At 36.6% G+C, this 72,089-nt stretch overlaps 4 protein-coding genes across 4 annotated transcripts; 2 read left to right on the plus strand and 2 right to left on the minus strand.

Annotated features, from left to right (window-relative positions):
* The first annotated feature begins 15,268 nt into the window (after positions 1-15,268).
* Positions 15,269-18,235, plus strand: LOC103931056 (acid phosphatase 1-like). The gene is made up of 3 exons (XM_009340468.3): positions 15,269-15,710; positions 17,260-17,469; positions 17,896-18,235. Exons 1-3 carry the CDS (start codon positions 15,313-15,315, stop codon positions 18,071-18,073), a joined length of 786 nt encoding a protein of 261 aa, XP_009338743.2. The 5' UTR covers positions 15,269-15,312; the 3' UTR covers positions 18,074-18,235.
* Positions 18,236-30,117: 11,882 nt separating this feature from the next.
* LOC103938609 lies at positions 30,118-31,996 on the minus strand. The gene is made up of 5 exons (XM_048583731.1): positions 31,800-31,996; positions 31,526-31,566; positions 31,105-31,253; positions 30,525-30,999; positions 30,118-30,305 (listed from the first exon to the last, which is right to left on the minus strand). Exons 1-5 carry the CDS (start codon positions 31,994-31,996, stop codon positions 30,118-30,120), a joined length of 1,050 nt encoding a protein of 349 aa, XP_048439688.1.
* Positions 31,997-49,412: 17,416 nt separating this feature from the next.
* On the plus strand, positions 49,413-50,849 carry LOC103931054 (uncharacterized protein DDB_G0271670). The gene is made up of 2 exons (XM_009340466.3): positions 49,413-49,838; positions 50,379-50,849. The coding sequence occupies exons 1-2, from the start codon at positions 49,555-49,557 to the stop codon at positions 50,671-50,673; spliced, it is 579 nt and encodes a 192-aa protein (XP_009338741.2). The 5' UTR covers positions 49,413-49,554; the 3' UTR covers positions 50,674-50,849.
* A 4,984-nt stretch (positions 50,850-55,833) lies between these two features.
* Positions 55,834-58,617, minus strand: LOC103931053. Its single transcript, XM_048584052.1, has 3 exons — positions 58,420-58,617; positions 56,225-58,209; positions 55,834-56,123 (listed from the first exon to the last, which is right to left on the minus strand). The coding sequence occupies exons 1-3, from the start codon at positions 58,508-58,510 to the stop codon at positions 56,043-56,045; spliced, it is 2,157 nt and encodes a 718-aa protein (XP_048440009.1). The 5' UTR covers positions 58,511-58,617; the 3' UTR covers positions 55,834-56,042.
* Positions 58,618-72,089: the final 13,472 nt, after the last annotated feature.

Here is a 72,089-nt window from a genome sequence, read left to right on the forward strand (position 1 = left end):
ATTTCCCTAGCATGTCAACTCCCTTAGTTAGGACTAAACTAGATTCCTACATTAAATGCATGCTAAACCCAGCAAGTTGGCATTTAATGCTAACTTTCCCTTCCCAGCTTGCACAGATAGCCAACGCTCGAAGTACGCTACCAGAAGTAATGCCTACAGAAAGTTAGCCAAGGAAAGCCGTGCCTCGGGAAGAAGCAAGTTGTAGGTCTCAACAGTGCAACTATCTTCCACCAAAAAGGGAATAATATGAGGGCTAGGAAGAAAGGAAGGGGAAGACCACGCCACAAAGGCAGATTCCCTTGCAGCCTAGAGAAGAACCATTCACTTACATAAGAAAGGAGAAACCATTAGAGGGTGGAACACACATAAGTTAGCAGAGAGATGTAAGGGGGCACATAAGGAGAGAACACACAGAGAGAGGTAAAAAAAAACGCATAAAGAGAGAACCACCTAGAAAACAAGTCTAGAGAGTCTCATTTAGCCTAGAAACATACTTTAAGCCTCTAGCATCATCATCCATGCAATCCTAGTAATTCGCACAGCCTTCCATTAAACATTTTAGCCATTAGAAGCCTTACTATCACCCTAGGAAAGCCCAAATCATCCAGCAAATAATGTCATGCAACCATGCAAATCCTTTCTCTCTTATGTAAACTGATAATCTTCTAGCTTCCACACCATGTTTCTCTTTAGCAAGACATTATCTTGATTAATAATGTTATCTTCGAGCCGTTGATGTTACCAAGATATTTCCTAAGAAAAGCTAACTCTTTCGAGATATTCCGGGACTTGGTACGAATCTGAACCAAGGGAGCTAAGATGACGTTCTCAAAGCCCAAGTCCACCTCGACCTAAAAGAACCCCCAACATAAATTGGCGACTTCACTGGGGACAAGTCACAATCTTGATTCAATGGCTCCAAGATTCAGAAGAAACACTACTAAGAGTGAGTAGATGGACAACCTAAAGAGAATCCAATTCAACCACTAACGGCAAATAACCAAGGTCCAAAGAAAATTCCAAACTCTTTAAAATTGCATGCAGTTTAGTAGCTTAAACGACATCAGAGATGGTGCAGGCATGGCAAGAGCACCTTGGAAAGCATCGGTGGCGTCTCAAATAATTCCACCAATACCGCAAACTCCATCCTCTACACCAACTCCATCATCCACATTCATTTTATAAACTCCCACCACGGGGAGAACCCAATTCTGATGTACAACCACCGGTAAGGAGAAACTCCTATAAGCATCATTACAAACTTGATTAAACTCAGCTATATAGCTCTTTGCCGAATGCTTCAGTGCCTCAACTTCTAGAACTGCATTTTCAAACAAGGTATTTTTTTTTTCTTGCATTCCATAATAACCGCATGCACATCATTGCTACCTGTTGATCTGAGATTGATATAATGTCCCACACCTGGATTAACTACTCCATGGATACCATCTCCACCTCTGCCGGTTGGAAACTTGGGATACCCATCAACTCAAATAATTGGCTACTAACCACACAGTCCTTCATCACATGCAATCCGGTTTCAACAACAAAATTACACCGGAAGCAAACAACATTATCCACAACTCGTAGATATTGTAGCGCCACTTAAGAGGGCAAAATATCGTGTGCAAATCACCATAAGAAATTTAAAACTTTAGGCGGTACCTTTAGTTTCCATAAGTGTTTCCAGAATTTCTGGGATCACAAAACTAGAGGATCAACAACATCACCTCCAAGAGTACCTTTACACGACTTCAGGGCAACCCAATATCCACTCTTCACCACATATCTACCATTATGCATAAAATTCCATATTCAATGATCCAAGCAATCCCCAAGTAATGAAATAAATAAGATTGTCTCTGATTCCTCAAAATCAAATGCATCATAAATTCGCTTAACATTCCATGCTCTTGATGCTGATAAAAAGACCTGAACTTTTAGATGCAGCTGAAGAGAGGGCGAAGATTGAACTAACAAATTTTGATCACGAGGGACCCAGGGATCTCTATAAATTCTCACCAGCCTACCATCATCAATACGCTAACATACGCCCAATTTCAAAATTTCTTGACCCTATGAAATAGAACGCCACGTGAAGGAAGGGGCCGACCCCACTATAGCCTCCATAAAGTTGGAATTCTCATAATATTTCACCTTCAACATACGAGCAATCAAAGAATTCAAAAATTCCAACAATCTCCAACCTTGTTTGCCCACAAATGCTTGATTAAGTTCCCAAAATCCCAAACCACCATCAAATTTATACTTACACAACAATTTCCAAGACTTCCAATGGATGCCATGCCCTTCCACTCTAGCCCACCAAAATCTCGCCATAATTCTTTTCAATTCCTTGTACAAATCAGACGGGAGCTGAAACGTACTCATAGTATATGACGGGATAGCTTGGCACACAACTTTAAGCAAAACTTCCTTTCCCGCCTTCGAGAGCATTTTTCCTTCCCATCCATTCACCTTGACCACAATCGGTATTTCAAGGATCTAAATAATTTCTTTTTTATCTTTCCCCACCACCATAGGTAAACCGAGATAACGTGCATGGCATGGTACCACAGGAATACCAATCATATCTTGTAGCATCACTTCTGTATCATGAGGTGTTGACGGACTAAAGCAAATTATAGACTTATCAAAATTAACCTTTTGACCAGAGGCTTTGTAATACCCTGAAAATTTAAATATATGAATATGCAGAGAAAAATCGAAAATAAATCTATTTATGGGTTTAAAAAATTGAATTGAGAACTTTTAAAGTTTTGTTTCCAGAAATTATTATAAATCATGTTGTGAAATTTATCGTTAAGTTGAAAAGACAAAAATGCCCTAGCTGGCTTAACGTAATTATACGAGGATGTATTTTATCCTCATATATTTTATCAGATTTCTTGACATATTTGGATAAAGGATGATCCTACGAGCGCGTAGGTGAAAACCATTCGTGAAACAGAGTAATAATGAAGAAGTTATTAACGATAGAAGTTTAGGGCAAAATAGTCATTTTGATATTAAGTTGAAAGGCTCTAGAAAATCTAGAGCAAAAGGAGTGCCATGTGTGTGGCTGTGATGGAAAGGGAAGCAGAGAAAAAGGAGAGACTCGAACCAATCAAAGGAGGAAGAAAGGAAGGAAAGGAAAGAGGAGAGGGGGAGGGAACTGGGGTCCCCCTTGACCCACCTCTTTTGGTGACCCGACCCTATGGTAACGTTGATTTTCGAGTCTCCCTCCGACCAAATTCTGGTGAACTAAGCCATGACACCTCCTAAGAAATACTCTACAACCCTCCCTCTACCTATTACAACCCAAAAATTGGGTGAAATTAGCTTTGAAAGTAAGAAATCTCGCACAGTGGGTGCGGTGGGTTCGTGGTGGCAATACACCAAATTTGAAGGTAACTCCAACCACCACTACTATCAATGGACTCCTAGTGAACCTAAGAACATATCCCAAGCCTTGGTTGGGGTGGCGGAGCACTGGTGGCGACTGATCAAACCATCCAAATTCTAAGGTTTCTGGTGAGTTTGAGTGAAATTGGGGGTTTTCCTGGCCGAATTGGACTTCGGCCCAGGTATAAAAGTTGTTCTCCTTAATTAGGTCTACATTTTTGTAAAATTTGAGAATTTTTAGAAATAATGGAATTTTCCAGCAACCATGGGTGCCCGACTACCATAGGCGGTGGCGCGTGGCCAGTGAGCTGATGTCATCTTTTTAAGCTAATTTTGATGTTCTGAAACCAAATTTGATAATTATTTGGTGTGATTCACTTGTTTGAAGCTAGATGGTGATTGTTAGTCACTTGTATGAATTTCAGAATTTGACTGAATTTGAATTGGTGAACCACGAATGGCTTGATCCCTATTTAGGGTATGTAGGTAGTCTAACGAGAAGTTAGATGAGGCCATAAAATAAACATGGTTAATTAATCGAAGATAAATCTTTAGTTGGAATCTTGATCTAAGAGAAGGAATTAGAAATAAATCGAAAATAAAATAATATGTGTTGAAAAGTGAATTATGGTTATAGATTTTGTGTGGAATTAAGAAATTTAAGTAAAGAATTGTGGATGTTGGTAGTAAACTAAACAAAAGTTTAATATGGGGCCTATCACCGATGTTATTTTCAGAAATGAATATTTCGGGGGTGGGGTATGACAAATGGTATCAGAGCGAATGATCTTGCTTTACAATGTGCAATATTCTCGAGTTCTTGTTGGTGTCAATTATGATATGCATTGTGGTTGCATAATCTCATAATTTTTGTGAATAAAGTGGCATTCATGTGATATATATATATATATATATATATATGTCAGATACATATATGATTTGCATTGTGTTTGTGGTGCAATTTCCATGGTGATTATGGAATTCCGCTAGTGGGAATTATGAGTTGCATTAATATTACATTATTTCCTAAGTTCTTTGAATAATGAGGAAGTTATGTGAGTGTGTGTGTGTGTGTATATATTGTGAATCATCATGAAAGGAAATTGAGAACTTTTAAAGTTTTGTTTCCCGAAATTATTATAAATTATGTTATGAAATTTATTGTTAAGTTGAAAAGATGGAAATGCCCTAGCTGGCTTAACGTAATTATACGAGGACGTATTTTATCCTCATATATTTTATCGGATTTCTTGACATATTTGGATAAAGGATGATCCTACGAGCGCATAGGCGAAAACCATTCGTGAAATAGAGTAATAACGAAGAAATCATTAACGATAGAAGTTTAGGGCAAAATAGTCATTTTGACATTAGGTTGGAAGGCTCCAGAAAATCTGGAGCAAAAGGAGTGCCACGTGTGTGGCTGTGATGGAAAGGGAAGGAGAGAAAAGGGAGAGACTCGAACCAATTAGAGGAGGAAGAAACGAGGGAAAGGAGACAGGAGAGGATGAAGGAACTGGGGTCCCCCTCAACCCGTCCCTCTTTTGGTGACCCGACCTGATGGAAACATTGATTTTCGAGGCTTCCTCCAGCCAAATTATAGCTAACTAAGCCGTGACACTTCCTAAGAAATACTCCACAACCCTCCATCTACCTATTACAACCCAAAAATCGAGTGAAATTAGCTTTGAAAGTAAAAAGTCCTGCACGGCGGGTGTGGCAGGTTCGTGGTGGCGATACACCAAATTTGAAGGTAACTCTGACCACCACCACTATTAATGGACTCCTAGTGAACCTAGGAACATATCCAAGCCTTGGTTGGGGCGGCGGAGCACCAGTGGCGACGGATCGAACCACCCAAATTCTAAGGTTTCTAGCGAGTTTGAGTGAAATTGGGGCTTTTCCTGGCCTAGTTGGACTTTGGCCCAGGTATAAAAGTTTTTGCCCTTAATTTTCTCTATATTTCTATAAAATTTGAGAATGTTTAGAAATAGTGGAATTTTCCAATGAGCAAGGGTGGCCAACCGCCATCAGTGACGACGCATGACCAGTGAGCCGATGCCATCTTTTTAAGCTAATTTTGATGTTCTGAAACCAAATTTGATAAGTATTTAGTGTGATTCACTTGTTTGAATTTAGATGGTGATTGTTAGTCACTTGTATGAATTTTGGAATTTGACTGAATTTGAATTGGTGAACTACGAATGGCTTGATCCCTATTTAGGGAATGTAGGCAGTCTAACAAGAAGTTAGATGCAACCATAAAATAAACGAGGTTAATTAATCAAAGATAAATCTTTAGTTGGAATCTTGATCTAAGAGTAGGAATTAGAAATAGATCGAAAATATAATAATATGTGTTGAAAGGTGAATTATGGTTATAGATTATGTGTGGAATTAAGAAATTTAAGTAAAGAATTGTGGATGTTGGTGGTAAACTAAACAAGAGTTTAATTTGGGGCCTATCATTGATGTTATTTTCAGAAATGAATACTTTGGGGGCGGGGTGTTACAGGCTTTCTCATAAACACTAATAATCCTTTTAAGCTCTAACACCTCATGACACGCCTCGATCCTGATATCCTCTAAACACTAGGATGGGAACGTACTGGCCGACACCCGAGGATAACGAAGCCATTTTAACTTGCATGCGAGTTATGAAGAAAGAAAGAACGTAAATAAAATATGTAAATTTAAATATAATGTAATATGCAAGCGAAGGAACGTGTTCGCTTCCATTTGCGCATAAAAGTACGACAAAGTTGAAGATTTGTATCTTAGTTGTTAAATTGTGTATGAATGGTTGAGGTGCACAATGGCTGAATTATAGAATTCTATCCTAATTTAAGTGTTTTCTAACTCATGCCTTGATATCAAAATCTCAAAAGGAAAACCCCCTTGAACAAGTAGGCATTGCGATATGGATGGTAAGAGAGATGCAGAAGAAATGTCAACTAAAAACCAAAAATTATTTTTAGTTGCTTTCACTTTTAAGATTTTGTTTGCGTTCTTTGTTATTCTTTCCCCTCTCTCCCATCACCATTCTTCATCCCTCAATTCCCTACCCCCCACCCGCGGGGGCGCCCCAACCCCACCCCCAGGATATACTTTTCTCATATCTGAAGCACAAAAAATGAAAACCGAAGTAAGTGAAATGGTTATCAGACAGTTCCTTACTGAATCGTTATCTCAACTTCATCTTTAATTATGTAACCGATGAATTAGTTTACCATAATACAGTCGAGACAATGAGGATGAACTCAATAGTTTTAGGAATTGAATGTACTAGGGTAGGGAAGGTGACTGAACTATCATAATCTACTTGTATGTGGTACTACACTGAAGTAAGCTTCGGTTCCCTACCGGTCTCTGTTCTGTTTTGACTGTTCTCGCTTAATAGGCTGTTATCTACGTGAATAACAGTTTGCTACACACAGTTACTAAAAGTTCAACATTATTCCATATGTTTTTGCGTTTTCATTTACCTTCTCTTTTCCCAGGTCTATGTAGCGCGGTAACTACGAAATTCGACAGTAGTTTCTTCTCCGTCCTGAAACAAGTTTGAAAACATTCTCTACCATGTCATCTGTTATCTGCAGTGCTCTAAGATGAGATATTGGCATCTGCGGGAGCTTTTTTCTTTTGTCACGGTTTATAATACTAATTTTTGTAATTGGTGTTTTAGGGTCAATTTGGGATTGCTGTGCTTTAGATTCTTTTGTCATGGTAGTTGTAGTTGTGGTGGTAGTGATGGCTGGTATGGTTGTGGTTGTGGTGGTTGTGGCGCGATTGTGGTGTGGTGGTATTGGCAACAATGGTGTGATGGTAAGGTGTAAGTGGTTAGGGTTTGTAAAGTTGTAGTGGTAGGTGATGGTGATCACTTTGTTTTCCAAGATAAAATGTGTCTACAATATTAAATATTGTCATTTTTTTAAATTAAAGAGCACATTACAAAAATTAAAAATATTCATTAAAAACTCAACTCTGCTTTTATAAAAGCAATTTTTAAAAGCAACTTACAAGCTGCTCTTAAAAGCAGCTATCTAGATGTCATTGTTTTTAAAATGAGTAATGTTATTCATACCATGTTTTTATACTACATTTCTATACCATCTTAGGTGGCATCTGATGTGGACAGTCACGTCATTTGAAAAATTTGCAAAACCTAAGGAACGAAATTAAAAAGACTATTCGTATACCACAATCATCATTTAATTAACTAGTTTTTATTAATTATTAGTTTATTAAATAATGAATTAAATTTAAAAATCTGATTAATTCAAATGATGTGGCTGTCCACATCAAATATCACCTAAGATGATATGAAAATGTGGTATAAAAACATGGTATAAATAACATTACTATTTTAAAATAAGCATTATATTTTATTTTTAACAAATACCTTTTTTTAAAGTGAAGTAGTTTTTTTATACGAAAAAAAAAAAAAAAAAACCAAATTGGGCCTTAGTTTTATGCTTTTTGCGAAAGGGCTTTTCTTCCTTTGAACCCTTTTTCATTTAATTTCAAATTATTTTTGTTTTTCAGAGAAGAAAGTTCTTATTGTTTTACACTAGGTGCTTTCCCAGCAATTTTTACCATGATGGATCGATAGTGATGGTTATCCTGGTAGATTCATTTTATTGTTTTTAAATTTCATGGACTTCGATAAAAAACTAAAATTCACAAAGTTTGAGTCAAAGAATATTGATAACTGAGGACAACATTTAAAATCTCTCATTTTTTTAAGCTTGCACTCTTTTATATTTTACCCCTCTCTTCTCAATTTTTGGCTTTGCCACTAGATTCACTCTAGACTATTTCGTTTTGTAGGCTTCTATACACTGAACATCAATTGGCGTGCGTGCATAAGAACACATTCGATCGACCAAGTTAGTACTAACGTATTTCACTGTGTGGCCGACCGCTTGAAACAAAGGACACACTGGTCTTTTTATTTTCTACGAAAGAGAGATTTGACAAGATCACACGAAGTACTGGAAATATATGCAATTCGATTAATATAAGACTAAATGCGGGAACGTGGTAGACATGTCGTCTATATATATAAAGATAACTTTATTTTTATATGCGGCTTGTTATGCATGCAGCATGCATGTTATATATTATGCAGATAATATCATGTCTTTTGACGTCTTTCTTCCCTTCCATTTTAAACTTTTTTATATAATGGAAGTGATTTTTATATATCTTTTAAGTTTTTTACATAATTGTTTAATTTTGATTGTTGATTTTATTAATTTATCCAATTCGATGATCATAAAAATAGAAGAACGTGTGAGAAACAAAAAAAAAAAGTGTAAAAATCACTTTCCTTTCTATAATGATATTGTTGTGCATTTATCCCCTACATTATGTGATATAAATAATGCTTTAATTTTGGGCTTTGATAAGCTCTTATCATTACCCTTGCAATTAAATTAACACAAAATTTATGAGAAGAAGGAGAGGATACTGATGTGATTTATGTAAATACTAATAACTGACAGAGACGGATCTACAGAGGGACCTGGGAGGTCCCAGGACCCCTCGGCGATTCTAAAATGCTGCTAGAAATTTTCCGAAGGACCCCTCGTACTTGAACACGAGGTCTGTACTGCAGGCTGCAGCTTGAAGGTTGCAGCTTGCAACGAAGACGAAGACAGCGGGGCCGCGGGGGAGAAGAAAGAAAACAAACAGACCTTTTAAAAAATTGGTCCAAAACGCAGTGTTTTGGCCAATTTGTTTAATTTGTTTATTTTTTATATTTTATATTTTTTTTAAGCCTGAGATAAACGGTGTCGTTTGTCCATGATTCCATACTCTCTTTTTTAAGGCCTAGCCCCACACGGGCCATCTTTCCCAAGAGTCCTTTCCCTATTCCTTTGTTTTGCCCCCCTAATCCCCCATCTTTCTTATATTCACCCAATTCCAAAACCCTAAATTTCTAATCCCACCCAATCCCATATTATAATTACATTACTCTAATATCATACCTCCACTTGTTTCAATTCTCCAAGCCACCACTATTTGGTTCAAAATTCAAGTAAACTTTTTGGTGTTCTAATCTAATCTCAATTAAATTATATTAGATATTGGTGGAGATTTTTAGTCTATTATTGATATGATTGTTGATATGTTTTATGTTTGTATACTCATTTTATCATTGAAATTTAGATGGAATTTTTGTTTATTGATTGATTGGTATATGTTTTGTGTTTTTGGTTAAATGTGTAGTTTAGAAATAAGAAATATGGAAAGATTTTTCAAGCCAAAGCCAATAGCACCATCTACTTGTTCGGATAGTTCAAGCTTAAGACAAAATGAGTGTGACATTGATTTTAATAATCTTGAGAGAGACCCGGGAAAAAGAATTCGAATGAAAGACTATCCTTCTAATATTCAAGATGAGGTCCGAAGAGCATATTTGCAAATGAGACCTTGTAGGCCTACAAAGTATGAGTTCCCATTTTGTGCGTTTTGATAATGATTTTTCTCAATTGCGGGGATTAATGAGCTTGCTAAGAAAATAGTGGAGAAAGGGTTGCATCAAACATTTGCATATGTATATTTGGTTGTTCAGTTGACTTTGGTTTTACCAGTTGCAACTGCTTCAGTGGAGATGATATTTTCCACTATGAATATCATTAAGAGTCCACTTCGCAACAAAATAGGAAATCAATGGTTGAATGACAGCTTAGTTGTTTACATTGAGAAAGATGTTTTTTCATGTATTGGTAATGAAGCTATCATGGAACATTTTCAGACTATGAAACCTCGTCGTGGACGCTTTAATTAGGATTTTATAGCTTGTAATGTTGTTTTGCACATGATTTTTGAATGAAATGTATTATATTTAACTTTTCAACGTTATTTTTGTCTATAAATTTTTTTATCTTTATTATTGGGACCCTCCGAGTTTAAAATTCTAGATCTGTCACTGATAACTGATATAACGGAAATGCAACATGGCATTATTCTAGTGGTTGAGTTTGTTAATATAGTTAGAAGGGTATTATTATAATTGGGATTTATGGCTATAGAAGAGATTGTATAGCTATCATTTCTTTAAATTGGGTTGTATACATTTTCTATAATCAATCAATACAATCTCTTGTTTCTCTTTATCGTCTTCCTTTTCCTCCGTACCAATTCTTCATCTTTTGCAATGTAGTTAACATGGTATCAGAGCCATCAGGCTCACGCCATGGCATCTGGTGGTTCCATTTTTCATTAGATTTCATGGTTTTCTAGTTTTATTTTCTTTTCAGATTTTCAATTGACATTCTGTCAAGTTCTTCGATGCTTCTGAGATTGTCCTATAATTTTGTTTGGTTGATTTTTCGTCTGGGCTATGAACAGAGATTGTCGGTCAAAATCTGGGTCATCAAAATTGTTCCTTCAGGCCAAATAGAAGTGGCAATTTGTTCTTCTTTTCAGTTCTTGAATTCGGGAATTTTTCAGATTTTCATCAAGTTCTTGATACAAGGAAAGAAGATGGGATGTCAAGCAATTTTTTGGATCCAGTGGAACCTCTTCATCGCAATCGATGACTACTACTGCTACTACCATTGGGTTCCAAGAAGGAGCATTATTCTACCCTTTGAAATCTGTCAGTCAGTTGGGCCAATCATCTTCTCTGGCACCACAAGAGTATCAAAATTTTCACTTGATAGCATTCCAAGTTTCAATGCAGCTTCCTTCAAAGTGGATCCCTCCTTGTGGGCTGTCTTTGCAATTGCCGCAGTATTATCATAACCAATTTTGTGGATTATGTTGTGAAAAGATCCAAGCATTTCCATGAAGCTAAAACCGAATTTCTCTCTGAGTTGTCGATTATTGCTTGTCTGCGAATTTGATCTGTGCTCTGTTCTCTGTGTGGAAGAAAGTTTAGACCTTTGTGTAGTCCAAGTGTTTGACGAAATACCCAGCTTAGAATTTTCATGTGTAGGTTATGTTTTCAGTCCCTTTACTCCGAATTCTTGAACAATTAGAATGAATCTTTTCTGGGTTTTTTTTTGGTGGTTGTTACCGATCTTGACTAATTGCTCTAGACAAGATAGTTCTTTGTTCTCTCTAGGTTTTGCATCTTTGATGTTTTGCTGCTTATTTCCTCTCTTGGTTTATGTTTTGAGATTGGGTTTTCTCAGCAAAATGGTGTCATATTTCTTGATTATGTCAATTAGAGTATTGGGCACAAAGTTATTCTAGTTCAAGAAAGATGTTACACCATCATCAAACTAGTTATGGAATGAGAAAAATTACAGCAAGCCATTCTTGTGATTAGAGGTCATTTCAAGTTGATTGGTTGAGAATTAAGGGCACAAAGCCATCTTTCTTTTGCCTTAAAGCAGTCTGTATTTGAAGGTTTATAGAGAGCGTTGGTCACATCCTAAAATGCCACATGGCATTTTTGGGCTGAAGATTGACTTGCAAAAATGAATATCTCTCTCTTTAATGGTATACATGTTTGAAGACATGTACAGCTCAAGTTGTTTTGTGAAGTTAGTGAAGACACATGATTCGTGTTCTATTCTCAGGTGTGGAGTGATCTTGCCGATATGGGTTTATGTTGAAAATCGGGTTTTTTATTTTATTATTTTTTGATGAATTGTCTAAAGATAAACTACTATTTCATTTAGTAATTTGCTTGGATTATGAGATTTCAAGAAATTGTCATTCTTTCTTGATGGTTAAGAAAGTATCATTCTTTCTTTGATTCCATAGAATTTGCCAAGAGTATCATTCTTTGATTGCCTTAGAATTTGTCAAGAGTATCATTCTCTTGTTGCTTTAGAATCTGTCAAGAGTGTCATTCTCTTGTTGTCTTAACATTTGTGTCAAGAGTATCATTTTCTTGCTACCTAGAAGAATTCATCTGTTTTTGATTTCTGGATTGTACTTATGTCTTTCATCATGGCTTCTCCTACGACTATAGTTGTAGTCTTGTGTGATGATAATGGAGTGAGCAGAGGTTTTGGTTTGGGTCTCAACTCTTCAAGAAGCTGCAAAAGCTCTCAGTAATCTTTTGGTTAGCAGTTACAAAGGTGTCATTGCAATCGAGCTGCTACACAGTATATGTACATTAGGAGGAAGTTCTGAGTGGGTAGACATGCCACCAGGTTTAACCGATTGGGTAGAAGAACAAACTATAGGCATGATATGTACAACATTCTTTACCTATAGCCTTGAGAAATGATGTAGCACTCGAAGGAAAAGCAACGCGTACCCCAACAACAAATGCGGTGGCTTTTACCATACTATCATCCTTCATAGGACTACGGTTTAGCTTCAGCAGTAGTAAAATGTAGAGAGTTACTTGTTGCATTTGTTCCAACAAGCTTGCTGTCAGGTTAATCCAAAGTTGGTGTGGTTAAAAGTGCTACAATGTTGGATCATCAACTTTATTCAAAATGGTTACTATCAGCATCAAAAGTGGAACTTGTATCACATATGTGGGACTGAACATTCAATTGTGGATCACCTTATATTTTTTAGGTAGTGGGGTTGTCCAAATACAATACAGTTTTCCTGCTCATTAATGTCAACAACTCCAGACTATCATACACTGCTCCAAACTGCAAGAGACAGGGGTTTGGGGTTTTCTGCAGTGTTTAGCTTCATAACAGTAATTGTAGATATATTTATAAAAGGATTGCACAGTCCAATGTTCTTGAAGCATTGTAGACATCTTGGTCTCGTAGTTCCAGATCAGTCTCAAATACCTAGCTAGTTCAAACTTCACTTGGATACTCTAAGTTTTGTTTGAGTTTGAGTGGAGAGTAATAACTGATATAACAGAAATGCCACATGGCATTATTCTAGTGGTTGAGTTTGTTAATATAGTTAGAAGGGTATTATTGTAATTGGGATATATGACTATATAATGGATTGTATAGCTATCATTTCTTTAAGTTCGGTTGTATACATTTTCTCTAATCAATCAATACAATCTCTTGTTTCTCTCTATTGTCTTCCTTTTTCTCTGTACCAATTCTTCATCTTTTGCAATGTAGTTAACAAATACAAGCGATATTCTTTTTCCAAATGCATTATTATGTTCCTAGAAAAATTTTCCCAGTAGAAACAATATAGGAGGCCAAAGTTAACCAAGAGATTGTAGAAGAAAAGAAAAAGACAAATGAGAATTCAAAGTGGAAAATAAAATGCTAATATAAGAATTTTTTTCATTCTTTGATTTTGTTTATTTGCATTATTTGTATAACAATTTGCGTAAAGTGTTTGACATGAATTCACAAAATGGGTATTTCCGTGCACCTTTTTTCTTGTATTATATAAATGTGTGAGGCTTATAAATTACAATGTTTTTTTTTGTTATATATAAATTATAATGCTTGAATATTAATAAACAGTTGGCGGTGACCTCCTATATTGATTTTTTGTGGAGACTAAAATTTCTCGGGAGGTGGCAAAGCAAAAAGAAAAAAAGAGTCAAAAATAAATTTCTAATCTTTGGAAGTAATTCTTCACTTTTATTTTTATTTTTGTAAATGATTTAGTAAATTCCTAGTTGGTTCAGTACACCTACTGTTATATTCATACAATTTGGGACCAATTCTTCATTTCTCTATATTTTTTGGACAAGTTTAACGCAACCTAATAAATTGGGAGGCATTTGCAGAATTAAGTAGTGTACGAATTATTACCTTTCAAAAAAAGCATATACCAATCAAGCGCATCTAGTGGTCGCTTTGGCATTATGGGAGAGAGGCTAGTATGAATGGAACTATTTTGAGCCAAAGTAGTTGTTAAACATTTTAACTTCTGATACAAACATTTCAATTCGAATCTAATAAATTCTTTTCTTTGGAAAAAAAAATAAAAATTCAACAATGATATCTTTTTAGGACAAATAAACAACAATATATTATTATCTAATATCTACTAGTGCATATATATATATATATATATATATATATATATATTATTATTATCCCATACATCATCTCCTTATATTTGAAGCTGTCTTGAATGTTTAATTATTACAATTTGTAATGTTGTACGTTTTTCATGTGTCAACACATTATGACATTATTAATTCTAAGTCCTTTTGCGTTTTGGAGTTTCTATTTGGTTGATTTCAACTTTTTTTTTTTTTTTTTTTTTTGTGTGTTTGGTGTAAGAAAACAGAAAATGCCTTTAATATTGTACCAATAATGTGAGAAATGTGAAGGATTTTTTAATCCATCAATTCAAGCTTAGCTACCGACCAATAGAAGGGACAAGAAAAAGCTAATCAGCTTAAATAGGTAAATTTAAAACTGAACATATAGTTAGCTACTTAAATAGTACAATTTAGTAGCATTCATCTGCACTTATTTGTAAAATATTTATATATGTAAATAATTAGTTCAATACCAATTTATTCTTCACTTTTTCATGTAAATATATCATTATTTTTAAAAAACCATACAATTAATTTCAAAAACAACTCAAGGTCATGTGCATCTTAACTATTCTGGTTCGTGAATTTTAGTCAAATTGGAGTTTTGATCCTTAAAGTAGAAATCTTTGAGTATTGAATCCTAAAGTTGTAACAATATGCCGCTTAGTATTATAGTCTAATGATATTCCTCTTCACTTGTAAGTGCGAGGTCTTATGTTCGATTCTCGCAAAAGGCGAAGTTGAACAACATTATTATAAGCAAACTCATTGTAAGGCTTAACTCACTCTTCCACCACCTTAGTGTAGATACTATTATTTGTTCAAAAAAAAAAAAAAAAAAAAAAAAAAAGGATCCGGAATAATATTCCTTTTGAATAACTAAGGGGCACCGACGTAATTATCCCTAATAGCAAGGGTCAATATCTTAATTAAACCCTATTTAAAGAAGGAAAATTAGCATTCGAAAGCAACGAAGTCTCCACTCACCGAATACTGCACACACCATGGAAAGATTGACAGTAGTACTACTCTTCTTTCTTGCCCTAGTTTTCACAACATCTCAAGCTTATGAGCCACTTATAAACCACCATATCCACCTCCTCAGGCCGAAATCCGGGGCAGGTGGCGGCAGCGTTCCTGGCGTGTCTTGCCTGAGTTGGCGTTTGGGGGTGGAAACTAGGAACATTATCAACTGGAAGACTGTTCCGGCAGAATGTGAAAGCTACGTTGGTCACTACATGCTTGGGCACCAGTACAGGAAAGACTCAAAAGTGGTCACTGATGAGGCTTGGCTCCATGCTCAGAGCCTCAATCTTACAAAGGATGGCAAGAACGTTTGGGTCTTTGATATAGACGAAACTACACTCTCTAATCTACCGTATTATGCTCGTCATGGATTCGGGTAAGTTGCTAATTAATCAAGGGTGATACTTGAGAGACCGCGTATTTGAATCATATTTTGTAAACTATATGACGTGATAATTAATGGTTAGATTTCTTCTTTAAATCATTATATAAAGATTCCAAATATCATCTGCCACGTCATGTGATCTAAAAAAATATGATTTTTCTAAGATCAATATTAAAAAAAAAATGATATTAAATGTTTTTTTTTTTGAGCAAAACGATAGCGGAGTAAGTTAACTGTTAAATGTTAGATTAGTCACCGACGGAGTTCAAACTCATGCCGTTATGTAAGGGCACAACACCTTCCACCACTGTGGTAAAGGGCCACCTGCATATTAACTGTTTTTCACGCAATGATGTCTGCACTAAATTAATGTTTATTTAATGTTAATTATGTGTAATATTATATATGCGATTATATATATATATATATATATATATATATAATAATCACATATGAACTTTGGCGGTTGCTATGATTGTCATAATTTAGCAAAATATGTTAATGTGTATATAAAAAAATATGTATGTGCGTGTGTGTCTTTTATATATATATATATATATATATATATATATATATATGAAAACCCACGAATGTACGCTTCTCAACATTGCTAATTATGGAGTTCTTCATTTCCATCTTTTGGTTTGTTTCTCATTTTATACTGCATACATTCCAATTCTCAATATTAAAATTATGATAAACAACTTCGACAAAAAATCGTAATAATCGATGATATATCATATTTATCACCTTCACGATATTATTCACTATTTTATTAATGTTGGAAAAAAATGTTTTTGCATCTGTTTTTTTTCTTTCTGTGAGGGGGACCCCAGGATTGCACAATTCTTGTTTGATAGAAAAAAAGAATAATGGAATTTATATAACGCGAATAGTTTGATTAACAAAAGAATAATAATGCAGCGTGTGGTCAATATCCTATAATAGATAGGGTGCTATGTTTCTATCCATGTCTTCCGGGTTCGGAACTCCCCATCTTTTAAATAAGTTAATAATTTCGAACCCTCTCTTTTTCCTTAATAATGATAATTTTATTTTATAAAAAAAAAAGATTTAATACTGTATGAAACTCTCATATGCCGCTTTATCGCAACGTTGGAAAACAATTATGTTTATGCATCTTGGTGAAATTTAATCTTCATTCATTTTCCCCTTCGCTATGACAACTAATTATTAACACACTAAAATTATCGCTCTACTATAAAAATACTCTACGAAACTCACTCATATCAGTACCAATAATGTGATACCTAAGCAATCTAATATAAATTTATTTCAAAGATTTTATTAGATATAAAGCATGAGGATGCACATGACCCAACGCATAAATAGAAAAATAAAGTACTAATAAGTCAAAGAAGTTGATCATCCAAATGGAAAATTTTTCTAAAAAGAAAAGCAATAATTGAAAAATCTGAGAAATACAATCTTTTTAGATAATGTAGATTATTGGCAAACTACATGATACCTTAAGTAAGACTTATATTTTATATAACATTTTTGGATATAATATTTTCAGGACGGAGGTATACAATGCTACTGCATTCAATGAATGGGTGTTCGAAGGCACAGCCCCAGCTTTGCCCGAGAGTCTTAAGCTGTACAAGAAGTTGTTGAGACTTGGAGTCAAGGTTGTGTTCATAACAGGAAGAGGAGAAGATCAAAGAAGTGTCACGACCATCAATCTCAAAAATGCCGGATATCATACTTGGAAGAAGCTTGTTCTAAAGTAAGCACCTGTTAACGAGTTAACTTAACGCTTGACGAGCTAAGGCTGAACCATTACATGTGGTGGTTCAACCCTAATTTTCTCTATTTTTGCGCGTACACATCTTGACCTACTTTTTAACCTTATATCAGTGCATCATGCCTATTCTTTAACTTGTCATGGAAAAAATCAACGTGAATGCTTTTGTGGTCCTCCAAATGCTTCCTAGCAAAACCCCCAAAAAATCAATGTGAATGTTTTATGTTGTTAAGTGGAAGGCTAGCACTATAGTAGAAATCAAGCACCCTTGTGGTCATCCTAACTTGGATTCGAGCCTCTCGGACCCCAGTCTCAGTTAACTATTGAAAATTTTCTCCTAGCATAAATAAATTTTATTGTATTGTTTTTTTTTGTTGTCTAAACTTTAGTAACTTTTTTGGTTTGCAGGGGATCAAATTATTCTGGGAAGACATCGTACGTGTATAAATCAGCAGAGAGGGAGAAGCTTGAGAAAAATGGATTTAGAATAATTGGGAACATGGGCGATCAATGGAGCGATATACTGGGGACAACTGTCGGCAATCGGACCTTCAAGTTGCCTGATCCACTTTATTACATTAGTTAATCACTGCTTTTTAGCTTTTGTGCAAGTGTTGAATAAGGTTTTAATTCAGCAAATAAAGGAAAAAAATGTCAATGTGGTAGACAAATGGTACTACAAGTGAAATTTGACAAAATGTAAGCACTTTTGCTATACTCTTGTGGAAGTGAATTCGATTACATTGTTCAAAATGCTTTTTAACTGTCAAGAAACACACTGAACTTTCTAAAAGTAATCTCAAATAAAACTTTAAAATTACTTGAGGTCAACTAGAAAGCAAATTATGCTAAAAGTAAATAAAAAAATTTTAAAAAAAAATGTTCTGGAGCTGAATGTAGTGATTAGAAATATGGTTTAGAAGTTGAGACTACATAGTCTACATTGAAGGATATAAAAGAGACAACAAAAATCAATAAATCACCTATAGATTAATTAAACAGTCACAGTTAACCTATTAATTAAACATAATGTTTCAATCTTTTGGATATAAAAGAGACAACAAAAATCAATAAATCACCTATATATTAATTAAACAGTCACAGTTAACCTATTAATTAAACATAATCTTTCAATCTTTTCATATTATTACTAAGTATTCAAATTGTTAATTTGCATTTCATCGTGGAGATCTATAAATTATTAACCTGACAAGTGCATGACCCATTTTTTGAATTTAAACACAATCATACCATAGAGCAACTGAATTTCGACCTGACACAAGTCGCACTCCTAAAATAAGCTAACCCTACATCTCTAATGTGCTTCAATTTAAATGTTTAAGGTTAAGCACAGTTTAAGACTTGAGCTTCTTCTTGGACCTAAATTGAGCAAGAAAACAAAAACAAAGGTACAAGTGTGGTTTGTAAATGCAAATAACGGAGGCCTATATTGTAAATGCAAGAGTGATTTCAATTGTTGATTTCATATATGTAGCCACAATCTATGAACGTGTTTTGATGCGATTATCTTGGGAAGTGCTTAGAGCTTCACACCATCACCTTTCATAGATTTTTCTTCGGTGGCTTTGTTGCCCTCGGTGGATTTGTTGCTAGTGGGTCATCTCTCACTAGCTTCCCTTGGTTTGTGGTTGTGGTTTTGTTTAGTGTGGTGCTTTATGGAGGATGTTGGAGTCATCTCTTCCATCAATTATGCTAGGTTGGTCGGTCGGATATATGGAGTCTGTTTGGAGATCTGGCTTTTGGCGGGATCTCAAAGATGCCTTAGCGGCAGTGGTTCTTGCTAGACTATGGTTTGTCTGTTTTTTGGCTCAAAATCATTGTTTGGCCTTTGTTTTGGTGGTTCATATCTTATTTTGTGCTTTTCTTGTAATTAGACCTCTTCCCTTGTAATTATGGTGTGATGTTGGTATAAATTACCTTTCTTCTAAACAAAAAAAAATTTAAAAAAATTGAAAATTGTAAATGACTCTTTTTTTTAAATTTACATAAAGTCCTAACAAGTTAACTTGCGTGGGAAATCCCACGTGATCATGAGTCTATGCAGAAGTTTTGAAGCACTTATATATGCTATGGGAAGACATTGTTCAGATTGAATTGGTTTTACCCAAAACTACGACCAAACCAATTACATCATAATAGTTTGGTCCTGTTCGTATTTAACAAAAATCTGTTAAGAAATCATACTAAGGTTCAACTGTTTGATTCGAATGGTGTGGGCGTAAATCTAATAATTTTTCTTTAGCCTTTTTTACAACATTGTTAGTTAAATTCAACATGCCGTTTAGTAATAAGATTAATTTGGAATCATCTCTGTAATTATTGCATGTATTATAACACTGTCAAAACTTTGAAATTTCTCTAACCTTAAAATCCGGTTATTAGCCAATAAAAAGACCGCACTTATTCACAAGTTTTATCTGGTTATTAGCCAATAATAGGACACATATAAAATAAAAACTCGAGACCATAAGAGCAAGTCCATCCATCAACAAAAGGGAAGACAAGGGCTATAGCCCTTTAGCTGCATAAAACACTTCCATCCGTCGAATTTGTGGAGGACAAAGTGGTGGGCCAACACTAGCCCATCCAAAAGCTAGAGCAAGATAAACCCGGCCTTACATCAACGGGTTGACGTCATGATGATGCCAACCATCTTTTTTATTTTTTTTTGTCAGGTGCATGTATCACACACGAAAAAAACTAGAGGCTAGCTGACAGCAGGCCCCACTACAACAGCTTAACAACATAGACAAACGACTCGCTGACATGGCTTGTTGTGAGTAAAAACTCGATACGACTCAGTGTGGATGAGGCCATGGGGGAAGTGGGCATCAAAACACTTCACTTGTATATAAACTTACAAATGATGTTGTGTTGGAATTGAAACTGGATCTTGCGTTGGATTTCCAACGATTTGTTTTTTTTTTTTTAAATATTACCTTGTGACATGAGGAACGTTCTAGTGCATCTGATTTCAGATGAGTTTGAAAATCAACGGTCAATATTAATTTAACGATAAAAAAAATAAGAAAATATAATACCCAACCTTTTTTTTCATTTCCCCATCACAACTTTGTATACATTTTTACTACAATCCTTTATATTTGTTTTCCACTTTCCAAATAAAAATGAGTGAGAGGGAAAATTGGCCGATCAGGAAAGACGTTTTGCTTGAGTGTGGGGTTAACATTATATTTATTAATAAATTTCAATGTAACTAACTTGTTATTATCTGGACCCTTGGGTAATCATTTAATTTATTTCCATGGAACAAATTTACAAACAATGAAAAATATATTTGTGAAGACTAATTGCCCTTTCTCTTATTAAACAGGTGGACTTTCATAAGGGCAAGTATTATTCAAAGTGAATAGGAAAGGCAAGTTACTTGCCCTTGCCTTGCCGGAACCCTCTTAAAGCGAGTGGACTTTCTCTAACCGAAGCAATTTATTATATGATTCAATTCAATTTTGGATCACTTGACTTTTCTTAAGAAAATAATAAAAAAACCAGCTACCGATATTCGATGGGCTGGTTTGGTCCAACCAAATTGATGCCCGACCCCACTATATGAAGTATCAGAACATTTAAGGCAATCAATTAATCATGTTCATATCCAACGACTGAGAAGAGATCACTGGCACAACACCAACGTGCTTATGTTTACATCGAGATTTAGTAGGCCCCACCAAATTCCCTCCCTCCTGCCACTTAGTATTACGGTCTAGTGGTATTCATCTTCACTTGTAAGTGAGAAGTCTTAAGTTTCTCGCTAAAGGCGAATTTGAACCATATTATTGCTAGCCCATTGTGAGGTTAAGCTCACCTTCTCCCTTAGTGTAGATAATATCGTTTGTTCAAAAAAAAAAAAAAATTCTTCCTTTTTTTCTTTCAAGTTTCAGGCCAACTCCGTGTGTGTATATTACCTCCCTCATTGGAACCAGGAGTTAGAGAAAATTTCCAAAAAATTGATCATATTTTATAAAATCAAAGGTAATTCAATAAATTCAACGATCACGATTGAATCAGAAAATGTCGTGGCAGGTGTACGTCGACGATCACTTGATGTGTGACATCAACGGCTACCACCTAACGGTTGCAGCCATCCTCCATTGAATCTTGAGCAAGTCTTCCAATGCCTTCAGTATATAGGTGTCTTCTAAGGATAAGCAAGCAGAAAAAGTAATGTGGAGCATAGAGTTCCAAATGCGGTGTAGTCGCAAGCACAATGTGCATCAGAGGTAATGTAGTCCCAAAGGCGGTGTAGACGTAAAGACGGTACCTGCAACAGTGGCATCACAACTTGTCTTCATAGAGGCTCGTCCTCATAGGTAGCTACGTGTTCTTGTAGGTAGCAATGTGTGCTCAAAGGTAGTAGCGTTTCCTCCTCCTCATAGTGGCATCAAAGCTTGTTGTCACAATGACTCGTCCTTGCAGGTAGTGGTGTGTCTTAGTCATCGCAGGCAACGACAGTGCGTGTAATCGGGCTACTTTCTTGCAGTAGCAGCAGTATGTTGATAGAAGCATATTTATGCAACTTAGTTAGCTTGTTTTCTTGCATTTACTTAGTTAATTCTTAGTTATTTTAGTATTTTAAGCTATTTTCGTGTTTTTGTAGGTCCAAATGGTTCAAGTGGCAAGAAAGTGCAATTTAGAGCATTTTGGAGCAGTTTTGGGCTTGGAATGGTTAGTCCATGCTTGGAGCAAGATGGATGGATGAAATTGAAGTTTAAGAAAGGCTAAGAATCTGCTTAAGAGATGGAAGAAATCAATTCAAGACTTGGAAGAAAATGAATCAGCTACAAAGAAGGAAATATGAGTCAAACTTCCTTATTTTGACGTAGTCAATCCTAATCTTTTCCTACTTAATTTCCAGCTGCTAAGGGGGATTCCTAAATATATTGGGACACTTAAATATATGTTCTAGAAGGCTAAATCACATTCCTACCTTGGTGCCACACCTTTCCCCTTCTTCTTCTTTTTTCCTTGCCATGCAGGTTCCTTTCCCTTTCCCTTTGGATGGTGCTGCAAATCCCTTCCCTTTTTCTCATGGGATTCTGATTTGTTACCCTTTTCTTGGAGGGAACTATTGAAGAATAATTTGGTTGCCGATGCGTTTTCCATCCAAGAGGAAAATCTGAGGGTTAATTAGTGATGTCACGGTTAATCTGGGGTGTTAAGGTTCATGGTTTATTGAAAAACCAACTGGAAATCAATTTCTATGAAAGTGTGTCATGTGTGAAGAAGGACCCTCTAGCTAGCTTATCACCCATTAATTCACCAAAGTCGTATTCCTCTAGTTTAAGTCTTTAAATCTGTTTGTTTTACTTTAAATTCGTCAAAACCAATCCCCCCCCCCCTTAATATTTCGTGTTTTACTCAGTTAGAACCTATTTTAGTATGTGTCCTTGAGTGTTTTGAGTCATAGTTAAGTTAGAATTCGTCCAAAATCATTTTTAGTTTCTGTTTTGAGTCTATTTGATTGTTTTGTGATGTTTTGAGTCTTTTTAGTTTGTTTTGAGTCATATAAGCCTAGTTTTGTATTTTTTGAGTCAGTTTTAAGTAGATTAGCAATCCCTCTTAATTCCCGGCCTAGAACAATCCCCACTTGCATTTTTACTACAATTGTTAACAAGGGTTTAATTTGAGTGCTATTATATATCACATCATATGTGCAGTCCATCGACCCCTTCTTTTGCGGCGAGTAGACTCTCTTGCCTCGAGCAGCCTCCTTTGTGGTGAGCAGACTCCCTTGCATTGATTTTCCTCCCTTGCGTTGAGTAAACTCCCTTGCGGTGAGCAGCCTTTCTTGCATTGAGCATCCTCTTTTGCGGCGAGTAGCCTCCCTTGTGATAGTGCGTGCAATTTAGCACACTTTTGTAGTAGTGGCAATACGTGAAGTCCATCAACTCCCTTGAGTAGCGGCAGTTCATGCAACCCAGTGACTCCCTTGTAGCATGTAACGACCTGTCTTAAAATATTACATTTTAATTAGTTGAATTTACGAAAATACCCCTAACAACGACATTGTTGACTTCAATTGACTTTCGTTCGAGGACATGTAAGAATTTTTCTTTTAATTTATTCACATAGTATTCGTTGATACGAACATGCAGGGGCAAGCATATTTGAAATCAGAGCTAAAATGAAGTTTTTACGAATGTTTAAATGTCAAGGGCATTTTGGTAATTTTACAAGGGAGATATTTCTTCACTTTAGACTAGGGCTGGGCAAACGGGGCCTGGACCCGCGGTTAGGGGCGGGTCTAAGCGATTCGGGGCGGGTCCTGTTTTTAAAATTCTGAAACGAGGCGGGGTGGGTCGGGTCCATGTCATTTGCAGGGCGGGACGGGTCCTAATTGCTGAGGAAACGGGTCCCCGACCCGAACCGTTTCCACCTTCCAAAAATCCGTTGATTTAATATGATCCGTTGATTTAATCTGATGGCACTCGAGTCAAGAGCCTCAGAGGCTCAGACTCACTCTGCCTGCCAGACTCCCATAGTCGACTCGACACCCCACTCCCCAAATCTCCTATCCTCTCTCATCTCAGACCTCGCTCGATTGTCTCAGACCTCACTCCCCAAATCTCCTCTCCTCTCTCGTCTCTGACCCCTACTGACTGGACTCCCTGAGACTCATAGTGAGTCAATGACTGTCGACATTACATCGGGTAGCCACCATCACCATCGCAAGAATGTCTCCTGAGTCTTGACTCTCCTTCAATCCTCCCAATCGCGAGTTCCGACCACCACGACACGGTCCACACCAACCTCGCCGTCGAGAACACTACCATCATCCTGCAAATTCCTAGGTAATTTATGAATTAGGGTTTCTGATTTAGGAATTTAGGATTTTTGCATAAGCTTTTCAATTGATTTAGGAATTACGTGGGTTTTTTATTTGGGAATTTAGGGTTTTTGGGGCTATGATTGCATAAGCTTTTTGATTGATTATATTATATGGACTGCTGCGATATGATTGCATAACCTTTTTGATTGATTATATTCATGCTATTACGGTCTTCTTGTCTATTTTTCTTTTGTTTTCCAAATTTTTCTGTAGATTTGATAAGCTATTAAGGGATAAAAAAACTTACCTTTTGGTTACATGGCCATCTTTTTCATATAGATCTTAAGGAAAGCACGAGAGCTTGGGGATTTTCTTCTTGTTGGAATACACACTGATCTGACTGTCAGGTATCATCTCCATCTTACTCTCACTCTCACATGTCAATTTCTATGACCAATAACCCTTTAATCATTTGGGTCTACTTTAGAACCATATATAGTGTGACCATAATAGAAAAATCAAATCCAATAGTAGTGACTTCCACACACTTGTGTGTATATTATCTCTTCACATGAAAAACAAATTTATCCGTAAGTCAATTTTGTACCTATTGTTCTAGGTTTTCTCATTGAATGGGTTTTCAGTAGCATACTAGTTGCAATAGAACCTTGCCAATGGTCACCACTTTGAAAAATTTGGCTGAGTATCAGTTTATCTTTCATGAAAGTTGATTTACTTAATCTACCCTTACGGTTGGTGCCCTTTTCCCTACCCTCTGTGCATTTTGGTGTTACATAAAAGCGCAACTTTGCTCTCACCATATATATGGATTATTTCTAATTCCTGGGAAGCAACTTATCTTTATATAAATCTCACTGATAATTCAATTCATGAACTTCCATCTCTTACAGATGTTCATTTATTCTTGCAACCTCTGATTAGGGTATTTTGTTTTACTTCCAAGTACACATCTTTTTTTTACTTTCGTCTCCTATACTGTATTTCAAAACCCACTAGGTAATAGCTATTTCTAATAATTGCATTACAGTGCTAATAAAGGAGCACATCGCCTAAACTTTTTATTTGTTTTATTTGATAGCGAAAGATGTCCTGCCAATTCAAGTGTCAACAGTTGCCAGTGAGAGTGCATTTAGTGGAGGAAAGAGAGTAATTGACCCTTGTAGATCATGTCTCCTTCCTCAAACAGTGGAGTCATTGATGTGCCTTCAAAATTGGATAAGAAGTGAACCAATTGGCAACATTGAGTATGAAGCAAGTCCTGCGGAGCTTGAATTTTATCAAGAGTGTGAAGAAGGTAATTATCTTGTTTTTTATAGTTTGGTTTATAACTTTATATTAATTGGTTTACAATTAACGTTTGTTCTTTGTTGTAGAATATAAAAGAAAAAGAGCAAATCCTATATCTACAAGTTCAACCATCTCATCAAGTGTTCCTGAAATTAAAGCAACTCGAACGAATAAAGGAAAAGGAATTGCGGTAATATTTTAAACTCAAATGAATAAATTTTAAATTTCAATAATTCAATTTGAATGAGGATAGATATTATGATGTTGGACGTTAAAAATGTCATGTTTATATTCTATTTTTGCTTACAGATTCAATGAAGATTGTTGTTGGAACTTGGGCGTTGGAACTTGGATGTGATTTTAGATGTTAATTTGAAATTTATTGCGGATGTCATGTTTATGTTGTTTTGGATTATTTGATTCTTGGAATTTGGATGTTTTGGATTTTCGGATATTTTGTATGTTGATTTGATTTTTAGATGTTGGAAGATGTAATATTATTATTTTGGATGTATTGTTAATCTATGAACTTGGATGTTGGACTTTGTATTTAGATTGGATGTGAATAATGGTGAATTTGTGCAAAATCTGCATAAATGTAGTATGTGATTTTCTGCAATTGCAATCTGTGCAGTTTTGCAATCTGTGCAATTTTGGGCAGTTTGCAATCTGTGCAGTTTTGCAATCTGTGCAGTTTTGTGCAGATTGCAATCTGTGCAGTTTTGCAATCTGCGATTCTGTGCGGTTTTGTGCAGATTGCAATCTGTGCAGTTTTTGTGCAGATTGCAATCTGCAATCCGTACAATTTTTTTTTTATTTTTTCAAACAACCAAAAAAAAAAAAAAAAGGACCCGTGGACCTGGCTCGAACCGGCTCGTTTCAACCAGGCCGGGTAATGTCCGATTCTTATATTGGAAAATGTAATCCCCGGCCCGGCCCGCCCTGTTCCCTATCTGATCCTAATGGATTTTCTTTAGCCATGTTGGAGGATGAACATGCTCAGCAAGTAGTAAAGCAGAAGCAGGTTATTTTTCCTGCTCTGATACCATCTTGAATTTCTTTGTTGTGTTTCTTATGTTTTTCATAATCATAATTACAATGTACAGCCACCATATATAAGGAGAAGACCTTCCTTGAATTACGCCACAACTGATGGCTTAGGGAAGGCAAAACAACAACTCCTTAAATTAGGGCATTGACACTATGATTAATGGGAGATGACAACATAGACTCCTATACAAAGGAACCAGACTATTAACCACCTGGGGAACAACCAATACTCGGGGGAAACAAGCTTGAATGGTTGACAAAACCCCTTAAACCCTAATGATACGGAAACCATCCTAATATCTAGGAAACCTTAATAACCACTGGGCTACTTCCAATAGTTTTGTCTTTTTCATTGTAGATTTGGAAATGGAAATTAATAGGAAACAGTTTAGAAAAATGCAATACCGAGCTGCATTTGGTCCATTTTTGAATGTTTTTAATGTTTTGAAATTGAAAATTCAGGAAGAACATCGAGAAATTATAAAAGGAACACCATATTGGGGTCTTTTCAGAGCTTATGATGCACGGTTGGTTAGCGATGATATGTGCAGGAAGACTTATGTAGATATGATTAGAATAATTAATTGTTTCAACGCCGAGACGTCTGAATTCAAATTTGGTGATAGGTGTGAAAATTTTACAGGGTTTGAAGTTGAGGAGTTGCTTGGATTGCCTAACTTCGGTCGGGATATAAATCTTAATGAACGATGTTCAAAGTCTGAGGAAGGTTTCATTAAAAGAAATTTTAAAACGTTTGACAGTTACCAGGAAAAATATTGAATCTGCTATGATTACAATAGTAACAAGGAAAACACAACAGAATCGTGAGGATTTTGTATGCCTAATGTGTTTACATCTTTGTATTACATTATTATTTTGTAATAGTGGTAGTACCATCTCTTGGAACTTAACTTCCCGTTGTAAAGATGTTCGAACAATGGCGGGCTACAATTGGGCAAAAGCAACATTGGATTGTTTGCAAAAACAACTGGTCAAGAATTGCGGAAAACCATCTCATGTATCTGGATGTGCTGTGGTGTTGCCGGTATGTATTGTATGCTAATTGGGTGTGTTAATTTATAATTCATTCTTTATGCTTTGTAATTCGATGACCAGTTTATATTTGTGTGTCAATAGTTTTGGTTTTTCGAGAAAAGTTCATTGGTTGAACCTGTAAGAGGAAGAATGGATTTGGCATCCAAATTTATGAAGTGGGATCTGCAGGTATTGCATGAGGCTATGTCAGCTATTGAAATTGATAGGTTACAGGTACGTTAAAATTGAACTTAACTTTTGTTTTTGTTTTTTTTGTTTTTGGTTTTTTTTTTGTTTTTGTGTTTTTTGTTTTTGTGTGTTTTTTTTTTTTTGCATGTTTTTTTATGAATGTTTTGACGATGGTTATCATTTTGGCTATTTTAGATTAGCAATGCATCAGAGTCACACATGACTAGAAGTTTGAGGTGTGAACCTCACATTATGGTGTCCCCACACAACGACAATGATCAAGACTTTCAGGTATGTAGGGTTTGGTTTTAATGTTTTGTCTCATGTTTTTAATGATTGCGTATTGTAATTTATTGTTTACTACATATATATATATATATATATATCTATATATATATATATATATGTATATAGACACACACACACACACACGCAGAGTATGTAAAAGATGTGCATGAGACCCCTGCCATTGGAATTTTGAATAGCAAGTATCGTAGCTATGAATCTCAACAACCAATTGCGGCCCATAAGTCTTTAGCGAAAAACATGACGTCATCAGTTACAATTGCTAGTGTTACATCTGAAGAGGTAAAATTAGTAATTTTGTGGTGGTATGTTGTTTGAAATTCGTTATATATAGAATAGTTGTATGGTGTAATATGTGTAGTAACTTGTTTACACTCTTACTGTTGGAACTCCAGAAAAATTTTGGTGTTGTGAATCATCATTTGACAACCGGTGTGAGTGGTGGTTCTAATTTTGATGAGATTCGAACGAAAGAGGTGGTGAGTGTTACTTTCGAAAAAGAGTTCGACCCGCCCAAAATGTTTCAACTCATCAGTGCACAAGACAATCTTTACCACAAAGGTGTTCACGAGTGTGAACTTGTTGAGGCACATCATGTACCGAAAGATTCTGAACTTAGTGTGGAACAATGACTGGAAAAGGAACGTTCAGAGAATAAGTCATTGAAGGAAGAGATAAAAATGTTGAAAATTGAAGTTGAGTTAGCGCAACTGCATTCTGTGGTGTACCATGAAATGTGCTGCGATACCAAAAAGCTCTCGTTGCAGATGCATACAATCAGTATGATGATCTGTCGTCCGACCTTACGCAACTATTAGAATGCATAGAAAGGGAAATGGGTGAAAAAACACATGCCTCATTCCCTGAGATCGCTACATGGATTGTAAGGTTGAAAAGGAAACGAAGGAAATCGAAACGCTTGACTGGGTTTGTTTATGATGAGATGAAATCTTGGAGGGAACCCAAAAAGGCGAAGCTTAATGAGATAGTACCTAGTGTTGTGAATCCCGCCGAAAATGATGAGATTCTAGACACTACTAAAGGGAAGGCTCAGATAGGATCAGAAGCTATTGGTCGTCACACAGTCAAAGGGAAACAAAGAATTGGTGTAACACTTACCCTTCATGCATGTCAGTGTGGATGTACTTGCGGAATCATTTCTGCAACATATGTAAGAAAAATGGAAAAATAATTTGCCTACAAGTTGAACAAATGTTTCTTGATTCAAAATATATGACATGGGTGTAGCATATTTTTATTTTTTACCTGTATATATTGGAATTATTTATTTTGCCAACAAATTTATTTTTGCCAATCCTTTTCAAATAATATTGCCTTCAAATTGATGCTGACTTATTTATTTTGCCTACCCATAATATTTCATGTTGGAAACTAAGATAATAATTGGAATACAATTTATTTACCGTTACCAACCTCCATATAAGGAGTGTTTTGACATATACGTTAGAGTTGTATCAAACCTGTAATTTACCTATAAGTCCATCGTTCGCATCCATGTATTATTATATTTGGATTTTCTTTTGGTCGAAAAATGTATTATTATATATGTTTGGTATATATACAAATAATTTGCATCCTTGTTAAAACGGATATTGTATTACACCAGCACTTTGGGTAGGTAAATTGTTGTGCACGCAAAAAAAGGAAAAGTCCGAATTAGTCAAGCGTAAGAGAAGAAAAAACTGCATCTAATCCTAGTTATGACAATTCAAACCCGTTTTGGTAAATATGAACCTATATGTGTAAACAAACTTCTTGATAACATTGATGACGTGGAAAAACAACAAAGAGCTAATTCTGGTGGCAATCAATCAAGATGCCAGAGGCATTCTTTATTGAACATAAAAGAAACAAGAAAATTGAATACACAAACGAAAAAAACACAAACAGTAAAAAGCTCCGAGTTTATATCAAATTTCGGCAGTGCAAGCCTTTCTGTTGTGGTGACCCAGGGTTCCACACCTAGAACATGTAATTGGCCTTGTCCGCTCCCCCGATGATTTGATTCGCTTCACCCTTGGTCTTCCGGGAGGTTTCTTTGTCAATGGTGGATTAATCAGTATTTCTTCATTTTCCTCCTGTGCATGCCTATCGATATCTGGAATCGAAACAATTGTTATATCATAGCAACTCTTAAAAAAATGGGCCATGAAATAGTCTTTCACGTACTCATACGGATTCCCCTGCCACTTAAGTATAGCAGCAAGTGCATGGGCGAAGGGAAACCCTTTGATTTGCCACATTCTACAGCAACACGTGCGGGACTGGAGATCAACCATTTTAGAGTCCTCACCATGCACCTCAAACTAAAACTCACTTGAACGACCAGCATCCCAATGGCGCCCGCATTCCAGCAAATCTTGCATAATGGTCTCCATTTTTGGGCAAAGGAAAGTTTTCCAACCCTCAGCTACACGCCTCCTTTGTGCATTCATCTCCATGATTTTGGCCCTAATTCCATCAAGCATCTGGTATATGGGCAAAAAACGTTGATCGACAATCCATGCATTAAAGGATTCAGCCACGTTTGAACACCCTTCGCCGTATTTTGGGCCTGGATAATGAGCGGCTGCCCAACTTTCTTTTGGAAGCGTTTTCAAGGATTCAGCTACGTTTGAACACCTTTCGCCGTATTTTGGGCCTGGAAAATGAGCGGCTGCCCAATTTTCTTTTGGAAGCGTTTTCAAGAAGTCCCTCATTACAGCACCACCTTCCTCCATTAACATCCTCAGATGCATTTCAAATGCATCCTCGGTAGGAGCATATGCACATTTCCCAAAAAGCTGAATGATCTAGTCGCGATACGACTTAGCCAGGGAGGATGGGTACTTAAGAAGTATGTTTTGCTTCGAATGGTGGTAACAAAATGCATGCGGTGATTTTGGAAATACTGATACCACTGCTTCGATCAACCCCTTTTGTCTATCAGATATGAATGTAAAGGTTCTTCCTTGAAGAGTGACGATTTTTGACAAGTTTTGGAGGAACCAAGACCAGTTCTCTTCATTTTTAGAGTTAACAACCGCAAGGGCTAAAGGATATGTACCTGTTTCATATAAGACAGTATGTTATAAATATAGTAGTATTGTGAACTGGAAATATAGGCAGAAAAAATAATTTGACACCAATAAAATTTATACATAGCAGTGGATAATCGTCCAACAAAATGACCTAGTTTATATACTGATGAACATATACAGTATGTAACACACACATAATTTGTAGGGACTATATGTTCTCCATATATATGTAAGACATGATTGAACAAATGTATTAAGAAAATAAAACAATACATAAATATATCATATTTGGATATACCTTGGTTTCCACTTTTCCCAGTAGCGGCAAGCGACATAGGCCTGGAAATATAAGGGTTGGTAAATTAAGAGTTGCCACATATGCAATTCAAGGAAAATGAGAAATGATGTAAAAAAAAAAAAAAATATGAAGAATCATAATTTTCTTACAAAATGCAAATCCCTCTATGCAACCATGGAAAGATACGAATATCCTTTTAAATCGGGAAGATTCTGCATTGCACTCCAACACACAATGTGAGCTAGGATTTGAACTTTCAATTGCTCTGACGTACCAAGCCAAGTGATTGTATGACAACGATTCGTCACCATGCATCATTTTTTCGGCTGATTCCTTCTCGTACCACGCATTATAGTATGAAATATCCAATCCATAATATTTCTTAAAATCCTTTATGATCTCAGTAGGCTTCAACATTGGCTTGGAAGAAGCTTGCTCCATGAGAATGGATGAGACGACTTTGGATGACATCATGCCACCCTTCCGTTCACAAATCAACCCACTGCAAGTCTGTGCGTGTTGTTCAATGTACGAATATAAAAAAAAAAAAAAAAAAACCATTGGCATGACACAAAGTAGCATGCACCCACCACATACAACCTTTAAATAGTTTTTTAGAACACTCAGATGTCACTCTCTCCCTTTCATTAAAAAAAAAAACTATGCTAAACCCCTTCTCGATGGAATACTTACGGAGCTTGTCTCTAAATTCAGAGACACCCCCCCCCCCCCCAAGTAAACCTTTGCCCAACCCGATTAATATAGGTTTTTCATGGGCGAGATAGATAAGTTTGTGGCAGTGGTGCAACATATTTTCCAATGCAATCATTGGTGTTACTAGGTGTAGCACCATCCCAAACGTTAAAGGAAAATCTATTCCCATTAACACCACTATTACCTTCACATGGTGATTGACACCCGTTAACAATAATAGTCAGTGAATTTTGCGTGTCATTATAACGTAACAAATGTAACACATGCACATCTAAATCAAATTTTAACAAGCATGGAGGATGGTCAGGGACAACATAAGTCATTTGGAATTCCTCAACTATGAGCTCATCAATTCGCCTCTTTGTGCATTCATCTCCATAATTTCATACATTAATGTCTTTTGATTTATTTATTTTTTTTATTTCTCAAAGTCATTAACTCTCCCATATAATTTGCATGTAATTAATTTTCATAAATCAAACATACAATAGGGGTATTTTTGGCATCCAAAATATGTAAAATGTATCAAGTTCAATGTAATTATTGAAATTGCTTATGTGGATCCTAGTCGCTGGGTTTTTCTAGAGTAAAAAAGTCATGTTAGGTTTTTTATGTGTAAAATTGAATTCTAGGGACTAAAGTCATATTTTCAGTAAGAGTAAATCTCAGTTTACTACTCTGCCAATTCGATCTTGCAGTTGCCCCCCCTCGTTTGGGGCCACCTCTAGATAAAGCCATCTTTCAATCCACGTGGATGAGTTTGATGGGGTTGAAGAGGGGTCCGGTGGGGCTACTTGTGGTTTTCAGCATTTGGTACATGAAGTTTTTTCCGTCCCAGAGTCATACCTAAAGTGTTAATTTTTGGACAATCTTATACATCCATTAGTCTGGGTTTTAAGTTTCCCGTTAACTGATGACGTGGTGCCCATGTGGACAATGACTGGGCGCCACATGTCATTAAGGGGTCCACATGGAAATTAAAAATGAAAAAAAAAACCAAAATTAAAAAAAATAATAATAAATAAAGATGATTAGCTTTGACCGCTGAGCACCACCTGAAGTAGAAAAAAGGTTGGTGTGGGTGGAGGAAAGCGAATCAACCATTTGATGCAAGGAGATCTAAGTGACCTATTACTAAAAAAGATAATCAACACATCGCACCAATGATTTAAAAAAATTAAAAAATTTCAAGAGATCTGAGAGACCTATAAGGAGGGCAAAAGGGGGATTGATGGACGCCCAAAGTCCTCCCTCATGTTCTCCGCTGAGCATCACCTTTAGCCTAGCACATCACAGCAACACATCGCACCAATGAAGCTCTCTGCCATTGGAATAGCAGACCAAATCCAAGGACCACGCACTGCAAGGTGCAGAGTCGGGCCCAAGCATTTTGTCGGGTCTGTGTGATCTTCCTCAACGAGGTGAAGGCCTTCTCGATTTCAAACACAGGGAGACCGAGTTGGGTTGGGTTAGGTATGGAAGGATTAGGAGAGGGATGGGTCAGGTTTGGGTATGGACGGACTAGGGGAGGGATGGGTCGAGTTGGGTTGGGTTGGGTATGGAAGGACTAGGGGAGGGATGGGTCGGATTGGGAGAACGACAGGTGTGAATGGGGAAATGAGCGGAGGAGGGAGACCATGGTGGTGTTGATTTTTAGATCAGCTTTGGTGGTTGTCAAAGAGAAGAAGAAAAATGGTTGGTGCGGGTGGAGGAAAGGGAAGGCCCGCATCCCTAGGTCATTTTTCATTTGTTTAGGTTTTTAATTTTTAATTTTTTTTAATGTTTTGGTTTATTTGAAATTTAGGTTTTTTTTTAATTTTTAATTTCCACGTTGACATCTTAATGACACGTAGCGCCCAGTCATTGTCTGCATGAGCGCCACATCATCAGTTAACAGGAAACTTAATAGCCAGACTAAATGATGTATTAGACTGTCCCAAAATTAACACTTTAAGAAAGACTCTGGGACAAAAAAGAACTTTTTGTACTAAATGTTGAAAATCACGAAACTTGAGAGTAGTAAACAAAAATTTACCCTTTCAGTAAAAAACCAAAAAAAAAAAAAAAAAAAAAAACCAGTTACGGATTGTTGTACTGATGGAACCTCATGATCAGCGATTGCAACAATGGAGATGAACGTGTTTGTTTGCACCTTCACACCGAGAGGAGATCACCTACATCAATGCCAAGACGGGCTCGGGAAGATTGTTGATGACGTTGTGAAAGGCGCGACGATCGTTGATGACGCTCACGGAGGAAGGCAGTAGCGATATCCCTCCACATGCACGTGTCTCGAATCGTGTCTAGCACGCAAGGCTAGCAAGTTTGCTGCACCACCAAGACTCATTGCTAAACAAGTAGGCCAAACATGTAGCCCTTCTTTATAGTTGAAAATGAGTGATGCCCACGAGCATTCCTATTTGATTGAAAGCTATTTAAGGCAAATATTGAATTTGATAATATTCATTCCAAAAGTTGGTATATACGAATTGAAAAAAAAAACAAAAAAAAAAAAAGAAGAAGAAAAGATATAGCTGCACAATGGGAGTGCTAAGTTGAAGGAAAACAATAAGTGAAAAGAAGAGTGATGGCATTGGCGACTCAAATCCAACCCGAAAAATACGAGAGATTTTTCATTGTGATCGGAACACGGGATTGTATACTATATAATTCTATACAAATGGTGGGATATATATGTTAAATAGTTAATAGTTTAAAAAATAAAATTTCTCACCACTTATATAAAAACACCACTCGTGTTTCTATCATAATGAAAAATTACTCGAAGAATACATAAAATGACGTCATTCTAGTAATTGTGGCAAGTAATTAGCGGGATTGCTCTATTCGTAGAAAATCAATCAAATTCCTCAATAATGTGCACCGATTACAAGGGTATTGGCACGGGGCTGCTGACTTCAGTTATAAAGTTCCCTTCATAATTCCTATCTAAATTAGGAATGGGATTGCAAATAGAAGACAAGAGTTTGCCGCATGCAAATTCAAGGGGTGGAGTTCACAAGAGGAATGATATCCTATGCAAATTCAAGCCCTAAAACACAACTGCAACAAAGCAATTGGAATGGCCCTCACGTGACCATTTGAAATATTGCATGCATGGGATTAAGCTGCTGGACAAAGGCACACTGGCTCAAAGTGACCAAGAGACAACTTCAACGGCATTAAAACATGATGCTTTCGTACGACCACAATTAAGTGGATTTGAATCGCTACAAATTCTTTGGATGTGAACCACGACAAATTAATGGACCAATGTCCCGTTAATTACCAAATTAATCAAATGGCATAAAGTCACCCTAAGAATTTGAATTCGATCTACATTGGTTTGATCCCACAAAGGGTATGTAGGTACTCTAGTACCAAATTCTAGACACAACCACAATCAAACCCAAATTCATATTCAAATACTTGTGTTCTTCATCATGCTCGTGGAAAATCAACAAGCACAACAAAGTGTCGATTCATCCACCCCAAAGACGCAAACCACCCACCACGTGAAGCTCCTCATGGCCCTATTTCATTCAAGATCAAGCTTCAACGGCCCTTGAAGAAATCACAAGTTTGATTCAAGATCAAGTGTCCACCACCCTTGAATCAAAGTCGACTCCAGAGAAATGAAGTAAATTAGAACCTCTGGAGGAAAGCTAGAAAGCTCTCTGGCCAAAGCTAACACTCAGTGTTCTTCATCAAGTTAGTGGAGAATCAACGAGCGCAACAAACACGTGCCGATTCATCCATTGCCAAAGCCGAAGATCACCCACCACGTGAAACTCCTCGTGGTCCTGTTTCATTCAAGACCAAGCCTCGACGTCCTTTTAAGAAACCTTCAGCCTAATTCAAGACCAAGCCTCTACAGCCCTTGAAGAACTTCTAGCCCAATTCAAGATCAAACCTCGACAGCCCTTGAATCGACATCTACGTCGAGGGACTTCAAAGCATAGTGGTCAAATACATTCACTATGCGAGGACTACAAAACACATCTTCTACCCCCTGCAGATTTTACCCTATCTATACCTGGAGCCAATTCCCTATCGGCCACGTGACAAGCACATGCATAAGATGCCTTTTGTTTTTGTTTTTTGTTTTGTTTTTTTTTTCTTGAAAGTTGCGGAATATATTTCAAAAGGACAAAGTCCATGGATACCAGTATAAAAAAGCTAGGAGTTAACACCAGCAATGAGTCTAAACAAAAATAAAAGGTTGGAAAAAGAAACCATTACAAAAAAGCATTAGTTACTGCTTTCAGATAGTAAGATATCAAGAATAACGTCCGATGGTTCCTCGAACCAAGCATGATCACATGAGGATGAGAGAGCAGAGTGTGCAAGACGATAAGCAGCCTTGTTTCGTTGGTGACGAGCATAGGCAATAGAAGCTCCAGTGAGCTCGGTCAACATAGCTTTCAAATCTTCGACAATATGCCCAATAAATGACATGTCGAGGAAAACTGAATTTAATGATAATATGATCTAGAGTGAATCAGACTCAAGGATAAAATTTTGCCAACAACAACCCTTCATGAGCTGCAAGGGCTTCAATGTGAATAGGCAATGATACATACTCGAAGGTCCTGATGCAAGCTGCTACAAAGCCCTTATCCTTATCCTGAATGACCACCACAATTCCTCCTACCATCTAGCAAGCCGCTTCAATGGTTGGGGATAATGTCATGGTAGATTTTCCATACTTTGGCCTTAACCTTGGGGAGAACTTTTGCTGCCCAGATCTTCTTTAATAACTCAACATATGAGTTGGTCCCAGTGGACGGCTCAACAAGCAACGGATCCCTTGGAATTCCTTATGCCATATGATATGCACTTTTCATCTTAAATCGACGTGCCTTTTTGTAGACATCAAAATTTCGGTGAAATACATGTTCACCAACACACTAAAATTTCAACATGCCAGGTTATACATGGCATGTGCCACGTGTCTCACAAATCCTATACATTGATGTGACTGATCAAAATCAGAAGAATCATTAAGAAGGACACGTGTCAACACTTGATGAAAATGAATTATTTGATTTTAATTTAATTAAATCAAATGTTAACTAATGGAGTCAAATCATGAACCGGCCCATAAATCGAGTCCTGGTTCTTTCATCAATTAATCATGCCCACAAATAGAGCCAAATGCATCCGTAGTCAAGGCTTGGAGAGTATAAATAGGAGGCTTCAAGATAAAGAAAAGAGTCTAGAAAATCATTCATGCCTAGATGCTGAAACTTCGAAACTCTGAAGCTCTCAAGCACTAAAACCCTCCAAACACTAAAGAAGACTCGGAAAACCTCCGTATTATTCATCAAACCTATGAAGAACCACCAAGCACCCCTACACATGCTGGTTTCTCCATTGCCAAGAGTCAAAATCTTGCGACATCCGTTCATCCAAAATCAAGTCATCGCGACCCTTGAATCAACAACACTAGACACCTTATATTTCAGAGATCGAATCAGAGGATTCAAATTGTAAAGAGATTGTAACTCTACATTTACATTGATACATATATTCTTTGTACACGTGTTCTTGTTTCATTTCCTGCAAGATTTTCGTGTTTACAACTTATTTTATTATTGATGTGTAGTTTAAGCTAGAAGAAATTACGACAATAATTAAAGATTTCGATGAGCCAGTGTCTATTGCTCCAATTGGATTACACCTAATAACACCATTGAAGTAGCTCAATCAAAGATGTGATGAAAACTCAGAAAGAAAGAAAATGGAAGGATCTTGCAAGCTTTACTAAAAAATATCATAGTTACAAAGAATACTCTCACCACTATTTATACTAGATACAAAGCTTAATGACTAAGCAATCCTTATAACTACCCAACTCATTAGATTATGACACATGTAATACATCAACCAATGACACATGTTATCATCTAAAACCATGTCACTCAATCTTAATTGGGGAAACCCAGTTTGAGATTGGAGCAATGCTGAAGAAAAGCATGACCATGAAGACCTTTCGTGAGCTCATCAATAACTTGGTCAGCAATAGCAATATACTCCACCTGAAGATCACCTTTGTGGACTCTTTCATGAACAAAATGGTAGTCCGTGTCCAAATGTTTAATCATTGTGTGACAAACCGGATTAGAACATAAAGCAAAAGTAAAAACATTATCATAGTACAATAGAGGATGCTGTCGTAAAAAGACATGAAGATCTTTCAAGATTAAACGAATCCAAGCAACATCGGTAGCAGCATTAGCTAGGGCTTTCCATTCAGCCTCAGTGGAACTCCGAGAAACACTACTTTGCTTCTTAGCTTGCCATGAGACAAGATTAGACCCCAAAAATACTACATAACATATGGTTGATCTCCGTGTATTAATATCAGATGCCCAATCAACATCACTATACGCCATAATATCCAAAGAATCCGCAGATGAATATGTTAAACCACAATCTAAAGTTCCCTATAAATATTTGAATATTCGCTTGACAAGATGAAAGCGTACATCTGTGGGATTTGACATAAACTGACATGCATAATTCATAGTGAATGCAATCTGGCCGAGTGAAAGTCAAATATTGCAGAGCACCCACAAGACTTCTAGACAAAGTAACATCAGTCATAGGAATACCTTTATCTTTGAGCAATTCAATATGTGGTTTATAAGGAGTAGGATAAGGCTTGCAGGATTTTATAGCAACCTTCTTGAGCAAATCTTTAGCATACTTTGATTAGGAAATAAAAAGATCACCATTGTCCTTGTATAGGACCTGGAGACCCAAGAAAAAAGTCAAATGACCTATATCTTTCATATCAAAAACTTCACCAAGATTGTCAATGACTTGTTCAACCAAAATAGAATTAGAACCAGTGATGATAACTTCATCCACATACAAAAGAGGATAACTACATTGCCATCTTGTAGCTTAACAAACAAACTAGGATCTGAATCAGAAACAACAAACCCAAGACTAGGCAAATATGTGGTAAACTTGGAAGTCCAAGCTTGGGGAGCTTGTTTAAGTCCATAAAGATACTTAACAAGTTTGCAAACAGAGTGAGGCTTGTCAGAATCCTGAAATCCTTGAGTTTGCTTCGTAAGGACTTCTTCTTGTAAATCACCGTGAAGGAAAGCATTTTTAACGTCTAATTGGCATAATGGCCATTTCTGTGCAGTAGCTAAAGGAAGCATAATTCTAACAGTACTATGACGAACCACATGACTAAAATTATCGTCATAATTGAGGCCTTGTTCCTGACTATAGCCTTAAGCCACCAATGGTGCCTTATATCTAGAAACAGCTCCATTTTGATCCTTCTTAATCTTGTAAACCCATTTACTACCTATAACATTCTTATTAGGAACAGGAGGTACCAACTCCCAAGTACCTTACTTTTGTAAAGCAATGAACTCCTCTGTCATAGCTTCTCGCCAATGAGATTGAGAAACTGCAACCTTAAAGGATGTTGGCTCATTAGTATCCACTATGCTCAAAACTGCAATATACCCTTTAAAAACAATATCTTGAGCAGGTAGAGACAATCGAGACACTTGAGATGAAACAGAGTTAGAATCAGGCAACTTAGACAACTGAGATGTTGCAGAATTAGTCACAGTCATAGTATCATAATTTTTCCTAGAAATCACACATGTACGAAGTTTAGTTTGCATAGGATGAGAGGACACGCGTGTAGTGGAATCGGTGGTATGAGAAGTGGCTAGAGAAAGAATTACCTCAAGCTGAGATGCACGATGGACAGGCAACAAAGGTTTTGTGGAGTGTTGGAGAAATGTAATAGAAGTTGAAGAAAGAGAGGCCTGGGATAAAGACATATTCCCAGAGTGTTGAACCAAAATGCTAGGTGAACTGTGATAGGAACCTAAATCTGCACTAGTATCCCCATGCTCAAATGACCCTGTAGTAGAAGATTGTAATAAACTGGAAGTAGATTCTGAAGTACCATCTAAACCTGAACTCTCATCAAGAACATCAAAACCAGCATCATTATGTTTAACAGGTGCAGTAGCAACATAGTGAAGATGTCCAGGAGGTGAAGGTAGAACAACAGGGAAAAGTATAGGATAATGTACATGTACTAATACATTGGAAGAAATAAAGACCATAGGTGTATGGAAGGGAAACACATTTTCATCATGTATAACATGCCTTGAAATAAATAGCCTTTGTTTTCCTTTATGATAACAAATCACACATTTAGAACCCAAAGCATACCCCAAAAATATGCACTTTTTTGTTCTATGCTCTAATTTGTAGTGTTATAGGTCTAAGATAAGGATACACTGTTGTATCAAAAAATTTTAAAGAACCCAACTCAAGATGTGAACCAAAAAGTTTGAAATAAGGTGATTGCATAGCTAATGATTTATAGGGCATCCCATTTATAAGGAAAATGGCGAGTAGCACCAGTGTCTATAATTCAAGCTTGTTGAGAATTAAAATTAGATGAAGAACTACCAATCATAGCATTGAGAGAGGAAGGTGGTTGTGCACCTTGGAATCATAATTGTTTTGATGAAAACAATTCAAAATAGTGTGCCCCTGTTTTCCACAGATCTAGCACTTATGAATTGCTCTACCAAATATAGATGGCTGATCATTTCTGTAAAAACAATTTGGAGCCGTATACCCCTTTTTGCTGCAAATCCGACACTCAGGTATGATGTGTGATTTCTGGCCAATATTATCACTCCAAGTACCCTATGATGAACCATTCTTAGAATTACTTCTAGAAGCTCCAGAAATATCCCCATTATTTCGATTATTAAATCTGAAATTGCCACCACCATTCTTTCTATTGTTAAACTATTGTCCTTCATTACCTTGTCCACTGTTAAATGGCTGGCTTCCATTCCCTTGACTATTTTCATTACCATTAGACCTCTGAAACTGACCCACATAGCCAGTGCCTCCATTGAAGATGTGATTTGCAGATTGATTAGAAGATTCCCCTTGATAAAATTGATACTAACTTCCATTAATAGAGGACTCTCCCTGATAAAATGGTCAATTAGCTACCATTGCAGACGATTCCCCTTAGGACAACATTCCAACCATAGGAAACACAGCAGATGATTGTAAGTCTTCTGCAATCTTTTTAGCACTTAGGAGTTGAGCTCTAAACTCCTTTAGTGTAATTGGAGACTCTCGAGCAACTATAACAGTTTTAATAATACTGTATTCAACAGGTAAACCAGTTAATGCTGCAACAATGGGGTCACTGTCTGAAACATTTTCTCTTACAGCAAGAAGTTGATCTTTAAGATGTTTAAGTCTGAGAAGATACTTCTCCACTGAATCTGCTCCATTTTTTATGGTATGAATTTCAGTTTTGAGATGATTGACTTGAGCTCATGAGACAGTAGCATAATGATTTGTCAAGTGAGTCCACGCTTCATGAGCAATTTTGCTACCCACATCATATTCAATTGCTTCATCACCAAGGGTAGCTATCAATAAGCTAAGAAGGGCTTTGTTTGCTTTAATCCATTCATGATAGGCTTTAGTAATCTCCTTGGTTACCCCTTTCTCCAAACACACAACATACTTTGGAGGACACACATAATTCCCATCAAAATAGTCAAAAAAATCATGGCCTTCAAGAACTAACATAAATTGGAATGACCACTTAGCAAAATTATCATCATTTAGACGAATAGTAAGCATACCAAGCAATCCGTCAATCTTAAGTGATTGAGATGCCATTGGAACATAAATACTCAATAATAGTCTTCAACTATGAGCCAGGAAAAATTTCAAGAATGGAATCGAACAACAGGTCAAGAATATACTCAACAAAGCATTGGCTTCATGCCTATATCAGAGAAAGAGCTTCTTGCTCAAATCAGCTTCGTGTTTCACAGAAAGAATTAAGCTTCGTGCCTTAACAAACACAATTACTTCAATTTTCTCATAAATTTGGGGCTTTATGCCTTATACACTTAATCAATAAAGCTTCGTGCTCAATTTTTCAAAAAATTCAGCTTCGTGCTTCACAAAAATAACTAAGCTTTATGTCCTAACAAACGCAAATTACTTCAATTTTCTCGTAAGTTTGGGGCTTTATGCCTTAGACACTCTATCAACAGAGCTTTGTGCTCAATTTCTCAAAAATTCAATCAACAAAGATATCCATAACAGACATCTTCATCAAGAAATAGTATATTCATCAAGATTTATCAAGATCCAAATTTTAATCTATGTATTTAAGAAGAAATGGCTTCATGGCTCATCAGGTGTGGGGTTTTATCACAAAAGGCCTCGAAGTTAGTTAGAGTGGGATAATCATATTTAAACCCCATTATTTTCTTTTCACCCACCGATGTGGGATTCCAACAATGGTTGTTTTAGCTTTTTGACTTATAAAATTGTTCACGATCGATTCCCTTTGTTGAAGTTTCTTCATGTTGTTGTCAACATTTTACCTTCTTATTTGCTGCTAATTATAGGACTTCAGATAATAGTATGTCCTTATGCTTGGACCCAAAATTACACCATCGGTCTAAGCAATCGAGGCCGTTGGATAAGTAGAGTTTAGACTGTTGGATGAAAAATTGGTTGAGATGATTTTCAATTATTATTGAGGAATAATATTGTGGTTTTAATCATAATATTATCTCTTAATTATATGTTGAATGATTTAAACCTAATATGGTCTATATCCTAGCTGGTGGTTTGAAGATGAGATGGTATTGTAATTAAACTGCAATTGGGATAAGGAGCAAACGAGATCAATATTTGACTCAAGTTGGATTGTTGTGTGGCATATTCTCCTATCCATACAATCCTATTTTTTGCTGGCAAATGGATGATGATGCATTTGATTGGTGAGGTTTATTCTGTATGGGTTTCCATGCATGCAACATGCAAGGTATGGGTCAGCAAATAGTTGACAACTTCTAGTGCAATTATAACTCAAACATATCCTTATCATCTATGAAATCAAAGGTTTAGATTTCCGAGCCCTTGTTGATGGAGGTCATCTCATTAGCCTTCTTAGTGAAATGAGATGTTACCAGGTTACTACATTTGGCATATATAGTGTAACCATAATAGAAAAATCAAATCCAATAGTAGTGACTTCCACACACTTGTGTGTATATTATCTCTTCACATGAAAAACAAATTTATTCGTAAGTTAATTTTGTACCTATTGTTCTAGGTTTTCTCATTGAATGGGTTTTCAGTAGCATACTAGTTGCAATAGAACCTTGCCAATGGTCACCACTTTGAAAACTTTGGCTGAGTATCAGTTTATCTTTCATGAAAGTTGATTTACTTAATCTACCCTTACGGTTGGTGCCCTTTTCCCTACCCTCTGTGCATTTTGGTGTTACATAAAAGCGCATCTTTGCTCTCACCATATATGTGGATTATTTCTAATTCCTGGGAAGCAACTTATCTTTATATAAATCTCACTGATAATTTAATTCATGAACTTCCATCTCTTACAGATGTTCATTTATTCTTGCAACCTCTGATTAGGGTATTTTGTTTTACTTCCAAGTACACATCCTTTTTTTACTTCCGTCTCTTATACTGTATTTCAAAACCCACTAGGTAATAGCTGTTTCTAATAATTGCATTACAGTGCTAATAGAGGAGCACATCGCCTAAACTTTTTATTTGTTTTATTTGATAGCGAAAGATGTCCTGCCAATTCAAGTGTCAACAGTTGCCAGTGAGAGTGCATTTAGTGGAGGAAAGAGAGTAATTGACCCTTGTAGATCATGTCTCCTTCCTCAAACAGTGGAGTACCTTCAAAATTGGATAAGAAGTGAACCAATTGGCAACATTGAGTATGAAGCAAGTCCTGCAGAGCTTGAATTTTATCAAGAGTGTGAAGAAGGTAATTATCTTGTTTTTTATTGTTTGGTTTATAACTTTATATTAATTGGTTTACAATTAACGTTTGTTCTTTGTTGTAGAATATAAAAGAAAAAGAGCAAATCCTATATCTACAAGTTCAACCATCTCATCAAGTGTTCCTGAAATTGAAGCAACTCGAATGAATAAAGGAAAAGGAATTGCGGTAATATTTTAAACTCAAATGAATAAACTTTAAATTTCAATAATTCAATTTGAATGAGGATAGATATTATGATGTTGGACGTTAAAAATGTCATGTTTATATTCTATTTTTGCTTACAGATTCAATGAAGATTGTTGTTGGAACTTGGGCGTTGGAACTTGGATGTGGTTTTAGATGTTAATTTGAAATTTATTGCGGATGTCATGTTTATGTTGTTTTGGATTATTTGATTCTTGGAATTTGGATGTCTTGGATTTTCGGATATTTTGTATGTTGATTTGATTTTTAGATGTTGGAAGATGTAATATTATTATTTTGGATGTATTGTTAATCTATGAACTTGGATGTTGACTTTGTATTTAGATTGGATGTGAATAATGGTGAATTTGTGCAAAATCTGCATAAATGCAGTATGTGACTTTCTGCAATTGCAATCTGTGCAGTTTTGTGCAGATTGCAATCTGTGCAATTTGCAATCTATGCAATTTTGTGCAGATTGCAATCTGTCCAGTTTTGCAATCTGTGATTCTGTGCAGTTTTGTGCAGATTGCAATCTGTGCAGTTTTTGTGCAAATTGCAATTTGCAATCCGTACAATTTTTTTTTTTCAAACAAAAAAAAAAAAGGACCTGTGGACCCGGCTCGAACCGGCCCGTTTCAACCGGGCCGGGTAATGTCCGGTTCTTATATTGGAAAATGTAATCCCCGGCCCGGCCCGGCCCGCCCCGTTCCCTTTGAACCTAGGTCCGGTCCGGTCCCTTCAAAATTAGGCCCGGCCCGGCCCGTGCCCAACCCTATTTGGCACACTGAAAGTCGAATTTGATATTGAATTTCACAGAATTAGCAACCTTGTCTTCAGGCTCTAGAACCTAAAGGCCAAGACTTTTCCTTCCTTGGCCACAGTCGCGAGATCAAGAAGTCATCAGAACGCCCAATGCCACATACATTTTACTCCCCAGCCGAACTCAGCCAACGAGTTGATACGCCCTGCATTCAACCGAATGACATAGTTAGCTCATTAATTATTTGGCCTGCGAGCCACGTAGGCTAGGTAATTTTTAGGGTCAACGCTTTAATAGAATAATAATAGATCTTCAAGAGTCCTACAACTACAGGTGAAGCACCTTAAATATTCCTCTTTTTGTGTACTCAGATTTCTTTTTGGGTTCCCTGTTTTATAATAGAGCTTCAAGAGTCCCAATTCATCGTTGATAATAGTCTCACATAGCTAAATTACGTAAACACATGGTTATGTACTTGCATATGATTTGTCTTCTGTAATGTTTAGCACCAAACTCTTCCCAACAACAGGATGCCCTCATGAATTATGAGGTCCATAACTTTGCAGATGGAGCCATGTACACTTGCAACCACTGAATTGCCCTTTTCATGTGCCTTTATGATATTGCTTGTTGTCTATGCAAAGTGGTTCTGGTCCATATGTTAGTGACATTCTGGATCTTTTAAAAGGATCGCGTCATTCAGACAGTAGTAAAGTTTAATCTGATTCCTGTCCAGGGCTCTGGTGGCTTTTCCGTGAAGAAAACCGGCCAAGCTCTGGTTTTCGGTATACGTGAAGAGCCCTTGACTCCAGGACAATGTAATATAATTGTGGAGAGGTTGGGAGACTACCTAATTGATCAGGGCCTGTAACTCATATCATCGTCATGATTTTCATATTCTCAGTCTCTCCTTTTCGGCTCGCATACAGTTGTTGGTTATATGGTTTTGAACTAGCACTGCTAGCAGTGTTACTGAAAATAACTGTGTGCAGACGGAAGGATTGTCCTTTGGTGTTATAGGATTTGTTCATTTCTCCGATTTTCGTGTTTTCTTAATTTGTGTATTTATTCACTTTGCTTTTTATTTGCTTCTGATGTCTGAGTATCCTTGGATTTCACCTTATTAAGATGTGGTAAAAATTATTTTTTCTATGCCAAAGGAGAAATGTTCTTGTATTATATTTGCGATGGCAGAAAATCTTAGTGTATAATAGACTCCGAACCGCAACCAAGTATTGGGGCTAGTTTAACAAAAACGAGCCTCGGTGGAGATTGGAGAATAACTTGTCAATATCCAACTCATCTCCTCTTGGCAGGCCTGTGCCCATCTGTTGACATAATTGAGCAATGTGATCCAAGTATTCGACAAAATGCTAAAATGAATTATACGGTAGTTGACTCGTGTGCTTGATTCATGTCATGCATTACGTTGCGTTACTGAATTTAGTGCCATAATCTCAAAAGGTACACCTTATTCACCATGGGTAAGTAGCAAATAACGAAATAGAACAAATACAAGCTAGTTCGTGAAAAAAAAAAAATTATTCTGACTTCATCCTTGAAACTGACTACTTCTCCCACGCACTTAAAATATGTTGAAGATAGACACAAAATAATATAAATTAGTAGAAACCCTTAACTCCATGTGAGCATCGTAAACGTATGATATTGATGGGTGGGTTGGGTTGAAGGTGGAAAAATAAATATGGATGGATAAAGGGGAGGGAGATAATGGTTGGTAGGCCACGGCCGCAAGGAAGGACTAATTCTAAGTTGATGTGAGAAGGTTCCTTTGCCCGTCAAGTCCTATCTATAATTCTTTTATATCGATTGACCTTATCAAGATAAATATGGAGCTCAAATTTTACAAGGACCTTGATTTCTCATGTGATGAGACACAAGAAGTGACACTTTGTTTAGTGATCTGAATAGTTTATATTATAATTCATGTATTTATATATCATTGTTACAGAAAGTTAGACAAATTCAAAACCACAAAAGCGTTTAATTAAAGTGAAGAAAATAGACGAATATAGTGATTGAAAGAAACACTAAAATGACTACCATTTAATCGAACATTTATATGGCTTCTTGCGTTGATGACTTTTTGGTAAAAATGATCTTTGAGAGAAAACCTTAAAAATAAAGGGTTAAATTATTGAATTATAAGTGGTTTGGATCCTTAAAGAATGTTACAAAGTGAGCCTTACAAAATAAGTGTTAAAATGTGTGCAAAAAATGAGCGCTCTCTGATCCTAATCCCTATATATTCTACATTAATATTTAGGATGATTACAGACACCCCACAATTTATTAAACATGTTCACTTAAAAATTTTAATATTATATGACTTGTACGCACAAATATGAAATAACTATTTATGCCCTACAAGTTTTTATGTGTTTTGTTGGTTCACCCATGTCTAATGTGAGATAACCTTACATGTCAAATCATCTTCAAACTCTCAATACTCTTCTCACCCTTGATTGAAGAAAGATGTAAATAATCACACCCCGACAATACTTTTCAAGAGAAAACAAAGAGGCGAGTTATACTCTAGGGTATAGCAATATATTTTATTACGTGTTATAATATGACTGAATTGTAAAAATTAACCTAGGAAAAGAAAACAAATTAATAAATAATTGTCGAAGCCTTTTTATGGGAAAACTCTAATAGCTATTAACTATATATTGGGGTGTCTAAGTGATCAAGAACAATAAAATCTGATTAAGTAACTCGTATGAATGTTGATAAGGAAGTAGGTTAAGGGGATATGTTGGAATAAGTCCATACCTATCCAAACAATGTGTCCTAATGTTGGTACATCTAGAACAACCCCACTCTTAGAACGAGTTAATCAGAATCATTGAAAATTAGACAATATGGTCCAATTAAAGGTGACTCGGGTGGGTACGTGGGTGGTTGCTTGGGTGGCTAAAGGGATATAGAGCTTATCCTCTTTTGTTCGTACCATAACATAAGTCAATTATTTCAAACCATGTGTGATAAGATAATGAAGAATCTTAGGATAAGGCAATGTATGAAAAGGAAACAACCAGGGCAATGAACATATTTTCTTAATTTTATTTAAAAAATAAAAAATAAAAAATAATTGGGAGACAGTGGAGTACATGGATTCTTACATGTTATATAGATTAGCTACTGGTCCACATTTACCCAAAATTTAAAATTAAGAAAAATTGTCAATTGCATATTTAATTTATTTTTTAATATACTTGCATTCATGTCTCACTCACTGCAAATATTGTATTTCCGCCACATAAATTTTATAATTAGAATAGTTCAATTTCTTAATCTTCATTTGATGATTATTCACAAAATTTAAATCAAAGATTTAGTGTCACATCCCCGCCCGGGGCAGATCACTTCCCAAGCCGCTCCACCACCGCAGCACGATATTGTCCGCTTTGGGCTTACCATTCCCTCACGGTTTTGTTTTTGGGAACTCAAGAGGAACTTTCCAGTAGGTCACCCATCATGGGATTGCTCTAGCCCCCTTCTCGCTTAACTTCGGAGTTCCTACCGAACTCGAAGCCAGTGAGCTCCCAAAACGCCTCGTGCTAGGTAGGGATGGGAATATACATATAAGGATCACTCCCCTGGGCGATGTGGGATGTCACAATCCACCCCCTTAGGGGCCCAACGTCCTCGTTGGCACACCACGGCCAGGGTTAGGCTCTGATACCAAATTGTCACATCCCGGGCCCGCTCCATCACCGTAGCATGATATTGTCCGCTTTGGGCTTACCATTTCCTCACGGTTTTGTTTTTGGGAACTCAACAGCAACTTCCCAGTAGGTCACCTATCATGGGATTGCTCTAGCCCTCTTCTCGCTTAACTTCGGAGTTCCTACCGAACCCGAAGCCAGTGAGCTCCCGAAATGCCTCGTGCTAGGTAGGGATGGGAATATACATATAAGGATCACTCCCCTGGGCGATGTGGGATGTCACATTTAGTCATGCAAATATTTCAAATAAATGGACAATCATGAATATGTTACTTGGTATTCACACTGTTGATTTATTATATACATTTGGATTGGAAGCATAAACAATGTCAGATTTGGTTAATTTTTATGTGGAGATGATTTTCAAATGAAAATGAAGAAATTAAACGATTCTAATTTTAAAATTATACAATGAAAATACGTTATTTCCAAAAATATGAAGCATTATCCTTTTAACTTTTTAGATTAAAAACCAGTGTATTTGGTTGCTTGCTTACCCAAAAATCATAGAATTTCCATGTAATCGCCCGTCATAGGTATACACCTTTATAGGAACCAAGCAATCTAATCCACAAACTCTTTATGTACATGTGTTATATATTCTTTGTATATATACATATATGCCCCAAAAGAATGTGCCGATTAGCTCAAACTTAAATACATTTACATGAAACTTCTTTGGAATTATTATCCATAAGTTTCTTTTGTTCTTCTCTTCTCCTTCTCTTTTTCTTTACCAAGATCTATGGGTGCAGGTAGTAAAGAACAAATGCTTCGAGGTCCATGCTCGATCACAAAATATGACAACTACACAAAAAGGGAAGATAGCTGGGTAATCATGGAAGGAGATCATGATGATATGTACGACACAACATCCTCGACGTCGATTTCGAACAGATCATCGACATCTTCATCGGACTTAGTAGATGATGCATCTTCATCATCAATGTCGTCGTCATGTTCTTCTTGCCTTCATTCTCATGGATCGTTGTTCGACTTGTCAGATCTCATGGATCAGCTACCCATCAAGTAAGAATATACAAAAAGGAAAAGCCATTTCATAAAAAATATATTTCTAATTTCTTTTCCATTAATTTATAACCACGGTATATGTTTTAGGTTTTGGATGTTGGATAGTTTTTGCATTCATATATTATTAATATATTTCCAAATTTCCGTAAAAGGTTATATTATGTAATAAAAAAAAATTGTTATTAGCACCCCAAAACTCTCATTCTGCACCATAAACTTTCTATATGTAGAAAGGAAAATACACTTGTGAGGAGTGCACAATGAGTTTTGGAATGCCAATAACAATTCTTTTAGAAAAATGAAATGTCTAATTTAATTAGCATCATAATTTTCCATTTGCCACACAATACATTGAAAGTATGAAACATTTGATTAAGTAGACCAAAAAAAAAAAATTAGACTAGTTGGTTAGGGCAATATAATCGCTCTCTTAGACTCAAATTTAAGTATGTCTTACCATATATTCCAATTGTTTAGAATATCGTATGTCAAGAGATTTGTTAGCATTTTGATAAGTTTCTTATGATATATGTACAGGAGAGGACTTTCAAAGTATTTTGAAGGCAAGTGCCAATCCTTTACATCTTTATCAAAGGCCAAGAGCATTGAAGATCTTGCAAAGAAAGAGTCTCCATATAAACAAAGAAAGGCAATAAAAGCAAGCAAGAGCTATGGCGGTGGCTTGAGTTCTTACAGATCGTACACACTTCCGAAGGCCACCATTTCTAAGAGTAAGAAGCCATCAACTACTACATCTTTTTCCAGCAGATCTGGAGGCAGCTCTTTCGGCATAAATAACAATATGCTCCCTCGAATTCCAGTAAGAAAGTAGTTTTACATACGTACGTGTGCCGGTGTGCACGTAAACTACACAGTGTATACTTGTTAATATATTTCTTTTTTTTTTTTTGGGTGGAAGTACACTTGTTAGTATTTTGAACGTCTCCCGTCTGTGGACCTTGCTACTGGCTTTTACACAGAAAAAACAGATATTATATTTGTTCTTCAGCTGCGTATATAATTTAGAATATAGGCATAGATTCCAAGCATGATCTAAGAAAAAAGGACAGAAGATTGGGATGAATCTTAATTGAATATACATTAACGGTTTGTCTCAGAAAGCTCAACCTGTATAAATAGGGATGACAATGGAGCGGATTGAGTTTGCTTGCCTCCTATCCGGGAAATCCCCTAACTATCCCCCCACCCCCAGGGAATGGATTCCCAAAAAGGATCTGGTTCTCCATATCATCCATAAAAGTTTGATTTAAATGACAATACTTCTTTCCAATCTGGAAATGAGGACTTCTCTCTTCCCCGCTAATGTGTCATTATTTTACTGTACAATAAGTGTAATTGAAATTGTTTATACTCATTATCATCATCTAAAGGTTATCTCTAAAAAAATTTATTCGATTTGAAGAGCATTTGATCATCCATATGTGTCGAATAAATCAATGATTAAGATAACATGAGATGAACCCTCAATTTCTTTCATTCATTTACCATGCATGAATACCGCCTTTGATCATTATCACACCGACTGCCTTAGATCCTAAAAATGTTGTACTTATGGTGACTGTCAGCTACGCATATATACTATTGAGGAAACGTTTAAAGGTTGATAGATTACTTTAGGGCAAACAATTGCATGAATGCGGCAATCGATCGTCAGATCGCGAGTGAAATCGCGGGTTCATCAGATTGCAGTTGTGGTTCTGTCAGTGGGGTGGTCAGGCAGCAATAGTGGGGCAGACAAAATGAAAGCGGCATGATGCGCTGGTGACCTGATCCGGGCAGCTGTGATCTGGTACAGCAACGGGCGAATTTTGGTGACAGGACGTGATGGATCAGGCAACAGTAGCGCGGGCTGGGATCTGGGTTGCAGGTTCCTTCAGTGCTGGGGTTTCAGGTATGCGGGACGGATGCAAGCGTTTTGACAATGGCGTTTTCAGATGGTGGTGCCAGACGGGACGGAACTGGGTTCGTCAGGACGTTCAAGACAGGCGTGAGATGGTGGTGGATTCGTCATTGCGGAGGGAACAGGAACAAATACAGCGGTGGGCGACAGCAGGGGCAGCGGCTGGTCGCTCGGCGCGACTCCGGCTTCAGACTTTAACAGATTCTTTTTTTTTTTTTTTTTTTTTGGTTGTATGGACAACGAAAGGGTTACTCAAACCAGAAAACTAAAAAAGTTTCACGGAACGAAACTGGACAAAAACATAGGCAAACTGATACGAACAAACAGAAGCAGATTAGATCTAAAAGAATAAAAAACAAGACTACAAAGTAATAAAAATATTATTAAACAAACAAGAATGCAGAAACGGCTACAAAACCTCAAAAAGTTACATCGTGATTAACTATTCTCAACTGAATAACAAGCACATTATTTATAATAAACTAGCCCTGACCCTAACCCTAACGAAGGAGTCCATCAACAAATGCGAGAGAGAAGAATGGATGCTGCAAAGGTAGGAAAAATGAAAGCCCATCAGCAAATGCAACTCAAACCCTTCAATTATCCACATCCCCTCTCTCGCCTTCTCCAAGTCCTATCTCTAAAGGTATGATCAACTTTGCTATATTTGTATACGATTATATACAATCATATATTGGTTGTATATTGAGAGGATGTGGTGGGTGGCTGAGACGCCAGAAGGAAGGAAGGATGGGTTTCTCGGAAAAAATAGAGATTGAGAAAGAAAGTTGGAGTAGCAGTGTGGGGAGAGAGAGAAAGAAGGTGAGGGGTTGAAAAGAAATCTTAGGGGTGGAGGTAGGATTTTGTTATGCTTACCATTCCTTCTCAAATTCTACAAAATCTCTTATTGAAGGAAATCTTTCAAAATCTATGGATTTTTTGAATACCTATAGATTTGCATGGACTCTATAAAAATCCTTTAAAACCCTAGTTGAAAACAAGTTTGTGTGTAAGCGTTGGTTCACTCTCATCTCCACACCTAATTTTATTGACAGCCTTTTGCGTCTCTGAATTGAAAAGAAAATGCTGGTTGTGCGCCCATTGATAGACCGCAATGGGGAGGAATTTCTTAACAGAGTTCAGTCCCTGTTATCTGAAGTGTTAACTCTTATGTTGTAAAGACTCCAGAGTTTCCATGGATTAAAAAACGAGCCAGTTGTGGTAGGCACGTACGATGACTTGATTTTGTGCGCCAATGGCTGGTATTATCAAAATGATTACTACATACGCAATCCGTACACCATGGAATGGGTTGCTCTTCCTCCACCCCCTACTCAATGCTTCAACATCGTGCCAGTGGGAATCATCTGCGAAAGGAGACCTTACTATAAGGAAAAATCCTAATGATGTATTTAACTTTGATCCTGATGGACATTCATACGATTTCAACGTGGAGATTTTCTCTTCAGAGACTGGCAAATGGAGAGAGTTAGCTGTATCATCCCCACAAGGAATTTTTATATGATAGTCTCGATAATATGAGCTTTGCATACAATGGAGTGTTGTATTAGTCGGGTCACCGTGATGGCTATTTTCTGGATCTTGGGTTAGATCCATTCAATGATCATGATTGTTGTTTCACTGTATTCGATTACCCTGAGGGCGAGACGTGTGTAGTGGAGTGACCAAGTGTGTCTGGAGAGGTTGTGCGGATGAGTGACTTTCACTTTCACAGAGATACCAGAACTTTGTTTGGGATTTGAAAGAATAAGATCATAATTATAAGGTTGGGGAAGCTGGAAAATTGTGTTCGAGTAAACACGAGGTTTACTACCTAGACCAAGAAATTTATCCGGATGGTTTCACAAGTTGTTCAGATGCTACCTTTCGACCCAAGTGATGAGGATATTTTTTATCTGCAGGTGGAACGTTAAGAACTGAGCTTTTCGTCTGGCTTACTTGACTTGATGAAATGACTTCAAGAAGAACATTGGATCGTTAACAACTGGACCCAACGCAGAAATATCATTTGTTTACAGCTCTCTAAGGTTGCCAACAGCACGACTGAATCACTTTCAATTTCAACAACCATATGTTGCTTCCTCACGATAAATAAAAAAAGAGTGATGGTAGGTAGACCGATTTTTTAAAGGGTCATTTTGGTTCTGGCCCCTGATCAATCTAATTGTTAGACTGAAACTTTGTTTAGTTAAATATATTGATCGAGGTCCTTAACATCATTTAAGGGACTTTACTTATGCATTTATGCATTTAATCTCCCACAAATTATGAAATTTAAAAAAATTAAAATAATATTTTTAAAATATAATAAATACTTAAAAATAAATATTGGAGTAATATTGTTCTTCACAAAATTATAGTAAAAAATAATGTACCCACATAATTATTAACACATTTTACAAAATAACTAATGATAGATTTTAAAACATAAAATAAATACATATAATTAGCACGGGTGCATTTAGCAAAAATAAAAATGGGTACAAATAATACAAATAAAACTTTAAAAAATATGGGCATAAAAAGAAATTAATATATGGGTACAAATTAGAGATGAAAAGAAAATTGGTACAAATTTAAAAAGGGCTGCAATTAAAAATGGGTACAAACTAAAAAAATATATATGAAAAAAAATTTAGTCATAAATATAAATATTTCAAATGTAACATTTCTAACACTAAATAAATATATTTAGAAATAAAAAATATTTTATTTATTGAAATAATTAATGACATTTATTAAAACCTAAGGACCTTGATAAAAAATTGAAATGGAATAAGGTTTTAATCAATGAAATAGTAAAAAGAGGGATGAGAATCTAATTTCTCATTTTTTAAATCACATTTGTAAATAAGTGTCATCAATAGAAATTAAGCACATTAATTAATACTTAATTAACGATTTAATTATTAACAATCACGATTTACAAAATATGATTTAAATTGATATCTCCAAAATAAAAAAATAAAAAAAAACTCTATCCATGTTCGGCATTTGTCATTATGACTTCCTAACCTAGATAACATGGTTGGAGTAAATATTTTATATAGAGACGCCCTGGGCTTCATGCCAATGGGACTCATCTGCGACAGTCCTTAGTTTAAGGAAGACGATCAGAGTGACACTGTGGACCTTAATGATAAGTATAGGTACAAGGCTGTGAGAATTCTTCATCCTAATGATGAGTTTCACTATGATCCTGATGGACATTTCTACAACTTCAAGGTGGAGATTTTCTCTCAGAGACGGGCAAATGGAGAGAGTTAGTTGTATCATCCCCACAAGGAATTATATATGATACTCTCTATCATATGGCCTTTGTGTACAATGGAGTGTTGTACTGGTCGGGTCACTGTGATGGCTGTTTTCTGGATCTTGGTTTGGATCCATTCGCTGATCATGAATGTCGTTTCACTGTATTTGATTATCCTAAAGATGTGAATTTTGTAGTGGAGTGCTCAAGTGTGTCTGGAGGGGTTGTGCGGATGAGTGACTTTCACAGAGATATCAGAACTTTGTCTGGGATTTGAAAGAATGAGATGATGATTCTACGGCTGGGGGAGGTAGCAAATTGTGTTTGAGTAAACATGAGGTTTATTCCCTAGATCAAGAAATGTATCCGGATGATACAGAAGTCGTTCAGAGGCTAAATTTCGACCCAAATGATGAGGATATTTTTTATCCAGTGGTGGATGGAGATATCATGATGTGCAACATTCGTACAAGAAAGTGGTGAAAGATTGTAGAAAACACTACACTCGACCAACCATTGTGGCTGTACTTGTTCACGCTCCCATGGTGGCCAACGCCAATTCGTAGCCTACGAAAGAGGGCTCCAGATTCGGAATGACGGAGGAACTATGAGGACTAAACTAAAGCACGATAATCTTATTTTCAGCTAGCAGTGCACTTGAGTAGTTTGCTGCAAGTTGATTTGTTTCGCTTGGCTTTTATTAGTTTGTTTTGGATTTCTGGGTGCGTTTTTGGCCTTGCGGTACCTTGTGGGTTTTATAAGCCATTGAAGCGTTTTTGTATAGAACTTTTGGGGTGTTTCTAAGGGAAGATACCAAACATATTGATTCAAATAAAAATATAGAAATACAAATGAAGAACCAAATGCTTACAAAACATCAAATTCTCTATGACTAACTAGCATCACCTCTCCAGACACTCTTCAGTGGAAGAATGCTGAACTACAAAACAACCTAGTTGCTGTGTGTTATTGTGCATGTCAGAATGTAGATTTCCACCCGGATGATTTATGGAGATGTGACCATTTTGTTGCGAAGTCTGCTTGATCGCCTCAGCGGAGTTGTAACTTCTCCGTCTTGATTGCCCGCCTAATTCAACACATAGAAGAACAACTAGAAATCATTAGTTTTGATGATATAAACACATCTTCAATTTAACCAAAAAATTTCTGCAACCAAAAAGTTCTCACCTTTTTCTTCATGACCTTCCGAGGCGTACTGAAGCTTCCGTAAGAGTGCAAATCCATGGAAGAAAACTCTGACACCGCTGGCTGTGCTTGAATAGAAACTGACTGAGCTTTGCTCCCCAACTTCTTTGAAGAAACAGAATAGTTGCTTTCTTCACCTTCTGTCATACTCCTTAAAGAGCTGCTGACCTCCCCGAACACAAGCTCGTCGAGCAATTCAACCGTCGGTGCCTGGCTATGGACTGCCCCGGTTGAGTGCTTGGAAGACAGAGACATCCTTCTGAAAGATGAGTAAACATGCTCAATGCTGTCGTCTCCTGTACTAGGAAGTTCCGAGTTGTATCTCTCTGCAATCACAGTCTCAGAATACGGCTTTGAGGGCGGAGGAGAAACGTTCCCGTTGATTTTCTTCTGCTCTATTACCAGAGGTTTAGCAGAAGGCCTTACTATCAGGGAAGAATCCTTTTTAGTAGTATTCCTTTGCTTAAAGTGGAACACCGACGCCAAGGATGCAACAATCACAGAAAATACGGAAACCCCAATAGCAGTTGTGTAAAATGTTTTCGATTTCATGAAATTGATCAGCTCCTCCTTCCAGTTCCCTTCTGCTTTTAAATCGTAAGCCTCATCAAAGCCTGTATCATTATCCATGGTCTTTGGCATAACAGGTTCAGCTGCCATGTTGGTGGAAGACTCTTCTGCTTCCTCCATTTTTTTCTCAACCATTCCATCAATTTGCTCCCCTCCAACCTTATCTTCTTCTAAAGCATTTGAAACATGAAACACTAAATTCTCATGATCAAAATCAGACATGGAAGGTCCAGCACCCTGCGACTCAGAATTCTCAACCATGGTATCAGAAATCTTTTCAGTATCTTCAACTAGTAGCACCACCACTTCACCCAATCCGTCAATTCCTACTTTCTTTTCTTCGATTTCTTCAGCTTGTAGCTCCTCTACCACTTCTCTCATCTCATCAGCAAATTCTACATCTCCCAAGTTCTCATCTTCAACCTTCACTTCATCCTCGATCTCTTCATCAATATGCGTATCTTCACCTCGACCGATAACATCCTCAACCTCCATTTCATTAGCTCCCTTGACTATTTCCACGAAACCTGTATGTCTTTCTTCTTTTTGATCCCAGAGAGTACCACCACTTTCAAGTTTCTTCAACAATGAAGCTTCTATTGTAGTGTTTTGAATGCCACAATACCCATCTTCCACGCCTTCAAAGTGTATTTGATGGTTCATTGGAGACATATGTGAGGCAAAGAGAACTATAAGCAACAAAAGAAGCGAACTTTTTAATACCCCTTTCAATTTCCCGCCCTTCTCTTCCTCAACCTCCTCACATTCCTCCTCATCCCTTTCCCCGCCTTCCTCGTCACTTCTCTCATTTTCTTCATCACTTCCCTCATTTTCTTCATCATTCAACTCAACTTCCTCATCTTCTTTCTCAAGAGGACCATCCTGATGAGGCGAAGCCAAAGAACTAGGAGTTGTAACAGCACCAACTTCCTCATCAATGGATTTCTGGGAATCAAACGAAGCACTTCTACTCATACTGAACCCAACACCATTTTCTAACCCGAGAAACAACTCTTGGCGCCTGTTCGGCCTGTAGCGGAGGAATTGAGGCCTCGGAGAAAGATAATTGGTTACCGGGTCATATGGCCTTGAAGACAAATCGTCAGAAAGAGTCTCATCAACATCATGGGATTGAAAACTTGGAGGGGCTTTTGGCAGGGCTTGAGACAAAGACTCACTAGCATTATCAATAGCTACATGGGATTTTTCAACATGGGTATTTGAAAAATCGGGGTCCGAGGCCTCGTTTCTTTCCCCTAAGATGTTCTTTCTCAAAGCAGTAGCCTTGGATTTGGAAGCTGCGGAAATAGTTGGTGACATGTAGTTCTTTGTCAATGGTTTCTTGGGGCTCTGCAGATTGGAGTTGCCCACTTGCTGGTAATATTGATCGTTTTCGTCTGCATATTTCACATAAACACAATTCTTGATACAAATACTAAAAATAAAACATCTAAAGAATCATAACACTTTTAATGCTTCATTTTGGATACTGAGAAAACAGAAATTGCAAATGGAAATTGTATCTTGATATTCAAAACCAATCTTCCGGGCAAATCAAAACTACAAAATTAGAGAGAGAGAGAGAGAGAGAGAGAGAGAGAGAGTACCAGATGTAGAGGGCTTCTGGGTTAGAGGGCGCTTTGGGGGTGTCGATGAAGAAAGCCTCCTCCGTTCCTTACCAGAAGATTTGACCTCCATTTCTTTCACTTTGTTTTCCTGGGTAAATTTTTTCAACAGATTTAGAATATGTGAAAATTTCTGGAGCCTGGAATATGATATCGAGAGGGAGAGCGTGGAGATGCGAAATGACCGTTGGAGATTATAATAACGGGACAATTAGATTCAGTTTCAAAATCCAACTTGTTTTTTAAATTTTAAATTTTGAATTTTCTGACCGTTGGAATGCCTGGTTTGCAACGGTACCAAAAGTGGTTGGTGAATGGTGGATGTCAAATCTGACGTGGATGATAGACACCAAGGTGATATAGGTAGACAAACACCAAAAAGTTTAGTAGAGAAAGATAATATCGGGGAAGGAAAACACGAGAAAATGCTAATTAGAATGAGCTTTAAAAATGCCTTGTTTTCGTTTGTTGGCATTCTGAACAAGGGCAGTCACTCTTGTCATTCGTATTTTGTCTTGTTTTATTTGAACTACATAAATAAAATTCTCTTTGTTAATCAAAAAAAGGTAAAAAAATAATTTTATCTTCTATCATAAAACAAAATCATAGGCAATAAGGTAAATTCACACAAACTAAATTTTACAATTTTTTTTTTCCGAAGCCTCACCCAAGGATGATCCTAATATCCTCTAATTTTGAAAAATAAAATATAAAAAAGAAAATTCTCTCTCTAATCCACGAGAAAAACTTGTATGGGGCTTGGTTTGCCACTAGACTTCGCTGAATGGCACTACAATCCACTTAAAACTTGCCACGTGGCAAGTCTTAAATATATTCTTTTATCATTTTTTATATTTAAAATTTTTATAATTATTTTTTTAACTAATTAATATATTATATATATTAATGTTATGTTTCCTTTTTTATTTAGTTCCCCCTATTTTTTTTCTTCCCAAATCCACCCCCCTTCCCACACTTTTGTTTTGCTGTAGGTCATAGGACTCCCTCCCCTTTCTTGTTTTCCCAGTTTCATTTCTTTCTTTCTTTAAATAAAATAAAAAAAAGTTATGCACCCACTCCAAGTTTATCATGGAAAGCAACCAAGTATCTGTAAGCTTCAGCGTATGAATGCACCACCATTCCAATTTTGCCGTAGATCTTAGGTTTCAGTACTCTCTCCCCTTTCTTTCTTTCCCAGTTCCGTTTCTTTCTTTCTTTAAAAAAAAAAAAAAAAAAAAGTTTTACACCCACTCCAATTTTATCATGGAAAGCAACTAAGAATCTGTAAGTTTTTTTTCTTTCTTTATACAATAGTTGCTTTGATCATGTGACATGAATAATCCACATATATAGATGTAGTAGGGTTATTTTCTTTTCTTTTAATTGGGGGTTTTTGGGTTCGGGTGAAGTTTTTTGGATTTTTTATATTTATAATATGGATTAGGGTATCGGAATGGTGATGCATTCAGACGCTGAAGCTTACAGATACTTGATTGTTTTCCATGATAAACTTGGAGTGGGTGCATAACTTTTTTTATTTTATTTTATTTAAAGAAAGAAAGAAATGAAACTGGGAAAGAAAGAAAGGGGAGGGAGTCCTATGACCTACGGCAAAACAAAAGTTGGGGGGGGGGGGATTTGGGAAGAAAAAAAAAAGGGAAAAGAAATAAAAAAGGAAACATAACATTAATATATATAATATATTAATTAGTTAAAAAAATAATTATAAAAATTTTAAATATAAAAGAATGATAAAAGAATATATTTAAGACTTGCCACGTGGCAAGTTTTAAGTGGATTGTAGTATCATTCAGCGAAATCTACTGGCAAGCCAAGCCCTATACAAGTTTTTCTCCTAATCCACATTCTTTTTTTCTCCCTTTTTTCTTCCCATTTTAAAATAAAAATAAAAATTATTTTCACACACAAAGTGTGGAACATATGCTAGTGAGTCTATAAGAGGATGACGTTTTGTTCACTTATACCACGTCACGCTATGTTCCCCTTATTTTCTCTTTGATTAGCTACGCATGCTGGTTAGCCTCCTTTGGCTTTCTGTAATTTTTTCGGCTTCATTATGAATTTATTTGGACTTTAAAAAGAAAATAAGAAAGAGCTTTAGAATTAAAAATATATATATTATAAAAAGGATAAAGAAAAAAAAAAGATAAGGAGACGAAGAACCAAACACAAGATTGACTAATGCAATCTCCTTCTTTAAACCAATCAAATGTATATTGATCATCTATGTGAAAATATCACATTTAATTGGAAAATTCAATCAACAAATGTTGAAGAACATTTAACTGGCCAAAAAAACACACAAAGAGAAGATATTGTGAGGGAAAAACAAGAAAAGTAAAACAAACGGTTTGGAAGCCGGAGAAGAAAAAAAAAAAGAGATTTAAATTTCTAGAATTAATCCTATAATTAATAACAAGATAATTAACATTAATTACAAATTTACAAAAATTCGGTAACTACTTTATTAGTCAATTTAAGGTAAATTTGGCAAGAAAATACAAATAATCTGATGTTGACAATGACGCTAATAATGGCTCACAAAATTGTACTTATATTAAGTTTTTTCCTTTTTTTTTTTCTTTCTTTTTTGGTTACATTTTTACCTATTTTTTTTTCTTTTCCTTTTTTGGGATATATGTCTACACCCACCACCGCCGCGGCCCCCGTCACCATTTACCAACCCGTATTAACTATATTTTCATTTTCTGATATTGGTAGCAATTAAGTTTTTGGGATAATTGATTTCAGAAAACTGATTTCGAATTAAACTACCATATATTATATCTTAAAGATGCAAAATTCTATTAAAAAGAGAAAAACTTGTTGTGACCAATTTACTAGGGGAGGGAGGGAGGGGGAGAGAGAGAGAGAGGCATATGAAAATTGTGGGATGTATTTCTCTTATGCTAGTTCTTTTATTTATAGTAAACCATGAGGAGAAAGAAACACGCCCCCAAGTAATACAAAGCTTAATAGTAAAGAATCACTAATAAAGAGTATTCCTAAACTCAACCTATCTAGGATTTACACAATCAAATATGTGCTAAATATTAATTACAACACTCCCCTTGAGTGTGTAAAAACTCAAGTAAAAATCACATCAGATCTTAAAAAGATAGTTGCTGAAGTCGTCTCGTCAGCACTGATAGAGTAACACCCTAGTCTCAAATAAGAAACTTGCATATGAAAATAAGTCTCACAAAACCCCGTTATGGTGAAACTCATATTATAAGGAAAAAGGTGAGTTAATGTAAAGTCATGTTTAAATGTCTACTGAATGACACAAAGGTATGACCATCGCATGATAGGTGCCTTATTAAAACCTAGACAGTTAGCAAAAATCTAAAGGAGAAAATGCTCCTAATTGTAGGGGAAAAACAGTACATCGAGGTCAAGTGAGTATACTTCAGGATACTTCCCCTGAGTTTGACATAATTCTAAAGAGAACTAACAATGTTGTAAATCAGAAAGTTTGCACATACTAATTCCTTGAACAAGCTTCAGAAAAGTAGACTTCGACATTCACTTGGTGAAGAGGTCGACTAGGTTGTCTTGGGATTGGGTATGCTTGACTTCAATCTTTTGATGTTCTTGTTGCTGATGGAAGAAGAAGAACTTCGGCATAATATGCTTGGTGTTGTCTCCTTTGGTGCATCCTTTCTTGAATTGTTCGATGCATGTGGCGTTATCTTCAAAGATAGTTATGGGGATGTCAATGATGAAAGAAAGGCACAATTTCTTTGAATATGCTTAACAATATCTTTCAGCCATAAAAATTCACGAGCAGCTTCACGTAAGGCAAGAATCTCAACATGGTGCATTCAAAGAACCTAATTGCAACTAAGTTATGTTTGGTTGACCTCCAAGATATTGCAGTGTCTCCAAGGCTAACCCGTTTGAAAACATGCCTTGTGCGGATCAAATAAATAACCTGCGTCAGCATAACCAACAAGGCAAACATCATTCCAAATACCAGGAGGTGTAATCTATTATGAGATACATATATGGATACAATAGGCCCAAATCTAAAGTACCCTTAAGCTAACGAAAGATATCTTTAACACTTGTCCAATGTCTACGTGTACCTTGTTAGAAGATTACCAGCAAATGAGATGTTTGGTTTGGTGGACTGAGCTAAGTACAATAAAGCACCAATTGCACTAAGGTATGAAATTTCGGGCTCCAAAGCCTATTCCTCATCGTCTTTAGAATGGAAAATATCTCGTTTTGCATCTAGCATTTGGACAACAATAGGAGTACCCGAAGCTTCATTTTATCCTTGTTAAAGCATCGCAACTCCTTATAGATGTAGTTTGATTGATAAACCAGAATACCATTTGAACAATGCTCGATCTCCATGCTGAAACAATATCAAGTTTTCCGAGATCTTTCATCTCGAATTCTAACTTTAGGTGCGCGATAATTTTCTCAAGCTCTTTAAGAGTCCTAATGAGATTTATGTCATCAACATAAACTATAACAATTGCAAATCCATAATATGACTTTTTAATAAACATGAATGGGAAAATTTCCTTATTCACATATCCATAACTAATCAAATAGTCACTCAAATAGTTATACCACAATGCCCCGATTGCTTCAATCCGTAGAGTAACTGACTTGATCTAATCAAAGGGGTGCTTTATAGTTTAGAACTATTTGATACAGTCAATGTAAGTCATTTAGGAACTTCCATGTCGATTTTTGTATCAAGATCCTTGTAAAGATACACAGTTACCATGTCCATGTGCTGCATATTTAGTTTTTCGAAAAACTACTAAACTGATAAAGTAGGGAGAACATTGTGACATCTAATACGGGAGAATAAGTCTCATGTTAAGCAATCCTAAAGCATTAAGATACGCCTTGCACTACGAGGAGTGCCTTATATCGCACCATTTCATTCCTCTCATTATGTTTCCTTACAAAATCTCATTTGTAGCCAACGGGCTTCACATGTGGAGGTGTAGGAAATACGAGCCCAAACACCTTGCGTTTTGCAAGTGAATTAGACTTAGATTGCTTGTTTCCAGTTTGACCAATCTGTTTTACGTCAATGTCATAGCTTAACATGATATTAGTAGCTACTGCATATACGAATGCATTTTTGACTATCATCGTATTCATATTCCAAACCTCATCCAAACTAGCATAATGGATTGAAGTCTCATGATTCTCGGGATGAGGATTCGTCTCTTCAAGGATGCTTCTGTAATCTAAAATAACCTCATACATTAGATAGAATGAGTAGGCGATGGTCACACTGGTTTCACTAGTTGGTGCAATTGGTTTCTTTTTCTGAGGTTATGAATCCTTTGAATTCGTAGGCTAGCTACGCTGCTGCGTAGGAGCAGATGATTAGCTAGCCACCATTGTATGGGATCAACTACTAGGTGTGGCAAACCTACCTTCGAGGGTTGCCTAATATACGTTAATGGCATATCGCACTTCTAGGACAGTGGTCTAACGCCCGTTAGGTATGTTTATCTTTCCAGGCACATTTGCAAGCTGGTATATGTGATCTCGTCACTTTCGTTAGATAGTAAAAACATTCGACATGCTTTGAGCAACGTTCTATAGATTTAAAATATGTTGCACTTTAGTTTTAGATTTTGCAGTGCGAAAATCTAAAGGAGACATAATGGGAGTTGTCCATTATAATAAGTGTTTGTTCTTAAGAACATTGACATTCTTATCTCCCCTTAATGGCAGAAAACTGTCTCATAAAAATGACAATTCGCGAAACGAACAGTTAAGAGATCACCTGTCAAAGGTTATAAGTATCGATATAAGGAGAATAATGACCGACATAGATTCCCATCTTTATCTAAGAACCCATTTTAGTATGAAAAGACAACGCAATTGGCACATAGACCACACAACCAAAGATGCGCAAATGCAAGATGGGGGGCTCATATCTAGTGACCAACTAAAACACAAATAAGGTTAGGTCTCGAATAGCCTTAGGCGGACCAACATGACTTCCTGAAGTATTGCATAACTCTAAGTTGATACCGAAAGTTTGGTGTGCATGACAAAGTCCGAGCGATCAATTGAAGGCACTTAATGAACACTTATGTTAAGGCATTTTGGGTGTGAACATGGGATATAAGATGTCCAATTTCAATCCCACTAGGTATGCAATAGTTTTCAAAAGTCTTTAATGTGAATTATTCAACATTATCCAGTCCAATCAAATTTAGAGAATGCAACGTTATGTGTAGATTCTTTAGGTTGGTGAGCTCTTATCTTAATGATTTGAACTAGGATTTTCGAGAATGCAGTGTTGTGTGTGGACAAAAGGAACACATGTGACGAACGTGTAGAAACATCAACCAATACCATAAAGTATCTAAATGCTCCACAATATGGTTGAATATGTCCATAAATGTCCTCGTGAATCCTTTAAGTATCGTTTGGTACGTAGACAAGACGGAACAAGACAGAATGGAACGGAATGGAACGGAATAGAGGTTTCATGCTACATTTGGTGTACGCTCAGGCTGGAATGGAACGAATGATTAAAAGACAATCGTACCCTTCACAAATTACCCATTACTAGTTTCCACCTCTTCCTCTTCTTCCTCCACTCCCTCTCATAACTCTCATCCTCTCACCGCCTTTCCCTGGTACCCTTATGTTCTTCCTGTTTGTTTCCCTAGAAATTTTCCTCTCTTTGGCTTTCTCAGGAACCTTTTATCCAATCTGGTTTTTCTTTGTTTTGTTGTTTTTCTTCTTTGAACATAGAAATCAAACGCAAATAAAATTGATTTTTGTTGGGTTTTTGTTACTCAGTTTCCCAGAAAATTTGAAGTGCAATCAAAGATTTCCAGGAAAAACAAGAGAACTCAATTTTTGAGTTCATCTGTAGAGGTAAATTTCAAGTTTTAATGAATATTTTATGCTAACTATGCAGAAATGGAGAGATCTTTGGAATTTTGATTAATTTTGTTTAATTTTCGAAGTGAAATTAATGAAAAAGAGGATGGGTATTGTTGTCCAAAAAGTTATAATTTTGTGTTCCATGAGGAAGGTGGCATAAAAAGTTGACTAAAATTTGTTTCACAGGACAGCAAATTGGCCTACCAAACCTGGGACGAATGAGTCCCATCCCACTGCGTTCTCCCCATCCCACATACCAAATGGCACCTTAAAGAAAGCCCTTAGAAGATAGGTTAGAGGGTCCACTTGGATCACATGATTAGTTTTTCCAATGAATAGGCTAGGCATGTAAAGTTCTGCTAACCGTCGTCTAAACTTCTGATTAGGCAATGCCCGTGTGAAGTTTTGAGGATACGACACATCACATGGTGGCTTTCAATGTTGCAGAGATTGTCATGTACAATGCATTCGGAATGCGGTCCATCATCTCATGGATATGCTTCTAACCATAATTGTAAGAAATTATGCAAATGAATTCAACTCCATTTTCTTCAGAGATTTTAATATGATATTATTAACCCAAATATCTCAAAAGCTTAACAGTGTTTTTCCGAAATAGGGTGAGTAAAGAGTCCATTTAATGGTTAATTCAACTGCATTGGACAAAATTATAAGGACAGTGTCGTACCCATTAATCAAGATGGATGGGTTTGGAAGGGTTGTCAGATATGATATTTAGGTATGAAGTTAGTAAATTAAATGCATTGACGCAAAACGATGTGTGTGGTTACATTATGTGGTGGACAACTAACTTCTCGACAAGACATACCTAAGAATAAATTAATTGAATTGCGCACGTGTACAAAGAAATTTAAATTTCATTCATTCAGTTAATCATTCAAGAAATAATATCCATAAATTTAATCACCAAAAAATTAAAACAACCACCAAACAAATAATCCAAATAAAGAAAAAATTTCAAAACTTAACCAATAAAATAATTTTGGGGAGGGGGTGTGGGTTTGGCCTATATGGGAAAGTCTGGGCATATAGGACCATGTCTAAGAATTTATTCTTCCATTAGAGCACATGCCCCTGAAGGCCAGATACCTCTTAGTATCTTCGAGATTCTCCACTTGAGTAAAACTTGGCTTAAACTTTTGACAATGTGAATGATACTCAGCTACAGCTTTAGCAGAAGCTCGACAACCAGGGGACCAGTGGTTCTTCGAACCACAGCAGCAACACATATCCGCTTCTATAGTGAAAGGTGTCTTGCCTTTATTCTTGAAATTTAAGGCTTTGGAAGCAAGGTTGTCACACTTTGGCGCTTTGTTTCCTTCGTTGGATGGGCCATTACTTTGTCGACCTTGGGCCTTTGACTTAGTGTTGGAACCTTGGTCGTGCCTACTATGCCAAGAACGTCGATTTGGCCTTGATTTGTGTTGCCATGTGCTCCAGGCACATGAATTGAGCCATATTAGGTCTAGCTTGGTGATTTTCATCAACAACTAGTTTTCCTTTTAAGCAATTAGTAAGGCAAAGGTCAAATTTGAATACTTTATAAACTTTTGTGCCCTATATTGTTGTTGTAGGACAATTTTGGTGGTATGGAAGATTGAATAAGTCTTCTCTAGGAGGTCTTGTTTAGTTAAGTCCTCTTTCCAGAACTTGAGAAGTTGTCAAATTTGACAAACTTCAAAATTGTTTTCATTCATAGGTCTAAAGTCCTGGAAGCGTAAATGTTGCTTGTCATCTCTTGATTAAGGCAAGAAGGTATCTCTTTGATGATCAAATCACACTTCCAGAACGATCCATAAAGCCCTTGGATCTTCATCAGTGAGGTACTCCGTCTACAGTGCGTCATGCATATGCTTTTGCAAGAGGATCATGGTAGTTGCTTTGTCAACTTTTCGCAAATCGGATATCCGTCTCAGCTTCAATGTAGCCCTAAGACTCTTTGCAGTGAGGTTGCTTTGCATCTTAGACCTACTTGAGGTAGTTTCTTCTAAAAACTTCCACAGCAATAAAGTCGAGTTTGTTCAAATTCGACATCTCATTATCAAAAAATAAGATTGTGGTTAGTGCAAGGGAGAAAAAAAAAATCACCCATACACAAGGAGTAGAACATTCGGGTTCTACTAGCCATGTTTTGGTTTAAACTTTCATGAAAAACACTTTTTTCATTGGTGTAGTGTTCTAAGAAAACTTCATATTTCTATGGTACCTATTCGAAACTTTGGGTTTCAATTTTATGAACTACAAGTACATAGGTTCCTACAAGTAAATGTAATATATATATATATATATATAAACACACACAAATAACATAGGTCTTCAAGGATTTTTATATCACAAAATCGTGAGAAAGAAAAAAAAAATTAATTTGCTGCTGGGCTACAGGCCTGCAGAAGAGTACACGGGCAGAAAAGCCCAAAACCCCAAAAAATAGGCAATGTAATTTTTCGGTGTGGTCTCCTGGACTAGGCCAAGACAGAAGCCCATAGGGCTCTAGTTGACAGGCCGAGTGACGAGGAGGCCCATCAGGGGTCTCGGGTTTGATCCAGGACAGGCCCAGCAGAGTTGGGTGGGGTTTTAGCTGGAAAATCCAGCGACTCTATGTCATGGCCATGGTCTGGATTCAAAATTGCTTGTGGCGAGTAAAGGGTTTCAATTGGAACTTCAACCCCATTTTTCAGAACCTTGTATCACCAAAAATTAACGGTTTAAAATATAAATCCCTAAAATGCAGAATAGGATAACAATGAAAATCCATAATTGAATAACAAGCCCTACATGCCAATGATGAGAAGGATTCCATACATGACACATGTAGTTAATTCTCAAAGCTTAGATTATGATCTAAATTACAAAATCGCAACCGAATAAACAGAACCCGGAACAGAATTTCTAATATAAAATATATTCAAAATTATTGAAACCAAAATAGAATAGAATAAATCAAAATCCCTAAATCTAGAAAAACCCTAATTCCTTAATTCCTTAAAGGCTAAAATTGAATACCTTGTGGCTTTGAAATGGACTGGTCGGAACTTAGGACCGTGAGGTGGTGGCCGAAGTTGAGAGGAGCAGATGGTGGTCGTTGGAGACTCGGAGTCGAAAAGAGCAGAAGGTGAGGAGGAGAGTCTCCGAGTTTAAGAATCAACGAAGACGATCTAGGAGAGAGAGATCGATAGGGAGGAAAGTCTCTAAGTTTAAGAATCGACAAAGACGGTCAAGATTCGACGAAGAAGATTGAGGATTGAGGATTGAGGAGAACCGAAGAAACCGAGAGAGGAATTGCAGAGACCGTGTGTGTGTGAGAGAGAGAATGAATGAAAGTATGTGTATACGGTTGGGGCCAAGGGCCCATGTATACTCAGAATTGGACCCGTCCTGCCCCGCCATATACTTAGACCCGCCATGCGCCGATCCATTTCGTGTATCAAATATAAGGCCCCGCGCCCGAACCTGCTCCAAACCCACCCGGAACCGCCCCGGACCGCGGGTCCAGGCCCATTTGCCCACCCTAAGCCAGACCCGTGGTGGTCCGTGTTCAATGATAGGGACGATGCCAAAACAGTGTCATTTAGGGTTTTGGGTGGAGTAGTTTGGCTCTAAGGCTTGACAGCGCAGTTCGCTCCTCAACTGAGTTGCGCAGATTGCAGGCTTGGTGTGCAGCTCAGCGACTTAAAGCCGCACTCATGCGGGTTTAAGGGTAAAACCCTAATTTTGCGTTTTTTTTCTTTTTTCTTTCACAATACAAATAAATACATTCGAAAAAGTAATGAAAACACAATTTAACCAGAATCTATAATTCGAAACACGTAAAAGTTGTGTTGATACATGATAGTGAATGTTTATGCAATCAAGGCTAAAAAGTATCGACAATTAAGACTATATTTAGAAGAACCTAGATTGCGTAATGATAATGGTGAATGGGATTGTAGTAGAAAATACCCTTCAGATTCCTTGGCACGTTATCCTTAGCGCAGCATCAAGAGGGTGTTGATAATGTGTTGTGGCCAATTTATTAAAGGAGGGTGTAGGCTTGCAACAAGAGAAAGAGAGCAGAATAAAGCGCAGGGAAATTGTAGGATGTATTTCCCTTATGCTAGTGTCCTTATTTATAGGAAATCATGAGAAAATAAACTTGCTCTCCAAATAATACAAAGTTTAATTGGAAAAAATCATTAGAATAAAGAGTATTTAAGTACATTAGAAATAAGTGTAATAAAAACACACATTATAAATAAATTACAGTTGATAAAAATTTTCATAGCCTCGTTGGATCCGGAAGGATTAAATAACCGTGGCTTACCACCGATTAGAAAAAATTTTGGGGTTCTAGGAACTCCACGTTAGTTGGTGTTCCAGCCAATTATTGTTTGTATCTCACTGAACAAACTTCTAAATGCTGAAACGTTTGTCCCAGGACAAAAAAGCTAAACGAAGTTAAAACTTTTCAGATCTTCTTCCTCGTCCGATAACCCATACCCATAATTAAAGTGTTCTTGTTTTCGTTGGATTTGTGATTAAAATCGGCAAAGCACCTCTATATCATTTTGTTTTTGGCGTAAAACCAAGAAAATAAAAGCTAACAAATCAAGAGACAAAGCCTTCCAATTCCAAAAGAAACCTACAATATAGCCAAGATGGAGGAGGAGAAACAACCATAGTTGGGCAAAAAGCATCACCGGTGATAATCATAAATTTCCAGCAGATCTTTTCAGAAAATAAGGATTGATACTCGAGTATATCCCTACAATGAAGGAGAGACCATTGAATGTCCAAACAACTATGCGATAGTAATATGAAACAGATCGGCCTCTTCCCCTTCTGTTTTTCAGCGACAAAGAAGATGCTCATCGGAAAACATAGTAGATGGCTGACAGAGAACAGAACGGAAAACAAGAAATTAATAAATGTTTATTTCTTAAGTTTTAGAAATAAATCATGTGCAGGAAGCTTGTCACTCAAGTGGTATTCTTACACTCGAGGTCTTTGTTTCAATTTCTTTTCCCCGTTATCGTTTGTATTAAAGTAAGAAATTAATAAATCATGTGACAATTTATTTCCTCATCCCCTCACCAGACTCCTGGGACAACAGAAATTTCTCTTGTTCATATCCATTGTCAGTTTATGGCTGGTGGGCTTACCAATATGGGCTATGATTAAACTTGGGCCTTAGCCGTTGGGATTGTTTCCCCTTAAGTTGCCCACCTTCTTTCGGGAGATTCTAGGTTTTACATTCTTACTTTCTTATTTTCCTAGGCCCTTACCCCCATCTTACTGAAATACCTTCAAAACATAAGTTCACATTATTGACAAGATTGTTGTGTTTTTTTTGGTAAACAAGATTGTTGTTAGAAAACAACGCATATATTTCGTATGAAAAAAAAGTCAATTTATTTATCCAAAAGTGTAGTAAACCAGTTGGTTAAGACAGTTTGTCCGCCATTTTTTACATCAAAATTTATCAGTCATCTTACACTGAAATTTGTTTGTCATTTGACTCCTTATTTATTCACGACATGTTAGCCATTATTACACCGAAATTTGTCCATCATCGTGCACCAAAGTTTGTCTGCCATTTGGCCCCTTAATTATTCAGCACATGTTACTTTTAAATTATGAAAAATCAAGATGGTATCAGTTCAATTTGGTCCTCCTCCTAGGGTCTTTACAAGTTCAATGTGGTTTAATTGCAATGGAGTCAAAGTTGTTGGAAATCTATGTTTCTCCTCCTAGGGTCTTTACAAGTTTACGCCATTAAATCTCTTCAAACATTTACCAAAGCAATCTCATGTAATTAGGCAAAGGATGACTAGGGTTTACAAGTGTATAGGTCTCTTCCCTCCAATCAGGTGGTGTAAATTAATAGGTTTAAGGTTCACTAGGGTTTTACAAGTGAAGTTGTCAGGCATTGAGAACCCAAAACCATATTCAAGTCGAAAAACCCTAACGTACGGACAAAAGGATGTTTTGGGTCGAGTAGTTCCAACTTTTGATTTGAATAGTGGCTAGCACATGAGAGATTAATGTTAACTTTTGACTAATTAGCTTCAAACTACAATACTCCAGACAATAAAACTAATACAACATTAGCATTATTAATTAATTAAGTTTAACGGATTGATTAAAACAAGAACCTGAAGAACGATTATCTTAATGGTTTTCGAAATCTTGGGACTTTTTTAATTGTTCAAAAGCACAATGAGATGAGATGACGAAAGCATAGCCGCTCAACCAAGCATATTCGACCTTCTTGTTCTCGTAGCAAGAGCTTTTTTGAAACAGATCGTATAAAGAATTGTGTTTGCCAGTGTTTGAATCAGAAGAGGCATACAGTATGAATATGCTTACTGATTCATTAGGAGGGAGGATGGATAGTTTAATTAATCTCTAATTGCATTTCTCAACGTCTCTTTTTTGTGTTCAAACTTTGTGGCACTTGTCATTTAGGGTTCATTGTTTTGTAGAGAATTTATTTTTACAAAACTGTGATTATAGTTAATTGTTGTTTTAAAATCTGGTGTCATCTCGGTAGCATTTGGGAGATAAGTTACTAAGCCATATAGTAGTTTTTACCAATCTCGGGTCGTCTTGGATAAATAAATAAACTGAAATTCAAAGAATTAGTATTCAATTAGTATTCAAGTAGAAGCATTCTATTGAATTCAATATGATAGTATGAAAATGCAGTTTAAATTGGAGCAACGAGATCGAAGAGAACACTAATCCTC

This window comes from the organism of the source record quoted next, unplaced genomic scaffold (assembly GCF_019419815.1).
Source record: "Pyrus x bretschneideri cultivar Hongxiangsu unplaced genomic scaffold, Pyrus_bretschneideri_v1 Contig20, whole genome shotgun sequence".
Taxonomy (NCBI): Eukaryota; Viridiplantae; Streptophyta; class Magnoliopsida; order Rosales; family Rosaceae; genus Pyrus; species Pyrus x bretschneideri.

Coding starts and splice junctions, on each gene's coding strand:
- LOC103931056 (XM_009340468.3), top strand. CDS start 15,313: ATGGAAAGATTGACAGTAGTACTACTCTTCTTTCTTGCCCTAGTTTTC. Junction 15,711..17,259: donor TATGCTCGTCATGGATTCGG/GTAAGTTGCTAA, acceptor TAATATTTTCAG/GACGGAGGTATACAATGCTA. Junction 17,470..17,895: donor TGGAAGAAGCTTGTTCTAAA/GTAAGCACCTGT, acceptor TTTGGTTTGCAG/GGGATCAAATTATTCTGGGA.
- LOC103938609 (XM_048583731.1), bottom strand. CDS start 31,996: ATGTCATCCAAAGTCGTCTCATCCATTCTCATGGAGCAAGCTTCTTCC. Junction 31,567..31,799: donor TCATACAATCACTTGGCTTG/GTACGTCAGAGC, acceptor TTATATTTCCAG/GCCTATGTCGCTTGCCGCTA. Junction 31,254..31,525: donor TGGGAAAAGTGGAAACCAAG/GTATATCCAAAT, acceptor TATATGAAACAG/GTACATATCCTTTAGCCCTT.
- LOC103931054 (XM_009340466.3), top strand. CDS start 49,555: ATGGGTGCAGGTAGTAAAGAACAAATGCTTCGAGGTCCATGCTCGATC. Junction 49,839..50,378: donor ATGGATCAGCTACCCATCAA/GTAAGAATATAC, acceptor ATATATGTACAG/GAGAGGACTTTCAAAGTATT.
- LOC103931053 (XM_048584052.1), bottom strand. CDS start 58,510: ATGGAGGTCAAATCTTCTGGTAAGGAACGGAGGAGGCTTTCTTCATCG. Junction 58,210..58,419: donor CCAGAAGCCCTCTACATCTG/GTACTCTCTCTC, acceptor TGAAATATGCAG/ACGAAAACGATCAATATTAC. Junction 56,124..56,224: donor GGAAGGTCATGAAGAAAAAG/GTGAGAACTTTT, acceptor GTGTTGAATTAG/GCGGGCAATCAAGACGGAGA.